Raw genomic sequence first — 70,185 nt, 5'->3', positions numbered from 1 at the left:
AAGTTTATAAAGTCACAAAAAGTCGTTCCAAAGGGAGCGCAGCGTAAGTTTTCTGCTCAGAAGTCGTTCCTAAAGGAATGCAGAGCCTACAGCGAAAAATCAACGCTGATACCGTCTAAGTAAAAGACGAAGAAGCTCCTAAGGGAGGCTTACAGCGAAAAGTCAACGCTGATACCGTCTAAGTAAAAGACGAAGAAGCTCCTAAGGGAGGCTTACAGCGAAAAGTCAACGCTGATGCCGTCTAAGTAAAAGACGAAGAAGCTCCAAAGACGTTCCTAAGGGAATGCAGAGCTTACGAATATATTTTATGTGTATCTTCGGAACAAATGTCACATGCATAACATAACATCATCACATCATTTTGCATAGCATAAGCATCATACATCATATCGCATTTGGCAAGAGAAGGGGACACTCTCAACCTTCGAAGGGATGCTTTGAAAAAGTGACATTGAAATTGTATAGCTTCGGAATACAGTTTCGGGGAATATTTTCACGAAACATGGGCGAACTTTATCAGATCAATATCAAAGTTGCATAGCTTCGGAAAATAGCTTCGGAAAATGTTTTCACGAGGCATCGATGTCATTCATCAGAATAATTTTGACGAAGGCTATCTTCTTCACGACGCATGAAAAGAAGGGAAGGTGTTTTTTCGCCGAAGGCTCAAAAGTGGTATGTATTTAAAGTTTCATGCATCGTAAAGAATTCAATAATGAAAAGAGACTTGTATATTACATTCAAATGTACAAAGTGTTGCATAGATTACACTTTAAATGTTTTTTCCAAATAGCACCTAATCTTCCCTCAATACTGCTTCGGCGGCTTCATTCAGAAGTTGGTCAACAACCTTGTCCATGATAGTTTCGGCCATTTGATTAATTTCTTCATCCCCTTTTGTGTGGGGGTCGGCAGATCGTCCAACAGTTTCTGAGCGAAGAGAACACTTCTTCAGTACTTTTACAAATCGTGAGCAAAGTTTAAAATGAAAATTACAACGCAACAAGAACGACTAGTTGGTACCTAACTGTCCTTCGGGCTCCCTACTCCTTTCGGCAGCGTCTGCTACTCTTCTAGCATCGTGAATGCCTTTTTCGCTTCTTTCAATGATCTCTCGCGCCATTCCTCGGCCGCCGTCGTTCCAGATATCAGTAAAAAATTTGCCACCAACCACGCTCGCTTCGGCCGAGGGGTCCTTGATGTCTTCGGTAGATAAGGTAGCTTCGGATTGAGCTAAAAATTTTACATGTTCGCAACCTTTCTTCTCTAAGACGGAAGCAATTCCTCTGGCGCCCGAAAAAGCACATATGTCGCCACGACTGTTCAGAATCTCTTCGAAGGCCTCTGCTTCGTGGCTAATCCATTCCAGCGGACCTTCGGGATTGCCTCGAGAGAAATTCTCTTCGCTGGAAAAGGCGCCTACGCTGGCGAAGCTGGATTTAATTTTATTCACACATTCTACAGATTTGACATAGCATTTCCCCTGAGATGTGCGAAGCTCCTTAACTTTTGATTCCAATTTGTTGACCATAAAATCACTAAGTTCTCGTTTCGTTTCCTCAAGCGCGCGCTCCTCTTTAGCTCTAGCCAGCTGTTTCTGAAGATCTTTAATCTCGCGTTTTTGAGCTTCGGCCTGGGCCTTTGAAGCAGCTTCGTCTTTTTTCACTTTATCTACCAGTGTAAGTAGAATTTTATCTTTTTCCAAAGCTTCGTTTCTCAGTTTGATAACTTCGGAGCGCAAATTATTAAACGCAATTTCATAACTTTCATCTTCGGCGCTCTTTTGCGCTCTTAACGCGTTGCTTAGGATCAGGCCCTATATGAAAAAAGAATTCATATAAGAAAAAAGGAATGAGTTGCGTAAAAAAAAAGATAGGGGGTTTTTTCTCAAGTGTTTAATTCCCGTACCTTCAGGCTGTTGTACGCGAGGCTGTCTGCGAGATCCTCTTTCGTCATGGCACTTAACCCAGCTTCAAGCTTCGGAAAGCCTATGCTTCTCGCCATCTCTCGGCAGACGGATAGCTCTTTGTTATCAGGCAGGCAGTATAAGAAGTCATCTTCATTTGTTCCATTGAATATTACTGCCCCCTTCGGATATTTCAGCTCCTTTGCATAATGGTTGGCCTCATGAGTTTCTTCCTCAGATAGCTTTTTCCCCGAAGCATGTCGTATGATGTAATCATGCATGCCGGCAGGTGCTTCGGGGATGACGGTGTCCGTTTCTTCAACTAATATTGGTTCCGGAATTTTTGCTGCTTCGGCTTCAAAAGGATGTTCTTTGAAGGGCTCTGAAGGCCCAGCTTCAGCTTCAGCTTGTTGAGCCGAAGCTTCAGTAGAAGCTTCAGCAACTTCAACACTCTTTTTTGGAATTGTGCTTGAAGACTTAATTGTCTCCAAGACGTCTAGTACATTTACCATTCTTTTCCTTTTTGGGGTCACTGATGGCCCCTTTTGGTTTTTTGCTGTCCCAATGATTGCTGTAGGACTCAAAACTTCTGATGTTTTGGAGCCCTCAGTTGCTTCTCTTACCTCCTCAATTTTTTCTGTGAGCGGCGCTTCGGTTTTCTCTTTTGTTTCTGACAACAAAATGTTTGATTGTTCTGATTCTATCTTTGGTGGCACTTCGGCCGTTTCTGCGATCTCTGGCAACAAGGCTGGCTCGATTAGTTTTTCAGCTTCGGTGGCTGAAGAAGTCTTCCCGGTAAACTCCGGCACCGAAGCTGGTTCAATATAACGAGGCCGTTGCGTAAGAACCTTTATCTTTTTCCTTTTGGGTTCTGGCTCGCTAGGAGCAGCTGCAGCTTCTTCTTTTGCAGAGATTGTGTTTTTTCTCTTCTGCCTTCGAATGGGATAGCAGTAATCAGGGTAGACAAACCCAATGGCATCAAATACCCGATTCAGTCTCTTCTTTTTTCGGCCTCCGAAGGCTGCTGACATTGCATTATCTTCAGCCTTCGAGTAGGTCCCGAGTAGCTCATCACTTAAATTGTCAATGCTTTTCAACCACTCATCATCTGGCTCAATAAATTTATCTCCAAATTTGAACGTGTACTTCAGCCTCACAAGCTCACCTTCGTCGGCCTCTTTTATGGTTTCTTGTGGCATTTCCCATTTCTCAGCAAGCGGCCACACCCTGAAGGCGATATGTTCTTGTACTAAGTCCCTTGTTCCTATAAAAGAGCAGACAACGCCGAAGGCTCTTTGGCACTCTTCGGCGGCTTCGTTCATTTCAACCTTCGGCCTCCGAAGGCCGAAGCTTTGCCAAATAGGACGCATAATTATACCTTTGATGTCTTCTCGTGTTGATAAGTCATTCTTCACATAAAACCATTCTGTCATCCAATCCCCGGGCCATCTCTTCCGAAAGGTTGGTACGAGACAGCTTGCCCCGGACCGAGAAACGAAGCTGTAGCAGCCAAAGTTGTTATGGTACTGTTCTTTGCCCCAAGGCTTTGTTTCATATAATAATTCATGAACATTACAAAAGCTTCTTGCGTCAGGCTTCAGACCTTGACTCCTCACGGCCCACACGAAGATATTTAGCCTTATAATTGCCTCGGGAGTAAGTTGATGAAGATAGACTTCGAAGATTTTCAACACCTCCACGACGAAGCTGCTCAAGGGGAATCGCAATCCAGCTTTCAAAAAGCTTCGGTACACCACAACTTCATTTTCTTCAGGGTGTGGACAAGTTTTTTCCCCTTCGTCCGCCCTCACAATAGACAGATCCCGGAAATACCTTCCTCTCATATTAACAAGATGATTCTCTTTGATAGTTGACTTACCATAAACTGAATGGCTTGGTCGCCAGGGGCGATCTTCGGAGTCTTCGCCACCGCTGTCCATATCATAACTTTCACTGTCACCAGTATCTTCAGACAGCCCCTCCAGAATTTCCTTGGTAATCTTTTCTGTGTTGGACTTCGACATCGCTATAAGAAACCCTAGGTTCTTCTCTTCATCAAGACTCAGCTTCATCTCAGCAGCAGCCTTCTTAGCAGCTTCAGACATCTTCGGAAGCGCTAAAAAACTGTTTCTAAAAGTCGAAGCTTCAAAGCTAAAAACTTAGCAGATCACAGTGCACAAGAGCTAAAAAATGAGTGAGCAGGAGTGGTTGGCCAGAAAGCGTGCAAAATAAGTTTGCGGTATGGCCGTATTTATACGCTTGATGCGTTGAAAGTTGAAAGACCCCACTTGTCATTTGAATGTTGCTATTCTAGCAAAGGGAAGGTGTTTTTTCGGACCTTCGGCATAAAGCCTTCGTTCATATCGCAATCTGAATTTATTATTTCAAACAAATTAATATTGCGAGGGGCTACTGTTGGGGGCCTTCGGCTTCCGAAGGTCCTCAAAAACATGATTTAACAATGTTTCTGGAGTATAATGTGTGAACAGGTATCTTCGGACTTGAATCAGAAAGGGAGAAGCTCAAAAGATACGAAGGTTGACACAGTGCCGAAGCTGTGAAGCAGGAAAGCTTCGGCATGTTCGCAGAAAGGGGAACCGACTTAAAGATGAAAAGGCCATTTAGACCTCGATAGAATGCTATAGAATTATCACCAAATGTAAAGGGCATGTATGTAATTTTGTATGGGTTGTACCCCGTGCCTATAAATAGGTGAACAGTACCCCCGTACTGTTCACGCTGACTTAGCATTTGCTTTTGCGTCACACTTGTATTTTCATTTCCTTCCAAGCCGAAGGTACATTTATAATTCAATATTGTTTCTATTCCTTTATGATGAGTTAATAAAGTTAAATGAATAATGTTATACGATTATTCACGCTATCTTTTATGTTTCATATGCTTCGTCTTTTACTAATGTATATTATAGTGATGAAAGTTAATCCTTCATGACCTTCGTCCGGGGATCGTTATATCCTAAGGGAAATAATGCTTCGAAGGACGAAGGATCTTAATGTTTAACATTTTCTGTGTTGCCTTGTTCTTAACTCATAGCATTTGAGAACAAGTCTCCAACAGGCACCTTCATCGGCCAAACCAAGTACATTCAAGACATTCTTAAGAAGTTTGGAAAGAAGGATGCCAAACCCATCAAGACACCCATGGGAACCAATGGGCATCTCGACCTCGACACGAGAGGTAAATCCATAGATCAAAAGGTATATCGGTCGATGATAGGATCTTTACTCTATTTATGTGCATCTCGACCGGATATTATGCTTTCTGTATGCATGTGTGCAAGGTTCCAAGCCGATCCTAAGGAAGTTCACCTTAGGGCCATGAAGAGAATCATGAGGTATTTAGTTTACACTCCTAAGTTTGGGCTTTGGTACCCTAGGGGGTCCACATTTGATTTGATAGGTTACTCAGATGCCGATTGGGCAGGGTGTAAAATTGATAGGAAGAGCACATCAGGAACTTGTCAGTTTCTAGGGAGATCCCTAGTGTCTTGGGCTTCAAAGAAATAAAACTTAGTAGCTCTTTCTACCGCGAAGCCGAGTATATTGCCGCAGGTCATTATTGTGCGCAATTACTTTGGATGAGGCAAACCCTCAGGGACTATGGCTACAAATTGAGCAAAGTCCCTCTCCTATGTGACAATGAGAGTGCTATCCGCATGGCGGAGAATCCCGTTGAACACAGCCGCACTAAGCACATAGACATTCGGTATCACTTTCTGAGGGATCACCAACAAAGGGGGATATCGAGATAGCCTATGTAAACACCAAAGATCAATTAGCCGATATCTTCACCAAGCCATTAGATGAGAAAACCTTTAGCAAACTTAGGAATGAGCTAAATATTCTTGATTCTCGAAATTTTGATTGAAACATTGCACACATAGCTCATTTATATACCTTTGATCATATCTCTTTCCTTTGGTACATCTACATATTTCTTATTTTTTTCTTGTGCCAAAGCTAATGTGCTTCCATGAGTATTTCTTGTATAGTCTTAGATTGAAAAGGAAATGGAGTATTCGACAAGGACAACGCTTCCGCTCAACTCCATCGGTATTATTTACCCTTTGCCGGTATTCCACAACGCTCTCCAATTTGGTATTATCTTTCACTCATATATTGTTTACCAAAGGGGGAGAAAATAAAAAAGGGGCTCTCAAAGTCTCCATTTTTGGTGATTAATGCTTAAGGGAGAGAAAGTATCTAGCCCAAAGCAAAAGGACCGCACCACCACCAATTTCAAAATTTTCAAGAATTTTTCAAATTGGCATCTAAATGTATTTGATCTTATTCAATTTGGTATTTACAAAAATTGGTAAAACCCTCTTGAACACTAAGAGGAGAATTTCATTCAGGGGGAGTTTTGTTTAGTCAAAGAAAAAGCATTTGAAACAGAGGGAGAAAATTCAAATCTTAAAATGCCTCTTACAATCTTATTCATATACCTTTGACTATTTGCAAAAAGACTTTGAAAAGATTTTCCAAAAGAAATTGTAAAAACAAAACAAGTGGTGCAAACGTGATCCAAAATGTTAAATAAAAGAAAGCAACCATACATATCTAGTGAAATTATAAACTGGTTAAATTCTAAGTAACCTATGCACTTACTTTATGCAAACTAGTTCAATTCTGCACTTATATATTTGCTTTGGTTTGTGTTGGCATCAATCACCAAAAAGGGGGAGATTGAAAGGGAAATAGGGTTAACCTTTTTCTATAAATAATTTTGGTGGTTGATTGCCCAACACAAATAATTGGACTAACTAGTTTGCTCTAGATTATATGTTCTACAGGTGCATAAAGGTTCAACATAAACCAATAGAAGATAAAAGATAGGGTTCAAATTCGAAGGAGCAAGAAACTTGAGAGTGCCCTGGTCTGGCACACCGGACTGTCCGGTGTGCCACCGGATAGTGTCCGGTGCACCAGGGTCGTACAAACTCAAACTCGCTACTCTCGGGTTTCTCCAGCGCCACTCCGCTATAATTCACCGGACTGTCCGGTGTGCCACCGGACTGTCCAGTGCACCAGCGGAGCAACGGCTCCTTCGCGCAACGGTCAACTGCACACTGCCCCTGATAGCGCTACAGTTCGCGGCAGAAGTTAGAGTAGAGATCAGAGGCGCACCAAATAGTGAACAGTGACAGTCCGGTGCAGCACCGGACTGTCCGGTGCCACCAGAAGTCAGCGCTCCAACGGTCGACTGCGTCAGAACCCTAATGGTTGAGTGATGTGGCTAGCACATCGGACAGTGTCCTGTGGCGCACCGGACTGTCTGGTGCGCCCATCGACAGCAGCCTGCCCCAACGGTTGTTTTGGTGGTGAGGGCTATAAATACCCCTCAACCACCACCACTCCAACCATCCAAGCGTTCAACACTCCTCATTCAATACAAGAGCAAAGTGCAACACTCCAATACACAAATCAAAGCCTCCGATCCAATCAAAGTCCCTGATTCAATTCTAGTGCATTAGGACTTGTGAGAGGATCACTTATGTTTCTTTGTTGCTCTTGTTGCTTGGTTGACTTTCTTCTTTCTCTCATTCTTACTCTCAAAGCCTTATAAACGAAGCAAGAGACACCAATTGTGTGGTGGTCCTTGCGGGGTCTAAGTGACCTGAGAAATCAAGGAAGGAAGCTCACTCGGTCTATGTGACCGTCTGAGAGAGGGAAAGGGTCAAAAGAGACCCGATCTTTGTGACCACCTCAACGGGGACTAGGTTCTTTAGAACCGAACCTCTGTAAAACAAATCACCGTGTCATCCACTTCATTTGCTTTTGGTTTGTTTTTCCCCTCTCTCTCGGACTCGAATTCATTTCTAACGCTAACCTCGGCTTGTAGTTTGTGCTTAAGTTTATAATTTTTAGATTATGCCTATTCACCCCCCCCCCCTCTAGGCGACTTTCAATAGTCCATCTTCAGGGTCCGGTATGCCTCACGAGTGTTGGCTTCTTTGCCTTCCGCTATCTCGAGACTGTCTTAAAGGGACACCTTTTCTTCCTTCAGTTCCTTGATTTGTTGCTCTAGGCTTTCCACCCGGGAATTTAGGTGGGTCCAGTGGGAGTTAAGGTCGTCATAGTGGTTGTCAAGGGTGTGGAGATATCCGGCCATGTAGACTATGGTGGGGTCATCTTCATTAGGATCTCTCCCTGACAAGGTCTGGAGTCTTTTCCTCCAAGCAGGAGTATTTTTATTGCTAGGTGGAAAGTAGCGAAGGGGTGTCTCAGAGACTTCCCTGTTGTAAGTTTGGCATAGTTGGCGGAGGGCTTTTTGGGCAGTATTCTGGCAAGTGTTTGGGAAGCGGTGTCTAGTGGCGGTGATTTGGAAGGGAGGGTGATTTGGGTAGTTTCGGCTTTCTCCCAGGTAGACTGCCATAGAGCATTTCTCAATCCCGTTTTTGTGGTATTCTTTCCAAACATACTCTGGCTTCTTGCGGATCCCTATGCGAAGCGCGTAGCTCCGAAGAAGGTGAGGGAATCCTTCCACCTCCGAGCAATAGGATGTCCTAATGACAAAGGAGCCTTCCATTTGGTAGCAAGAGAAGAAGGGTTATTAATATCGAGGAAAGAAGAGAAGGTTCTTTTAGAGGTTAAGAGGTCTTTTCTTTTAAGGAAAGCTTTTTAGGTCTGGGCTGCGGTCTACGACCAGTCCTATGGCTCTGATACCACCTGAAGCATCCTGATCCTTTGGGACTCAAATGTGATACAATTACTAGTCCTAGGAGGCTAGTAAACACATTCCTTACTTCAAATAGTACAGAGTTTCGAATAATAGTTATTACAATACCAAAGTACAAGCTCTAGCGAGCCTGGAATACAAAGCACAGTGGAAGATCATCTAGCCCAAGCGACAGGCAGACTGGGTGCAGACACAGCCCCCTTCTAGTTGAACATAGCAGAAAAGAAGTCTTCAGCTGCTGAAAACATAAATAAATCTGGGTGAATACACTAGGTATTCCGCAAGCCCAACCCGCTCGTAAAGAGATAGAGACCTATACAGTACATGCTTGGTATGGTGGAGTTGAAGTCACTCTTTTTTCAGAGAAAGGCTATACTTTGATGGTTTACCCTAGAGAGAGAAGTAGCACATTTTCGCACTCAACCACCACTGAGCTTCCCGCTCTCGTGGCATTGTTTTTATTTCCAAAACACCCACACACACTTCCCTATTTATGGAGATCAAAAACACTGATTGCCATACCACACCAGACTCGTCCATACCAGTGGACACGAACTATTCAAATAGGTTTCAAACTCTACGCAGAGGTGTACACTTTACCCACTAGTCCGGCTCTGCAGTCTCATGGCCAATGAGACCCAAATCCGAATCTCTTTCCTTCCTTGCACGTACTTAACTTGATGGTTATACCAGAAGGAGTCAGGCCACCGCCATGCCCAAACCGGACAAAACATTCCCCCTCCTTATCCTCCAGGTGCTCCCCAGCCATCATAACCCTAGAGTTTGGATCATACAAGTTTAGATTGAGTGACTGCTCATACAGTCTTGAGTGGTTCTACTTGTCATGAGTACAGGTAGTGAAGGATGACAAACCGGTCTTATATGAGGAGACAATCCTTCCTGCTCACACCTAACCCTGCTGAGCCAACACCTGAGGCCCTCCCCAAAACCAGGGAGCCCCTGACTATCCCACTCAAAAGGTGATAAGGGTGAATACCCTTCATCATACACTTTTGAAAACATTTTTCCTTTTTAGAAAACCACCAATTCCTCGACCCACATTTTGTTCCCAAAATATATTCTTTAATGCAGGCCATCTCTCGACTCACTATGCAAAAGATCCAACCCTTATTCCCGACTTAGGCAGTGGTAGAAAGAATAGGTAATTCATGCATCAAGGAAAGAATGGACTTGCCTTCGTCAAAGCTCTCTTGGCACGAAAGCTCTATTTTTGGGAGGTCGGGCTCCTGCCCTTCTTCTGGAGCTACGATTTTTGGAGGATCGGACCCCTCTTTGTCTTGCAAAAACAGGCAATAACAATACATCAAACATTTTTTGTTAACAAAGTGTGTCAAGCTCTAATTATTATTATTTTGTGACTTAGAGAATTTTTGGACTATTTTTGGTGCATGAAATATCAATATGTGTACATATTTGTGTAAGAAAAGGGCAAAGAGAGAAAAGGAAAAAGAAAAAAGGTTTCTCGGTTTAAGCGGACCGGGGGTGAATTTGGCCCAGCAGAAGGCGCACGCGCGCGTGCCTGCGAGGGCGGTTGGCCTAGCTAGGCCCGCTACGGGGCACGACGCGAGGGGTGACACCATGGGCGTGGGCCCACATGCCAGTGAGGGGAGGGGAACGACGTCAGGGTGATGGTGACGACGGTCCGCCTGCGGCGGTGAGAACCGGTCGCAGGTGATTTCGACGGTGATTCTTCGCCGGTGGTCCGGTTCTGGGTAGTTGGGATGGTGGCCTAGCATGGATGGAGGTAAGGGGTCATGGTGGTGGGGTCAATTTGGCTGGTGGGGGCTTAGGACAGTCGGTCCACGGTGAAGTGGCGGGTGCCCGCGGTGGTGAGGTCGCCGGCTAGGCCTATGGGCGTGATAGGTGAGGGAGGAGGGTGCGCCGTGTTCGTGGTGAAATGGTGAAACTTGTGAACCAAGTCAATTCGACTCTAGGCCACTGGAGAAGGGAGGGAGAGCTCACCGAAGTGGAGGGAGAGAGCGGCGGCGCTGGCTCGATTGAGCTCGGGGAAGGGGGAGAGAGGTGGCCGAGGCCGGTGTGAGGAAAGGTGGAGCTCGGGTGGCCCTTTTATAGGCGCCCAGGGAGGGAAGCGGCCAAAGACCAGCTGGCGCCGGCGAGGGGCACATCGGCGGCGATGAGGGCGCACAGCGCCAGGGACGAGACTGTTCGGGCAGACTGCCGTGAAGGGATGCGAGCACAGTGAATTGGGGGTGGAGCAGTGCCTAACTTCACTAGCGCAGGAGTAATGGTGGTGAGAGAGAGGGGGGCGGTTGGCGGGGATCGCGCCGGTGAAGTCACGGACGGGGACAAAAGGGCTGACGGGTGGGGTCCATCTGCCTGAGGGAGAGCAGTCGCGAGCGAGCGGGGCAGTGTGGCTAATGGGTGGGGCCGGCCGGTCAGCGGGGGGGAGGCGCGACACGAGCGGGAGCGGACGCGACGGTTGGGCCGAGAGCGGAGGGGGGGAGACGCGGGCGCGAGAAGGTGTGGGCTGGAATCGGCCCAGCTGAGGAGGGGGGAAAGGGTTTTCCTTTTTTATTTTCTCTTTTCCTTTTCTCCTTAATTCCTTTTCTCTTTTATAACAATATTCATTTATGCTTTCTAGGTGCCAAAATGAAATATTAAATGTGAAGTGCTACTAGAAGTCATGGTGTATTCATATGATGAATATAATGTTTCATGGGGTCTTAGGAGATAATTAAGGGGGGTAGGAGTTTTGGGTTTCTAACCTCAGGGCCAAAAATTGGGATGTTACAGGAATCCTCTTCCTCCATCAAGTCCCATCGAAGAGGTGAGAAGAAGAAGATGAAAAAAGTGGTCTACTACGAGAGCGACTCTTCGTCACCCTCCACCTCCGGCTTCGAGTCGTCGACTACTTCTAAGCACCATGAGCGCAAGAAGTATAGTAAGATGCCCCCACACTATCCCTGTATTTCAAAGCGTGCTCCATTACTTTCTGTTCCCTTAGGCAAACCACCATATTTTGATAGTGAAGATTATTGTATGTGGAGTGATAAAATGAGGCACCATCTAACCTCACTTCATGCAAGCATTTGGGATATTGTTGAGTATGGAGCGCAGGTACCTAAGGTGGGGGACAAAGACTACGACTCGGATGAGGTCACCCAAATTAGGCACTTTAGCTCCCAAGCCACGACTATACTCCTCACCTCCTTGTGTCGTATAACAAGGTGCAAGGGTTAAAGAACGCTAAAGAAATTTGGGACATCCTCAAAACCGCGCACGAAGTGGACGAGGTAACCAAGATCACCAAGTGAGAGACGATCAAGGGGGAGCTCGATCAATTCATCCTCAATAAAGGAGAAGAGCCGCAAGCAATGTATAACCGGCTAAAGACCATGGTGAACCAAGTGCGCAACCTCGGGAGCACCAAGTGGGATGACCATGAAATGGTCAAGGTTATTCTTAGATCTCTTGTTTTTTGTAATCCCACTCAAGTGCAACTAATCCATGGAGATCCTAGATACAAGCTAATGTCTCCTGAGGAGGTGATTGGCAAGTTTGTGAGCTTTGAATTTATGATCAAAGACTCCAAACATATTGTCAACTTGGAGCAAGGCGCCACCTCCACACCCGAGGTGCAACTCGTCGCATTCAAAGCGACGAAAGAAGAGAAGAGGGAGTGTACACCAAGTAGGCTTCAAATCGATGCCTCCAAGCTCGACAACGAGGAGATGGCACTCATCATCAAGAGTTTCCGCCAAATCCTTAAGCAAAGGAAGGGGAAAGACTACAAACCCCGCTCCAAAAGGGTGTGCTAAAATGTGGTAAGCCCGGTCATTTCATAGCTAAATGTCCAATTTCTAGTGGAAGTGACAGGGATGAAGACAAGAAGGGGAAGAAGAAGGAGAAGAAGAGATACTACAAGAAGAAGGGCGGCGATGCCCACCTATGTCGGGAATGGGACTCCAACGAGACCTCCACTGACTCCTCATCCGACAAGGACGCCGCCAACATTGCCGTCAACAAGGGCCTCCTCTTCCCCAACGTTGGCCATAAGTGTCTAATGACTAAGGAAGGCAAGAAGAAGAAGGTACATTCTAGAGCAACCCCCAAATATACAACATCTAGTGATGAGGGTAGCTCTAACAATGATGAAGATAATTTAATGTCTCTCTTTGCCAACCTTAGCATGGACCAAAAGAAAAAATTAAATGAATTAATAGAAGCCATTAATGAGAAGGATGAACTCTTGGAATTGATTCAATCTCTAGTCTTAAAATTGAAAATGCTAGTTTAATTTTTAAGGTTAAAGAATTGAATGTTTGCAATGATTCTATTTCCTGTCTTAGAGATGAAAATGCCATGTTAAATGTTAAGATAGAAGAATTAAATGCTTGCAAACCATCTACATCTACTGTCGAGCATGTTTCCATTTGCACTAGATGTAAAGATATAAATGTTGAAGCTACAGATGATCACCTTGCCATGATCAAACAACAAAATGATCACATAGCTAAATTAACTGCTAAAATTAATGAGCATGAACTTGAAAATGAAAAGTTTAAATTTGCTAGAAGCATGCTCTATAATGGGAGATGTCCTGGCATTAAGGATGGCATTGGTTTCCAACAGGGGAGCAATATCAAGCTTAATGCCCCTAAGAAATTATCTAATTTTGTTAAGGGTAAAGCTCCCATGGTTCAGGATAGTGATGGTTATATTTTATATCCTGCAAACTATCTCGAACATAAAATTAGGAAGATTCATGCTAGAAAACCTCACAATGTTTCTCATCATGCTTTTATATATAAAAATGAGGCTTCTAGCTCTAGGCATACAACTCATGTTAAAATGCCTAAAAAGAAAATCCCTACTACATCAAATGATCATAACATTTCTTTTAAGACTTTTGATGCTTCATATGTTTTAACTAACAAATCAGGCAAAGTAGTTGCCAAATATGTTGGGGGCAAAAACAAGAGCTCCAAAACTTGTGTTTGGGTACCCAAGGTGCTTGTTTCTAACGTCAAAGGACCCAAGACTGTTTGGGTACCTAAGAACAAGGCCTAAAATTGTTTTGTAGGTTTATGCATCTGGTGGTTCAAGTTGGATAATCGATAGAGGGTGCACAAACCACATGACAGGCGAGAAAAGAATGTTCTCCTCCTATGAGAAAAATGAAGATCCCCAACGAGCTATCACATTCGGGGATAGAAATCAAGGTTTGGGAAAAATTGCTATATCACCTGACCATTCTATTTCCAATGTTTTTCTTATAGATTCTTTAGACTACAAGTTGCTTTCTGTTTCTCAATTATGCAAAATGGGACACAACTGTCTCTTTACTGATGTAGGTGTTACTGTCCTTAGAAGAAGTGATGATTCAATAGCATTTAAGGGAGTGTTAGAGGGTCAGCTATATTTAGTTGATTTTAATGATATCAAAGCTGAACTTGACACTTGCTTAATCGCTAAGACTAATATGGGTTGGCTCTGACATCGTCGACTTGTCCATGTTGGAATGAAGAATCTTCATAAGCTTCTAAAGGGAGAACACATTTTAGGACTAACAAATGTTCATTTTGAGAAAGACAAGGTTTGTAGCGCATGCCAAGCATGAAAGCAAGTTGGAGTCCACCATCCACACAAAAACATAATGACAACAGACAGGCCGCTCGAGTTACTCCACATGGATCTATTCGGCCCGATTGCTTACATAAGCATCGGCAGGAGTAAGTACTGTCTAGTAATTGTGGATGATTATTCTCGCTTCACTTGGGTGTTCTTTTTGCAGAAAAAATCACAAACCCAAGAGACTTTAAAAGGATTCTTGAGACGAGCTCAAAATGAGTTCGGATTAAGGATCAAAAAATAAGAAGCGACAATGGGACGGAGTTCAAGAATTCACAAATTGAAGGTTTTCTTAAGGAAGAGGGCATCAAGCATGAGTTCTCTTCTCCCTGCACACCTCAACAAAATGGTGTAGTGGAGAGGAAAAATAGAACTCTACTGGATATGGCAAGGACCATGCTTGATGAGTACAAGATTCCGGATCGGTTTTGGGCTGAGGCGATTAACACCGCCTGCTACTCCATCAACCGGCTCTATCTACACCGAATCCTCAAGAAGACAACATATGAACTCCACACTGGTAAAAAGCCCAATGTTTCATATTTTAGAGTCTTTGGAAGCAAATGTTTTATTCTTATTAAAAGAGGTAGAAAATCTAAATTTGCTCCTAAGGCTGTAGAAGGCTTTTTACTTGGTTATGACTCAAACACAAGGGCATATAGAGTCTTCAACAAGTCCACTAGACTAGTTGAAGTTTCTTGTGACATTGTGTTTGATGAGACTATTGGCTCCCAAGTGGAGCAAGTTAATCTTGATGAACTAGATGATGAAGAGGCTCCATGTGTCACGCTAAGGAACATGTCCATTGGGGATGTGTGTCCTAAGGAATCCGAAGAGCCCACACAAGCACAAGATCAACCATCATCTTCCATGCAAGCATCTCCACCAACTCAAGATGAGGATCAGGCTCAAAATGATGGTAACGAAGATCAAGAGGATGAGCCACCTCAATAGGAGGACAATGATCAAGGGGGAGATGAAGATGATCAAGACAAGGAAGATGATCAAGAAGTTCAGGATCAAAGACCGCCACACCTAAGAGTCCACCAAGCAATTCAACGAGATCACCCTGTCAACTCCATCCTTGGTGACATTCATAAGGGGGTAACCACTAGATCTCGAGTTGCTCATTTCTGTGAACATTACTCTTTTGTTTCCTCTATTGAGCCATACAGGGTAGAGGACACACTAAGAGATCTAGATTGGGTGCTGGCTATGCAAGAGGAGCTCAACAACTTCACGAGGAATGAGGTATGGCATTTAGTTCCACGTCCTAATCAAAATGTTATAGGTACCAAATGGGTATTCCGCAACAAGCAAGGTGTGCATGGTGTGGTGATAAGAAAAAAAGCCCGACTTGTGGCCAAGGGATATTCACAAGTCGAAGGTTTGGATTTCGATGAAACTTATGCACCCGTAGCTAGGCTTGAGTCAATTCACATATTACTTGTCTATGCTACTTACCATGGCTTTAAGCCTTATCAAATGGACGTGAAAAGTGCCTTCCTCAATGGACCCATCAAGAAAGAGGTCTATGTTGAGCAACCTCCCGGCTTTGAAGATAGTGAGTATCCTAACCATATGTATAAACTCTCAAAGGCGTTTTATGGGCTCAAGCAAGCCCCAAGAGCATGGTATGAATGCCTGCGAGATTTTCGTATCACTAATGGCTTCAAAGTCGGAAAAACCAATCTTACTCTCTTTACTAAAACTGTTGCAAAGGACTTGTTTGTATGCTAAATTTATGTTGATGATATTATATTTGGGTCTACTAACAAGTCAACTTGTGAAGAGTTTAGTAGGATCATGATACAGAAATTCGAGATGTCTATGATGGGGGAGTTAAAGTATTTCCTAGGATTTCAAATCAAGCAACTCCAAGATGGCACCTTCATCAGCCAAACAAAGTACATTCAAGACATACTTAAGAAGTTTGGGATGAAGGATGGCAAACCCATCAAGACACCCATGGGAATAAATAGGCATATCGACCTCGACACGGGAGGTAAATTCGTAGATCAAAAGGTATATCGGTCGATGATAGGATCTTTACTCTATTTATGTGCATCTCGACCAGATATTATGCTTTCTGTATGCATGTGTGCAAGGTTCCAGGCAAATCCTAAGGAAGTTCACCTTAGGGCCGTAAAGAGAATCATGAGATACTTAGTTTACACTCCTAAGTTTGGGCTTTGGTACCCCAAGGGATCCACTTTTGATTTAATAGGATATTCCGATACCGATTGGGCATGGTGTAAAATTGATAGGAAGAGCACATCAGGGACTTGTCAGTTTCTGGGGAGATCCCTGGTGTCTTGGGCTTCAAAGAAACAAAACTTCGTAGCCCTTTCTACCGCTAAAGCCGAGTATATTGCCGCAGGACATTGCTGTGCGTAATTACTTTGGATGAGGCAAACCCTTAGGGACTACGGCTACAAATTGAGCAAAGTCCCTCTCCTATATGATAATGAGAGTGCAATCCGCATGGCGGATAATCCCGTTGAACACAGCCACACTAAGCACGTAGACATTCGGTATCACTTTCGGAGGGATCACCAGCAAAAGGGAGATATCGAAATTGCTTATGTTAATACCCAAAACCAATTAGCCAATATCTTTACCAAGCCACTAGATGAGAAAACCTTTAGCAAACTTAAGAATGAGCTAAATATTCTTGATTCTCGGAATTTTGATTAAAACATTGCACACATAGCTATTTTATATACCTTTGATTATGTCTCATTCTCTTGGTACAAATGCCTACTTTTTATTCTTCTTGTGCCAAGACTATGACTAATGTGTTTTCAAGTGTATTTCTACACTAAGTCGTAGATTGAAAGGGAAATGGAGTTTTCGGCAAAGACAAGGCTTCCACTCCAAAACTCTGACTGTATCACTTAACCTTTGCCGCTACTCCATAAACTCTCAATGGTATGACCTTCACTCATATTTATTTTACCATGTGGGAGATAGTGTTAGGCCCCAAAGGGGGAGAAAATGCAAAAGGGCTCTCAAGTTCTCCATTTTTGGCACTTGATGCCAAAGGGGGACAAAATATTAAGCCCAAAGCAAAAAGGACCGCACCACCATTTCAAAAAAATTCGAAATGAATTTTTCAAATTAGTATCAATTGGTATCTATGTTTCACTTGATTGGTGAAAGTAAAATTTCAATATGGTATCTTTAAAACTTCACGCAAAAACTCTAATTGGTATAATTTTCACTTGGTATCTATTTCAAAAACCCTCTTGAAAGCTAAGAGGAGAATTTCATTCGGGGGGAGTTTTTATTTAGTCAAAGGAAAAGCATTTGAAACAGGGGGAGAAATTTCAAATCTTGAAAATGCTTCTTGCAATCTTATTCCTATACCTTTGACTAGTGGCAAAAAGAATTTGAAAAGATTTACCAAAAGAATATGCAAAAACAAAACAAGTGGTGCAAATGTGGTCCAAAACGTTAAATAAAGAAAAAGCAATCCATTCATATTTAGTGAGATTTTCAATTGGTTTAACTCCAAGTAACCTATGCACCTTCCAAATGCAAACTAGTTACATTTATGCACTTTATATTTGCTTTGGTTTGTGTTGGCATCAATCACCAAAAAGGGGGAGATTGAAAGGGAAATAAGGTTAACCATTTCCTATAATTAATTTTGGTGGTTGATCGTCAACACAAACTCATGGACTAACTAGTTTGTCTAGAACTCATGTATTACAGGTGCATAAGGTTCAACACAAACCAATAAAAAATCAAGTTAGGGACTCAATTTGAGACGGAGCAAAGAACTTGAGTGTGCTGAAAGTTGGCGCACCGAACCGTCCGGTGTGCCACCGGACAGCGTCTGGTGCACCAAGTCCATACAGGTGTCAACCAACCACTCTTGGGAAAATGAAGGCACGCTCTGCTATAATTCACCGGACTGTCCGGTGTGCCACCGGACTGTCCGGTGAGCCAGCGGAGCAAGGGCTATCCGCGCGCAACGGTCGACTCTAACGGATGAATAGTGCAGCACAGTACCGCGGCAGAAGTCGGAGCAGGAAGTTAGAGGGGCACCAGATCGTTCGGTGCCACAAGAGGACAAAGCTCCAACGGTCGACTTCGCTCTGAACCCTAACGGTTAGGTGACGTGGCAACGCACCGGACAACGCACAGTACCTATCCGGTGGCGCACCGAACTGTCCAGTACGCCCATCACGAGCAGCCTTAGCCAACGGCTACTTGGTGGTTGGGGGCTATAAATACATCCCAACCACCACAACCATTGCCATCCAAGTTTTCTGAAGATCACATTCAATACAAGAGCTCTAGCATTCGCTCCAAGACACAATACAAAAGATCAAATCCTCTCCGAGTCCCAAATCCATTCCAAACACTTAGTGGCTTGTGAGAGAAAGTATTTTGTGTTCATTTGCGCTCTTGTCGCTTGGATCACCTTTCTTCTTTTCCCATTCTTATTCTCTAGTGCTTTGTAAGCGAGGCAAGAGACACCAAGTGTGTGGTGGTCCTTGCGGGGTCTTAGTGACCTGTGAGATTAAGGAAGAAGGCTCACTTGGTCTAAGTGACCGTTTGAGAGAGGGAAAGGGTTGAAATAGACCCAGTCTTTGTGACCTCCTCAATGGGGACTAGGTTCTTTGGAGCTGAACCTCGGCAAAACAAATCACCGTGTTCACTCGCCTTATTTCTCGTTTGATTTGTTTTCCCCTCTCTTTCGGACTTGACTTTAATTCTAACGCTAACCCCTGACCTTAGTGCGTGCTTAAGTTTATAAATTTTAGGTTTCACCTATTCACCCCCCTCTAGGAAACTTTCAGAAATATGGGAGTTAATTCACCACAAGATCCACACGATGAATAAACCTATATGTATATCTTGCCAAAAGAAAATCTCAACCACAGATCAAGAAAGAACAAAAGACACAAGATTTTATCTCGAGGTTCGGCCACACCACAAAGGTGCCCTACTCCTCGTTGAGGATCCCACAAAGGGCCATGTATTTTTCAACCATAATCCTCCACAACCCGACCACCAAGGTCAAGGAATTCTTTTCTCAAACTTTCTCACAAGATCGAGGGATACAAACTTCTTAGGGTCGTCCACAAATTTGGAGACTCCCAAGCAACCTCAATCTGTCTAGAAACCCTAGGGTTTCAAGAACAATAATATCGCACAAGAGGTGCTTGCAACAAGCTCAAGAGATGAGAATGAGAGGGGATAGGAAAACTAAATCCGAGAGCACAAGTACAAACCTCACAACAAAGGGCCTCCTTCAATCGATTTGATTTGAGAGCTAGATCGGGTGTGAGAGGGAGAAAGGGAGTGCCTTTGTCTCAAGTTAGGTGAACAATAAGTGTGTGGGCGACCAGCAGTTATGAGGAACGAGATGTGAGGGGTATTTATAGACTCTCCTCAAAAAGAGCTATTGGGCTCGATTTTTCTGTGGAGGACCGGTTGAACCGCCCATAGGGCTGATTCAACCGCCATGGTTGACTATCAGTCTGTCTGACAGTCTGATTGGCAGACTGCTGGACAGTCTGGTCAAATTGATATGACACCAGTTTTGAAAGATCTCTTGTGGGTTTTGGTGTTTGGATGACAACCCAATTAAAGGACTAACAAGTGTGCTAAGTGTTGAACAGGTGCTTAATGCAAAGCTAACAGGGTTCAACACAAGTGAACAAGTGTGATGGTCCAAAGACTGGATTATCTATAGATAATGGACATAACAAGTAAGATGGACATTGATTAATTGAGACTCGATGTGCATAACTCAGAGACAACTGATCAAGCCAAGGATGGAGGCAAGAAGAGCTTCAAGGTACCGAGTGCACGGGAGAAGGTCAAAGAGGCTGAGGAACCCAAAGCCAAGGGTGAAGAAGAAGACTTGCAAAGTCAAGGTTGATCGAGTTAAGAAAAGTTATGGCGCATCAAGGATCACTACATAAGGACATGACTTACAACCAATGAGGTAACATCTATAGTTATGTGGTGTAAGTCATAAGGCTCAAGATCAAGCTCAAGAAGTGAACAAGGTCACTAGAAGGAGGAGCAGTGTCAAAACCAGAACTGGAAGCAGCCCAAAAGAGCTAAGTTCACCTTGATCTTTAGTTTGGGTTGTTACTATGTTTGGATATATTCTATGTGACCTTTGCAGGGTGTTGGAGCTCAGATATGTCAATCTAGATCAAGTCAAGTTGACTTGATAGTTTAGAGTCCAACACATGTTATTGTGATTAACACATGAGAGATGCAAATCAAAGAATCAAGGTATGACTCTAGCCTTAGTGAATTGTTTTTTGGTACTAACATATTCCTCTAAGTGCTAGGAACCTTGATAAAAGAACTGAGAATGGATTGAAGATGGATGGCGAAAACCAGCCAGGTTGTTGCAGCCTGCGGTGCACCGGACTGTCCGGTGGTGGCTGGTCCAGCAGCAAACATGCTTCTCTTGGGAATTGGCGAGGGTGCCATGGCTAAAATTCATCGGACTTTCCAGTGGTGCACCGGACTGTCCGGTGAGCCATCAGCGCCCGCGGCCAACGGTCGGTAGCGCGATCAACGGGCGACACCTAGCCCGAGCCAACGGTCACTTGGTCGCACCAGACTATCCGGTGTGCCAAGGGGACTGAAGGTCCAACGGTCGGCTTCGCCAGAAAAGGAAGGAGATCGGGCACCGGACAAGCACTGTTCATGTCCGGTGGTGCACCAGACTGTCCGGTGCGCCACCCGACAGAAGGCAAGAATTGCCTACCAAATGAAGCTCCAACGGCTCCTAGGCCCTTTGGGACTATAAAAGGGACCCCTAGGCGCCTCCAATAAAGATAGAAGAGCAGCCAACAAGTCCATACATCATTGGGATCAATTCTTTCTCTCCCTCTCTTGTGTATCTCTCTAGTTTGTGTAGAGGCAAAGTTATAAGCCTTTAGAGAGAGGGGAAGTGCTGCTGAGAGCTAGAGCAAAATCTTGAGCGCATTGTTACTCTGCCGGAGTGCTATCGAGAAGATTGTAAGCAACCACGACATCGTTGTAACTGATATCAACATAGTGGAAGGCTCTATTTGTCACACTGACAGATCTGAGCAAACGGAGGAAGGAGTTGAAATAGACTCCAAGCCAAGGTGTGGCTAACTCCAACGAGGACTAGGCAAGCATTTCAGGCTTGGTCGAACCTCGGGATAAATCCCTGTGTCTGTGTGCTCTACTCTGTGCTGTTTCTCTGTCTTATTTGCTTTTTGTACCTGCACTTCAATACTTATATTTGGTACAAGCTATCTTCGAAGTGCAGGATATTTTAAGACAGGAACTTCAATTCTGCTACAACCTACTCGAAGGGTCTTTCATTCCACTGCGATCCAGCCTTCGAGTAGAGTAAGAATTTCTAGTTTTTATAGTGATAATTATTATTCGCCTATTCACCCCCCTTTAGGCAACATCTAGATCCTGATCCCGGGCATAGGGAACTTTCAGGTTCAACCACCCTGGTGTCAGCTGATGGATAGCCTGCCAGTCCGACTGGTAGAATGCAGGTCAGACTGGGTAGATGTCCTAGTGACCGGTTGAACCGCCCCTGGGGACTAGTTCAACTGTTTTGACCAGAATGTTTTAAGAGAGAAACCTCAGTTCAACTAGTTTTGGTCAGAGAGTTTCACAGTTAAAGTTGAAGTTCAACTCAGCTGAAAAAGCTCAACTCAACTGAAAAGGCACAACTCAGCTGAAGAAGTTTAACACAGCTGAAAAAGCTTAACTCAGCTGAAAAAGTTCAACTAAGCTGATAAAGCTCAACTGCTTTTCAACATAAACACTCTTCGTTTCTCAATCCTAACAATAGTTGTACACAGAGTGTCTAAAGAATTTTGGTTTTCGAAATAGCTTTTGAATTTAGAGGCTTGAGCTATAGCAAACACTGTCACCTATGAGAAAACTATTAAGGAAGAATTAGATCTTACGATTCAAGATATATATGAAATTTTACATGTTCGTCGCATGGAGTATTTTCAAAGCACCATTGATGTGTTTGCTTTGTCCTTGAGACTTCCCTTTTTAATTCTCAACAAAAGTTGTAACTCCTTTAATTTTTGTAGATACTGAGTATACACTAGGAGCAAACTTGTTAGTACCCTTATTTGTTTTGTCATTAAATCACCAAAACCATCAGTTAGGGTTGATTGCACTTTCAGTGATTACGTCTCCCGCCCGAGGGCAGCCTCGGGCGAGCTGTGACTGCGTCTCCTGCCCAGGGTTGGCCTCGGGCGAGACGTGACTGTGTATCCCACCCGGGGTTGGCCTCGGGCAAGCAATGACCGCGTCTCCCATGGAGGTGAGAGAAGGCGTGATGCATACTCGAGGACGAAGAAGCTGGTGCCGAGGCGGAGGGGGATGACGAGCGAGGCAACGCTGCTCTGCTAGCCGAACTTGAAATTGAACCTCTTGGGATCAGACGCCTTGAACTTCGGAGGAGGTTTGAACTCCTTCGGCGGCTTAGGCGTGGAGGTGGAGGCAGCAACGGTGTTCGGATGGGCACTGATGGCGAGAGATGCGGCCCTGGCGGCGCGCGCGATAGCAGTGATGGTGGCACCTGGAGCGACGGTGCGGCGGGGGAGGATGAGCTACGTGCGGTGGTGTAGGCGGTGGGTGCGGTGGGCGAGGTGCAAGAGACGGATGCGGCTATGAGCCGGTGACGCCATGCGGGAGCAGCAGTGGTTGACGGCTGCGCGAGGATGGAAGGGGGCGTGGCGTGGGGCGAGGATGGAAGGCAGACGAGGGCGACATTCACGATGGCTAGAAGGTGGAGCACATGCGAGCGAGGATGGAGGGGGAGCGCAGCGTGTGGGCGAGGATGAAAGGGGAGCACGAGAGAGGGAATCACGATATTGTCTCGGAGCGTGCGTGGCGAGGGCAAGGGCTAGCAATGCGAGGTGGGGCGGGGCGGATGTGGGGGATAGATATCCCCCGGGGCCCCATAAACACTAAAACATGTCATGGGCCGCCTGGTAGGTTCTCTCCTGAGATGTCCAACGGGACGAGCCAGCTAAATGCAGCCAAGCCGAGCAGGCTCGATCTGAGCAGATGGAAGCCAACGCCCGAGTTAAACGCTGCAGGGGCGTGGGCGTATCGGGCGCCACGGTTATGATCACCTGAAAAACTAAGCCCTCGGCGGTAGCTCTGACGGATGGGCGAGAAGGACTCCGAATGTGAAGGGATATAGTCTGCTACAAACTAAGAGACAAACAATTAGATAGCTATCAACGCATCTACGGGATAACCCTTCCTGGTTAAGTATATAAGGCCGGGAGGTACCCCTTGTTGGGGCGAAGGCGTAGACGCTACCCTTCGCTCGAAGTCTTCGCCAGTCTTCGCTGCACCAACGGAGACGACGACTGACGGACAGCACCCTTCGTCCGACGCAACTAAAGGACGAAGACCCATGGCGAGGCTGCTCCTTCCCGCGGGGTCGTCCAGCGTGAGGGCCCACGTACAATCCGGCCCGTCATAACGGGCCCCGCGCCGTTGTCGCGCATTACGGGCCTAAATTGTAAAGGTTCTTCCATTATTACAGTCTGTAACCCTGCTTTAATGGGAATATTCCGGGAGGACCTAGGCTCCTGAGGGCACATGCGTCCTTAATCCTTGACGCTGGGCACTCAGGCACCTATAAATACCCCCGCACAATACCCGTGAGGGGTTAGGTTAACAGAGCTATTGCCATCTCGTGTTGTAGCCCCGTTTACACCACTTTTACTCCCCTGTTGGATCAACTCGCTCAGGAGAGCAAGTTCCAACACCCCTACCATTTTATCTGATCCTAGTCTATCGCACTCACAGTTCCCAACTTATAAACCTCTCCTCAATATCAGCATCACCAAAAAAAGTAGAGTATTACGCAACTCTACGCAACCCGAACCTATATAAGTATGTGTGTCATTCCGTCGTGTTATAACACGAACCATCGATTTGCGATCAACGGCGTCGTCCTGCCCAAAAGCACCGCGCGGGTATCCACTTAGTGCGCGGTCGGATCACAAACACCGATAGTGTAGGCATGGGAGGGTGTGGACGTTGACACTACACTCTTAATAGAGTAGTATAGATATAGATTTAGCTTCATCAAATACGCACACATCAGGTAATGTACATCGGCAGTTTCGTCCGGAGACTACCTTTGTTATTAGTCTTGCAACATATGAAATAAGGTAAAAAAAACAATTATTAAATTAGTGTTTTGAGTACATTCAACAGATACTCGAGGGTGGTGCTTAAATTATCCGAAATAAATTCAGACTTTATAAGTTGCAACCGAAAATCTCTGAATAACATTTAGACTTCGAGTATTCCAGATTTAAGTTCGAATATTTCAGATTCGAATATCAGGTTATATGTTTTTTTTGGTCCAGCCCTACTCACCGGTAGCACGACCCGGACGCGGTTCCAGACTTCCAGTTCGTTCCCGACCACTCGGAGCAGAGGAGCCCGGCCGCTCCCCGCCCCGCCACGCGACTCAACGAATGGAGCGACTCCGCGTGGTCCGAGGCCATTCAGGCCGTCGGATGGACGTGACGGACGGCCGCGGACGGCCCAGCACAGAGAACCCCGCGATTGGCTCGGGCGTCCACGCGTCGTGCTGTTACTGGTCCAGATCAGACTCGTGACGTATCGGCCAACGCGACGGGCGCAGCGAGATCTCGAGGCACCCGGGTTTAAAAGCCGTCCCTCCGTCTCCGTCTCTCCATCAGACAGACGCAGACTCTCTCACCCGACTCGTCAGACGTCAGCCAGCAGTTCGAAACCAAGGATTGATCCAGGAGCTTCCGGAAGGCGAGGCGCGCGCGCAGCGTCGAGGTGCTGGTGCCGGTGCCGCCCATGGATCGGGCTCGCGGATCCGCGTTCCTGCTCGGCGTCCTGCTCGCAGGTACCTACCATGCGACCCCGTCGCCTCGTGCGGTTCTGTTTCCATGAGTTTTTTTTGCTTGTTTTATTTATGTTACTGTGAGATATGTTATGGCATGAGATCTGGAGCTTGGGGTTAGATTTTACGAGTGCCCTGAGATTGCTCGAGCTGGATCTGTGTGAGATATGTTTGTATGCGAGTGAGTCTATATTTTAGATCACAAATTGGGGAGTGGGTGTTGCAGATCCCCCTACCACGAAACTGAGTTGCTTAACCTCTGGCTGGGCTCACACATTACGTAGCTTTTTCATTACTCTTTGCTGCCTCCATCCGTGATTGGTTCAATCGGGATCATGGTATAAGAAGTGAGTGTTAACAATAGTATGGAGCAAACTGTGTGATTCTCATTTCATGCTCTAAACATCCACTCATACAATTTATAATTGAATTAAATGTAGGCGTCTAGTTTTTTTTATGCAGACTATTACCAAAAGCATTTAGATTCAGTGGAACAATCGGAATTGTGTCTGAATTGGCTTTACTGATGTCAAATGCTGCCTCAGTTACACTACATTACAGCTGCTGCTGTATGTGTGCCGGTAACTTCAGAGATAACAAATGATCAGTGTCGCTTACTCACTACTCATCTGTATATATGCAGGATCCTTGTTCGCGTTTTCAGTTGCCAAAGAGGAGACCAAGAAGCTCGGGACCGTGATCGGTATCGATCTCGGTACCACCTACTCCTGTGTCGGTGTGTACAAGAACGGTCATGTCGAGATCATCGCCAATGACCAGGGTAACCGTATCACACCCTCATGGGTTGCCTTCACCGATAGCGAGAGGCTCATCGGTGAGGCTGCCAAGAACCAGGCAGCCGTCAACCCTGAGAGGACCATCTTTGACGTCAAGCGTCTCATCGGAAGAAAGTAACACCTCTCTCCTACAGTTACTTCTGTTGAATTTCGTCTCGTTGTGGGTTATTTCTGGCGTCTTAACTTTAGTAATGCCCCATTTATTTAGGTTCGCGGACAAGGAAGTCCAGAGGGACATGAAACTTGTTCCCTACAAGATTATTAACAAGGATGGCAAGCCCTACATTCAGGTCAAGATCAAGGATGGGGAGAACAAGGTCTTCAGCCCTGAGGAGATCAGTGCCATGATTCTTGGCAAGATGAAGGATACTGCTGAGGCATACCTTGGCAAGAAGATCAATGATGCTGTCGTCACTGTTCCTGGTTAGTAACTGAACAATTCTGCTGGTTACCTCTAGTAGTTGTTATGTAAAAACGTGGCGGCTCACTTCCTTGTGTTGTGTTTTTTTGCAGCGTACTTCAATGATGCGCAGAGGCAGGCAACCAAGGATGCTGGTGTCATTGCCGGCCTCAATGTTGCTAGGATCATCAATGAGCCAACTGCTGCTGCTATTGCCTATGGTTTGGACAAGAAGGGTGGCGAGAAGAACATCCTTGTCTTTGACCTTGGTGGTGGTACTTTTGATGTCAGTATCTTGACCATTGACAACGGTGTGTTTGAGGTGCTGGCCACCAATGGTGACACTCATCTTGGAGGTAAGAGAATTTTCCCATTAAAACTATCTAGCTATCCCATGCACTACGACAATGAAATACTTCTGATTATTGTACTATTATCTTATTACCAGATGCTTATGTTTGACATGTATTAAATTGCATGATGATGCCATATATTCATAGGATTCGGTGATCTGAGTCTGAATGGTTATGTTGCCAAATATATTGATATTATTGTACAGGCTATATATGCATTCAAGTTTATGATGCATGCATGCACTTTTTTAAATGAATGAATCCGCACTGTATATTTATTTGTCATTAGAAGGTACATGGGCACACTTGCTATTATTGTTGATATATTTCATGCATGATCTATCAGCACATTTCCTGTGAGCTTGCACTGTAACTTGCCTATTTATGACTGAGCTGTATCACCTCCTCATTCAGGTGAGGACTTTGACCAGAGGATCATGGAGTACTTCATCAAGTTGATCAAGAAGAAGTACAGCAAGGACATCAGCAAGGACAACCGTGCTCTTGGAAAGCTGAGGAGGGAAGCCGAGCGCGCCAAGAGAGCCCTCAGCAACCAGCACCAGGTCCGTGTTGAGATCGAGTCCCTCTTTGACGGGACCGATTTCTCGGAGCCGCTGACCCGTGCCAGGTTTGAGGAGCTGAACAACGACCTCTTCCGCAAGACCATGGGCCCTGTCAAGAAGGCCATGGAGGATGCTGGCCTTGAGAAGAGCCAGATCCATGAGATCGTCCTGGTTGGTGGAAGCACCAGGATTCCCAAGGTCCAGCAGCTCCTGCGGGACTACTTCGACGGCAAGGAGCCCAACAAGGGTGTCAACCCTGATGAGGCTGTTGCCTTTGGTGCCGCTGTGCAGGGAAGCATCTTGAGCGGCGAGGGTGGTGACGAGACCAAAGGTTCGGCTCATGTTTTTTGTGCTCTTTTGCCACTGGTAGGTGTTTTTTTTGGTAAGTGATCATTCTGCTTACATAAGTGTGATTTTTGCCTTGATGCAGATATCCTCCTCCTTGATGTGGCTCCCCTCACCCTGGGTATCGAGACCGTCGGTGGAGTCATGACCAAGTTGATCCCGAGGAACACTGTCATCCCGACCAAGAAGTCGCAGGTGTTCACCACCTACCAGGACCAGCAGACCACTGTCTCCATCCAGGTAACGGTTACTGCTCCTCTGCTGCCTGAATTCTCCATTGTCAGCTGCGGGATTGGTAGTAATGACCTGTTTGTTTTGTCCTGTAATCCATAAATACAGGTCTTTGAGGGTGAGCGCAGTATGACCAAGGACTGCCGTCTTCTCGGCAAGTTCGACCTCAACGGCATTGCGCCAGCTCCAAGGTGAGCAGCTACCGGAGTCCGGAGATAAATTATTACTCTTTTTGATGAATGGACGAATGAATCCAGTGTTGTCTGATGAACTGTGCAGGGGCACACCCCAGATCGAGGTGACCTTCGAGGTGGACGCCAACGGTATCCTAAACGTGAAGGCGGAGGACAAGGGCACGGGCAAGTCGGAGAAGATCACGATCACGAACGAGAAGGGGCGGCTGAGCCAGGAGGAGATCGACCGCATGGTGCGGGAGGCGGAGGAGTTCGCGGAGGAGGACAAGAAGGTGAAGGAGCGGATCGACGCCCGCAACCAGCTGGAGACGTACGTGTACAACATGAAGAACACGGTGGGCGACAAGGACAAGCTCGCGGACAAGCTGGAGGCGGAGGAGAAGGAGAAGGTGGAGGAGGCCCTCAAGGAGGCGCTGGAGTGGCTGGACGACAACCAGTCGGCCGAGAAGGAGGACTACGAGGAGAAGCTCAAGGAGGTGGAGGCCGTGTGCAACCCCATCGTGTCGGCCGTGTACCAGCGGTCGGGCGGCGCCCCTGGCGGTGACGCTGACGGCGGTGTTGACGACGACCACGACGAGCTGTAGATGGTTGTAGATGGTGGTGGTGACGTGGAGTGCCGGGAGCCGAGCCAAATTTTGTAACGGTGTTTAGCGGCGGACAATACTTATTACTAATCTTGGTGCTGCTCTGCCAATAGCCGTGCTGAGCGTAGTAACTGTTTGTTTGTAATTTTTTTTCTTCTACTTCCTTGGTTGTTCAGGATTCGCATTCGAATTTTATGTGAAAAAAAGAAGGCGCGCTTTTAAAATCTTGCATTTGCCCCCTTGTGGTAATAATGCTAATTAAATGGTGCAAAGTAGATTGCTTGTGACTGGGTTTCGTGTGAGTTGGGATGTTAGATTTGAATGAGTTCTTCAAGAGATTCTCATCCATACCACCATTTTAGGTGCAATTTTAATCTATTCACTACTTTTTCTTCGAGTTGTCATTATTGCCCCACAATCAACTTTTTCAAAGTGCAGACTTGGGAACAGATTAGAGTTCAGAATATTTTATCAAGAGCACAGTGTTTATTTATAGTTTACTTCGACCCTATTCTGTTGTCGTTTTAGCCATTTATTACATGGAATAAGGATTAAACTTAGAGCATCTCCAAAGGGAGTTCTAAACGGAGTTGCCTTTGACACACTCCTATGAATCACCTTATATCATAGACTCCCTAACAGTCTCCTCTAACACCACTGCCATTCTACATAGAAGCAATCGATAGGAGCAGTTTAAGTGTTGCCTTAAAAAAATGAGCAACATTTACTGACCAAATTCACTTCCTAGGACGACATATATTTTGACTTTTTGAGCTGCAGGTTACCATTTCTGAGCTTTCTGAGCTTGTTCTACATGCTTTAGCAACCTTTAACCCTTTCCCCCTCTTGCCCCTAATAAGACCTTATTCAATTATTCCTATCTCATACGGATGAGATGAGATTGAAAAAATTATGAAATTTTTTAACTTGATTGAGATTTAAACTCAATCAATCACACTCAATCTACATGGATTGAAAGCAACAAACTAGCCCTAAGTGATATAGGGGAATATACATGCCCGAAGTGATATGGAGGAATATACATGTTCTTGTGAGAATAGAATAGGGATCCTGAGTCATTTCCTATCTCTTTCCGTAGGGATTTAAGCAATAACAACTTCAGTGGTTTGATACCCCCCAGAAGTTGTTAGTCTTTCCAAACTGGAAACATGGTGATATAACCAAAGCTGTTCCCCCTAAAATATGAACTTGTTCCTGTTGAATGCCATGCTTACAGAATGTTTACTTTTTCCAATTTATTTGGGCAACAATTCTTTCAATACCAGGGCATGCATGCACAGCAATTTATGGCACACTATGTTTTATAATTGTACTTGATTTAAGAGTTTTATTAAATCCTGAATCCATCACGACAGTGTCCCTTTCCTTGACTGTTTCAGGAACTAGCAGCAGTTCAAGGCTTTGTATGGCTAGCAGGCTCCCAACAAGTGAAACAGTGTAGGAAATCTCGGCGGGCCTAAACTCGTCGTACGTACAAGAAGGGCTACAGGCCCATCATCCATATCACATGTATTTTTTTAGGGATTTTACCCGTAAAGCCCAGCTCGCTTCTTTCCTCATCACACCACCAGCCACCAGGGAGGAGAGGAGAGATGATGATGCCGACGGCGGCGTCGCTGATGGACGATCTTGTCGAGGAGTTCCTCATCCGCCTCCCGCCCGACGACCCCGCGAGCCTCGTCAACGCCTCCCTCGTCTGCAAGCGGTGGAGCCGCCTCATCGCCGGCCGCGTCTTCCGCCGCAAGTTCCGCAAGATCCACCGCGCCAAGCTGCTGCACATGGCCCGGGGGCAGGTCTATAGGCAGCGGCGGCGACGGCGGCAGCGGCAGTGATGGAGCGGCCCGTCCGGTCCGACCGTCGATTGGCTGCTTGCTCTGCATCTTCTGGCTTCTGCAACCAGGAAGCTGACTGAACGCTCGCTATTGCCAATAATTAATTAGTACTATTTTCTTCGTTTCTTTTTTTTATTTGTCGTATACGAACTAAAACAGAGTTAGTGATAATGATAATGATAATTTGTAGCAGTGCAAAGTGCCAAACCCCGTTGCCTTGCGTACCTTGTGGATGTATGTTATATAATTTTTATTTTTCTACGTATCATGTATGCCACATGAATAAATTCTAGTATATATATGTCCCGTTGCAGGTTAGGTCTTTTTTTTTCTTGCGCCGAAGGAAGGAGAAGTCACTTTATTATTTTGTCTTTTCTAAATATATAAATAGAATGTTGTGGGATAGGAAAACAGTTACGAAAAGTTCATAAAATAGACTATAGTTCCTCTATATAAAAGATAATAAAAGGAGGATGATCCTAGTTAATAAAATAGAAACTGACGAGAAATGGTTGAGTAACTCCAAGAAGGTGTCGCAGACTACCAGCTGTCTGGAATAACTTCGTTTCAAGAATTTTAAATATTTCAGCTTGTTCTATCTAAATAGGTCTAACTCCACTAATAGGTCTAACTTCATTGGCTCTAGCTTAAAAAAAACCTAATACTATAAGTCGGTTTTATGAAAATTTTCGAAGCTCCTGAAAACGTGTTTCAAAAACACTATTTTTATACCTGCTCATAAAGTTGCACTAAAATTACTCATTATACTATTGGTTACATAACTTACTGATTAATGTCTCTTTCTCCGCTCGTTAATAATCAAGAGTAATTTAGGAAACTCATAAAAATTAATTGAATCGTAGAAGTTGAAGTCTGTGCAAATCAAACACTCTTGAATCATATCTTACTAATCCTTTGAAGTTGTTTTATGATAAAGCTAGAAAACTAAAACTGAAATTTTTGAAGTGAAGCACTCACGAACATGATTAAAAAAGAATATGCTTTACTAGTGACAAAAAGTGGATAGACCTAAGAATATGATTGGAGCTAAGTTCATAGTTGAAGACAAGGGAATTTTAGCTCTCTTGTAGATGGACTGAGCGAGTGTTTGATTCACCTCATAAAGTTTAGTGACTAAAGTTTAGTCAATTTTAGTCTCTAAATTGTTAAACGATAGGACTAAAATAGAATTCTTAGGTCTAAATTTTAGTAGGGTGGCTAAATTTGAGCTACTGCAGTCTTTCCTATTGATCTTTTTTTAAGATATAATCATATAATCCTCAATAAGTGGAAAGAACTCCTAGTCCTCCGCAGTATGAGCCACATGCAGAGTCGTGATATGACAAGAGAAGGGGGCAGACCACCTTCGTTTCTTTCCTCAACCAATCCACAACAGAGAATTTTCAATCAAATTGGCAATCCTAAACTCGATTAATAGAGTCGTTCTTCTTTTTCTGCATTTCAGTAACTTTTAACCGGATATATAATCCGTATGCTGTTCCAATCCAGCTAGCAACCCGAGAAACCGGTCCCAGCAAATGCGCGTCATGGAGATCCTAGCTAACCCTATTAGTGCACATCAGGACTGCCTCCTTCAACTCTTCTTTGCCAAGTGCCGTCTCCACCATCACCTGCACAGCAGCAGCAGCACATGTGGGCAGCAATGTCACTAGCTATCCAAAAAGTACAGTGTGCTGTCTCTAATCTACCTGGACATCTCAGTCAGCTGAGCAAAGTCCTTACCTCCTGGACGCTGTTCCCATACCGCGCCAGGAGCTTGTATTTCGGACCGACCACAGGTGCCATGTAGACCTGCCAAGAAACCATTTTTTGGTTCAGGCCCAGGGAAAACAAAGCTTCGTTCCAGGGGAGGAGTAGGAGTAGTTCTTCGAGGAAGCAAGGTAGCGCAGCTCACCTGAAACGTCGGAGCTAACCCTGGGCTTTGGAAGAACCGTCCTTTATAGACATCTCTTACACCCTCTGTTCTCCGCATCTCTTCCATGAGGGCGTCTACCTCGGGCCACTAACAAATTATTCAATCATGCATCCAAGGGTTACAAGGCATGGACATTAATATACAAAAAAAAATGCAGCTTAGATCCAACGCAACCAAAGAAAAGGAGCTGTGGATCATATGTGGGAAGTTCCCAAGCTTGAAAACCCACTGGTAATTCAGGTCGAGCAGTCCAAGTTTTCCATGGACAAACCCATCTGTGCACAAAAGAAACTACAGACCACAAGCTGATGCAAGTAGCGGAAGCGGAGTACTACGTGCCCACACGGGAAAAGAGGAAGGCTTGGTCCTCATTGTGCAGGCAACACACTATTGTACTCCCTCTGTCCCACAATATAGTTCATTTTACCACTTGCCTTTTATGTCTATATTCAAATAAATAATAATGAATCTAGACACATATACAAAACACAATTAGTATGGATCTAATAAAAAGCCAAAACAAAATTTGATTTGGAACATAGGGAGTAGGTCATAATTTAACGCAGACCTCGAAATCTGCTTGCACGGGTTCAAGAGCTCCACCAAACGATAAATCCTCACCAACGACTGATTCCAAAGCACCTACGGATGGATTTGGCTGCATATCGGAGTTCAGTGCAAGAATTAAAAAAAAATGGAATAACTAAAACCACCAATGTGTGAATAACATGGTCACAAATGTTTATCAAAGGAAATGATCCATTACCTTTACATCTTTAAGTGACAAAAATATGCGGATATTATTATAGTCAAGTTGGATAACTTTAGCATCCACAACCTGGAAACGAAAACACAACTCAGAAACTATAACACTATTGTTAGAATACCCGATTAGGGTTTGGGGTTCTCCCCGTGTAATTATTGTCTCGCCACTCTGTAATGGGCCTGGCCCAGTTACTCCAGTCTATTTAATAGATTGCCCAACCCCTGTTAGGGTTAGGGTTTCAGTTATTCCAATATGGTATAGAGCCAGTCTTTTTTTTTCCCTTCTCCCAGCCGCCGGCACAGGCGCCGCCACCCCTGCACCAGCGCCGGCCGTCCCCCTGCTCCCTCTCCTCCCCTGCGCCGCCGTCCGTGCTCCACTGAGCCGCGCCGCCCGCACTCCTCTGCGCGCGCCGCCGGCACTCCTCTGCCCGCGCGCCGCCGCTCTCTCCTCCCTTCTCTTCCCTCTCTCCATCCACGCCTACCGCTCCAAGATTGAGGCCGTGCTCGCCCGCATCTGCGACGGCATCCTCGCGCTCCTCGATTCCCACCTCGTCCCACGCCGAGCAGCGCCGCCCAAGGCCCCGCGCAAGGTCACCGAGCCACCCTGCCGGCGCGCCCCGACCCCGACCGACCGAGCGCCCTTGCAGCTCGACGCTCCGGCCGACCGCGCCACTGCACCGAACGCTGCTGCCGCCGCATCAGCGCTCTTCCGCGCACTGCGCGTGCCCACGCGCGCCAGGAAGCCGACGTTCAGCCGCCATCTCCCCCAGGCCGGACCCGTGCGCCTGGGCCCTGCTGCGCCGCGTCACCCGCGCGCCCCGACCGTCGCGCCCTGGTGCCAGCAGTGCCGCCACGCCGACCGAAGTCCCGACGTGCCAGGAGCTCACCCCGCGCGACAACCGCGCCCTGCCCCTGCGCGTTCGACACCGACACCGCGCCGAGGACCGGGCTCGACACCCGCAGGACCCGACGCGCCCTTCCTGCTCGCGCTGCGCGCCCTTCCTGCTCGCGTCCGTCGTCCCCGCGCCGTCCGGCGCACCCGCCCGGAGGATCCGCGCCCGGCTGTCCAGTCCGCGCCTCCCTGCGCCGGCTGACCGCGCCCCGGCCCCAGCAGCGCTACGACCCTCCTGCACCGCTCATCATGAGCTTTACCTCGCCCGCCGCTCTCGTAACTGTGCGTGTCCTCCTTCACGACGGCCAGCTCATCCGGGGCATGTTCCTTTCCTTCGATCCAGTCTGGAACCCTATTCTTCAGGACTGCGTCGAGGTCCACCCTCAGGCGGGCCGTCACGTGCCTGGACCGCTTGTCTTCCCACGTGCTGCGATCGCCTCCCTAGCGGTTGAACCCGTGCCATCTCCCTCCCTTCCTAGTGCCTCTGTCGGGGCACCCTCTCTGGCCCTCTCCGCTCACACCGTACATTCGCCACTTCCACCTCCCCGAACCACCACCGATTGGGTGGTTGACTCCGGGGCCTCCTTCCACACTACCCCCACCACTAATTCGTTACTCCACTCCCATCCACCCCACCCCTCACATCCTACCTCCATCGTCGTCGGCAACGGTTCCACCCTCCCGGTCACCTCAGTAGGTACATCGGTTCTTCCAGGACCATTCTGCCTTAACGACGTCCTTGTTGCTCCCGGTCTGACTCATCCCCTTCTCTCGGTTCGTCGCTTCACTAGTGACAACCAGTGCTCTATGGAGTTCGACCCCTGGGGCCTCACCATACGCCACCTTCCCACACATGCTGTGCTCGCTCGCTGTGACGGCTCCGGCCCCCTCTATTCTCTTCACTTGCCCTCCACTCCCCATACCAGAGTAGCCTCATCTCCTGTACTTACTACTACCACCACATCACATGCTCTTGCTACTACCACCACCTCCTCCGCCATTTGGCACCGTCGCCTCGGGCACCCTGGACCTGACGTCATGTCCCAGCTTTCTGGCCACTCCGACATATCATATACTCGGGGCTCTTCTGAGCGTCTCTGTCATGCTTGTCAGCTCGGCCGTCACTCCCGTCTTCCTTTTTCCACTTCCACGTCCAGGGCTGTTCAGGCCTTTGATCTTGTCCACTGTGATCTCTGGACATCTCCTGTCCTTAGCCTCTCCGGCTACAAATACTACCTGGTCATTCTGGATGACTACTCCCATTTCCTTTGGACTTTCCCTCTTCGGTTGAAGTCCGACACATTTACCACCCTCACTCACTTCTTCGCCTGGGTATCCACCCAGTTCCGGCGCCCGGTCCGTGCCCTGCAGTGCGACAATGGCCGCGAGTTCGACAACAACGCCTCCCGTTCTTTCTTCCTCACTCACGGCGTCCAGTTGCGTCTCTCGTGTCCCTACACCTCTGCTCAGAACGGCCGGGCCGAGCGCATGATTCGCACCACCACCAACATGATCCGCTGCCTTCTCTTTCAGGCGTCTCTCCCTGCCACCTACTGGGCAGAGGCCCTTCATACTGCCACGCATCTCCTCAATCGTCTTCCATCGAAGGCGGTGAGCCACCCTACACCTCACTTTGCCCTGTACGGCACAGCCCCTTCCTACGACCACCTGCGCGTGTTCGGCTGTGCCTGCTACCCCAACACTTCCGCTACCGCCCATAACAAGCTTTCTCCTCGCTCCACTCGCTGTCTCTTCCTCGGCTACTCCCCTGACCACAAGGGGTATCGGTGCCTGGACCTCACCTCCCACCGCATCATCATCTCTCGTCATGTCGTCTTCGACGAAGATGTGTTTCCCCTTGCAGGCTCCACCCCACCCACCGATCTAGACTCACTCCTCGAGTCTGATCCGGTTCCCCCCCACCCCCGGCGCCCCGCCTTGCGCCGTTACCCGTACCTCGTGCGGCCACGACGCCTCCGCTCGCGCCCATTCCCGCGCCACGCGCGGCCCCGTCGCTCACGCCTGCGCCACGCGCGGCCCCGACGACCCCGCCTGCGCCACGCGCGGCCCCGACGACCCCGCCTGCGCCACGCGCGGCCCCGTCGACCCCGACTCGCTTCGCCGACCCCGCGCTCGTCTACCACCGTCGTAGCCACGCCGCCGCCTCGGCGCCCACCGACCCGGGCCCGTCGACGAGCACGGCCCGCTTTGCCGACCCCGCCGTCGTCTATCACCGCCGCGAGCCGGCCATACCCGTCGCTCCCGACGTTCCGGCGGCCCGCTCCGAGTCGTCAGTGTACCACCCGGTCGCCATCCACCGCGACCCCGGGCACATCCACCCGATGGTGACTCGGCGCGCCGCTGGCGTTCTTCGCCCCGTCGACTGGCTGATCCTGGCAGCGGATACGACCTGCACTCCTCCGGATGCATCCCCTGTGCCCTCCTCTGTTCGAGCTGCCCTCGCCGACCCACATTGGCGTCGTGCCATGGAGGAGTACGCGGCCCTCTTGGCCAACCACACCTGGGACCTGGTGCAGCGTCCACCCGGCACCAACGTGGTTACCGGCAAGTGGCTATTTCGCCACAAGCTGACCTCGGACGGCTCCCTCGACCGCTACAAGGCCCGTTGGGTCCTTCGGGGCTTCACCCAGCGCCCCGGAGTGGACTACGACGAGACCTTCAGCCCCGTCGTCAAGTTCGCCACTGTTCGCGCCGTCCTCTCCCTCGCCCTCTCCCGCGACTGGGCGATCCACCAGCTCGACGTCAAGAATGCCTTCCTCCATGGCACTCTGATGGAGACTGTCTACTCAGCCAGCCCACCGGTTTCATCGACGCTGACCGTCCGGATCTGGTCTGCCGGCTAAACCGGTCCCTGTACGGCCTCAAGCAGGCGCCACGGGCGTGGTACAGTCGCTTTGCCTCCTACCTGGCCTCCATCGGCTTCGTCGAGGCCAAGTCGGACACGTCCCTGTTCATCTACCGGCGCGGCGACGACACCGTCTACCTCCTGCTCTACGTCGACGACATTGTGCTCACGGCATCCACCGCCGACCTTCTACAGCGCACGATCGTCGCCCTTCAGCGGGAGTTCGCGATGAAGGACCTGGGGCCCCTACACCACTTCCTCGGCATCACCGCCGAGCGCCGGCCTCAGGGTCTCTTCCTCCACCAGCGCCAGTACGCCATCGACATCCTGGAGCGGGCTGGCATGTCTGACTGCAAGCCCTGCTCCACGCCTGTCGACACTCAGGCAAAGCTCTCTGAGGACGACGGGCCTCCGGTCGCCGACGCGACGTCCTACCGGAGCCTGACCGGCGCGCTCCAGTACCTCACCTTCTCCAGGCCCGACATCGCCTACGCCGTCCAGCAGGTGTGCCTTCATATGCACACTCCGCGGGAGCCCCACCTCACCGCTCTCAAGCGGATACTGCGCTACCTCCGCGGCTCCCTCGACTACGGCCTCCTACTTCGACCATCCCCGACGTCGGAGCTCGTGGTCTACACCGACGCTGACTGGGCTGGCTGTCCCGACACGCGCCGGTCCACCTCCGGTTACGCTGTGTTCCTGGGCGCCAACCTCGTCTCTTGGGCCGCCAAACGGCAGCCCGTCGTCTCTCGCTCCAGCGCTGAGGCCGAGTACCGCGCCGTGGCTAACGGCGTGGCAGAGGCCTCCTGGCTGCGACAGCTCCTCCACGAGCTCCACAGTCCTCTTCAGCGCGCCACCCTCGTCTACTGCGACAACGTCAGTGCGGTCTACCTCTCCACCAATCCCGTGCAGCATCAGCGCACGAAACACGTGGAGATCGACCTGCACTTCGTCCGCGAGCGTGTTGCTGCCGGTGACGTTCGGGTTCTCAGCGTCCCCACCACGCTGCAGTTTGCTGACATCTTCACCAAGGGGTTACCGTCGAGTGTCTTTTCAGACTTCCGATCCAGTCTCAACATCTGTACAGGATAGAGTTGTGACTGCGGGGGGGGTGTTAAAATACCCGATTAGGGTTTGGGGTTCTCCCCGTGTAATTATTGTCTCGCCACTCTGTAATGGGTCTGGCCCAGTTACTCCAGTCTATTTAATAGATTGCCCAACCCCTGTTAGGGTTAGGGTTTCAGTTATTCCAATAACTATGAGCATTCAGCAGTATTAAACAAAACTAAGACAGATTTGTGTGATATTCAAAGGCAAAAGGTAAAATCAGATGGAAAAGTGGCAAAACCTACTCATATAAAAGAAAGTGATATATTGTTCTGAAATGCCAACAACTAAAAAAGGAAGATGATAAATAAAGGGAGGCTCGTAACAGCAAACTGCTAGAATTACCTGACCAATTTTGTAAGAAACTGCTGGATCTAAGGTGTCATCCCACGACACTTCCCACTGCTGAATCAACGCAGGAACACCTTCAACCTTCGAAAGAAACAGTCAGATGATAATATTTGATGAAAATCATACAGCGCTAGCAGGAACTGGATCTACCTCAACAAATATCCCAAAGTAAACAAATCTCTTGATAGTGCACTGAATAATATCTCCAACGTTGAGCCTAGCCTGCAGAATAAGGAAGTAGTGAATACCACGCAAACCAATTAGGGTAATAGAGAAAGTGTCTTTCCGTTTCAGCTGTGAGTGAATGTTGTGGTTTTCAGTGATGAACTCGTGATGCAGAAAGAAAGAGTCAAATATTCAACACAAGACATCTTGATTCCCCTCCTAGTTGCTCTTGTATATCGGTGCTTTGCAACTAGATAGATAGTTCAACATTTTGTTGATGATCTTTCAAGTTTGATGGCATAAATACATCCATAAAAGTAAGGAGCATATAAACAAGGAATGTACCATCAGGTTTTTCTTTTTCTGGATCATTTCTTCGCTCTCTTTTGGCTTCATAGAGAAAAATATCCGCTTGGAATTTCTGTCGGCCAGGACAACTGATACTCGGAGTCTCTGTGAAAAAACAGTATGCTAACTACAATAATATCAATGCACAAAAAATGGTAGGACACTAAATTCAGATGCATACTTGACCAATAAATGAAGATAAAAACTTGGATTTTTCTTGGTTGTATGCTCGAATAAGATCTTCAAACTTCGGCTTAGATGACAGAGATTCTTGGTCCTCACCAGCTATTTTGGAAACTGAGCTAGATTCTGGTTCTAGGTTTGTGTCATTAACCTCAAAACTATCCTCTAATCCCAAACTCTGCTTGTACAAGGAAGGATCGCCACCCTTCCTTCTTAACCAAGTCTCAAAGGCTAAGAATTTCCACTTTGTAGCAAGATTACGGTACGGTAAGAAACCTATCAGTGAGTCAAGTGACACCTGGCAAGGAAAACATAACAGGGCTCAGAAAAGAACAATTCTATAATTTGATAAAATATGAAAATATATGAAAGCTAACTACAAACTTACAACAAACCCCTTCGCACTGCAATTTATCAGCTCCACCTCAACCTTTTCTCCGGTACTTGCGTAATTCTCTAACCTTGTCCAGTCACTCTCTGTGATGTCCTGCATTAGTGACCCAGTAACTTAATTTTAATATAAATGTCAAGTACAGCCCTATAAGGAGAATACCTAATGCCATTGAAGCTATATCCATTCTAAGAAGTGTTGTTGTTGTGCAAAACCTTAATAGTAGCAAATTACCTCTAATTTTGATGGTAACACATTTCCCCCATCATCAACATAATTTTTATTATCAGTAGCAGTCATCTTTTCATCTACTTCAGATGGCAATATTTCAGCAGATTGGTTTTCTCTACAAAGTAACAAATGACATGTTAATTGTAAGATAATAGCATGCATGAAACCTGCACAGCACAAAAGCAGGGGACAAAGGAATGCTCAATTATTCCAGCCACATGATGTTCTTAATATGTTACCAAAATGGTAGATGCGTACATGTCATAATCACCTACATGCAATCACAAGTACATGAGTGTGGAGTAAGCAATTAAATGTGCACGAAACAATAGCAAGACACATGTGTACTAGATAACTTTACACCGTTATCATGATAAGAAAATACAGGCGTGATGTAGAACTTCATAACCACTGTACAAATCCATGCTTTTCAACCGTTTCAGCAATATTTTCAATGTGATCTTCAAATAAGGAACCAGATATCAAGTGGTAAAAGTTATGTCTAAAAATATAACTGCATAGTTCCTGAAGAAACCTTCTAGGTTTTCCTTGCAAGAAAGCCTGCATAGAGAAATTGTTGCTGGTAGCTGATTGGTTATCTACTGGTCCAGCAGTGCTTGTTTCTTGGATGAAAGTTTGAGCTGATGGCTGTAGTCCTTGAAAATACCAACATAACATTAGCATAATAGTTGAACAAAAATTACAGCTACTTTGTGCCTTCCTTACCTGCAGCAGAATCATCATCGAGCCCAGATGATTCATGGACATTTTCGGTTGCTATTTTTTCATCAAGAGCTGAAATTTGGAACATACGCATAATCAGCCTCAAAAGGAACTGTTTAATTTTTGGCTCACTGTTTGAGGGCATTGTACCTCACCATTTTCTGCCTCAAGTTCGCTGTTATCCTCTGTAGCAGAAACTGTGGCAGGGCTAGCGGAGGCATGGTCCTGCTCTGGGTTTACAGTATCTTTTGCAACATCTGGCTTTTGAAGGAGAGAAATGTTCCTTAAGTCCTCATTCATATCTTTCCTCATTTTCAGGTTAACATTTGGCTTAATTTTGAGCTTGGACTTCAGATCATCATCCTGACTCTGGTGCACGGTGGGTTTCCGCAAGGCGACATCCACCTCGCCTGTTCTTGAGATGCTCCCCGCCTCACTGAACTCTGTTGCGGCAGCTAAACTCTCTTTACTGGGCCAACTATCTTGCACCGGAGTGCCCCTTAACTTTGGATTGCTCCCAATTGGCCGCGACAAGATAAACAAAGGTGCATCTTCACTTGCTTTGCTTCCAACTGGTCGCGACTGAGCCAGAGAAGGACCATCTTGCTTCGGTTTGCTTCCTGCTGGTCGAAGTAAAGTCAATGGAGTCCCTCCTTGGATAGGTCTGCCCATACTGGGCTTGGAAATATTCAAAGAACTTTTGGATTCGGTCGGCTTGCTTATTGTTGGCCGTGTCGTATTCAAAGAGGGCCCACTTTCTGATGTGTCAAAACCCTGACCCTTCTTATTAGCTTCCATGCAGTCCCTCAGAATATCATCGAGCTTGTCTCTATTTTTGGCAATTAGTTTCTCCACATCGAGAGACGAGGCATCCGGATCTGACTTCTTAAGAAGAATCTGAAAGAGTGATCCCATAAGAGATGCATGTCAAATGCAGCGGATAGCATCATATATACAGGAGATAATTACTAACGACTCTTGCGTTTCCGATGGAGTTCAAATCTAATTATGCACCTGTAATTTACCTTATTATTATTATTTGGATGCGTTATTATGTTCAAAAGCATACTATACTGATCAGGTACACACACAAAAAAAGTGTACCATCCAGACAGTCCCCGAAACGGCTAAGCTAAAGCGAACACAAGTACACAACTACTGCTATGATGAACTCTATCTATCATTTAAGTAGCAGTGGAGCAATGTGAAATTAAATCGAACCCCAAAGCACGCCTACCGTGTCCAGCAGTTCACCGTCACCTAAAACACTGTTCGCAAGGTGGAATTTGAATATAGGGATAATGATGGTAAGCTGCTGCTGGAGATATTAAACGTCCATTCAAATACTAGTGAGCAAAGAAGGCATTTTTATCCTGGTCGTCATATTCTCTAGAGACGATGTGAAGCAAGCAGGAATGCGCAGAAACGGGGGGCGGACCTTGGCGAGGGTAAGCTTGGGGTCCTCCCCGAGGAACCTGCCGAAATCCAGCTCCATAATGTCCCACTTGTCGAGCGGGGGCAGGTCCTCTGCAGCGCGCGGCGGCGGCGGCGCCCGGACGAGGCGCACCCGCCTGGCGCCGGAACGCGGAGACCCGCGGCGGCGGAGGAAGATGATGAAGGGGCGCGTGGCCGCGGTGCTGTAGCCTGCGAAGACGCCGGCCGCGGGCGCGGCACCCGCGTAGGCCTCCATGGGTGGCCGGTCCCGTGTGAAGCAGTGGAGAAATCGCGAAGAACCCAAGAGGGTTCACCGTTCACGGATGTCAGTCACCGGCCTGCCGCCGAGGCAAGATAACGTGCAGTATCGAGCGGTGCGTGAGTGAAAGCGGGGAAATCATAAATACGTGTTCACATGTAGCAAGCGTAGTTTAGGGAATCCGTATTCGCTGTAGATCAGACGGACTCCAGACTTTGGTCGGTTTAATTAACCCTAAACCTTAAAAAACTGGCTATTTAAATTCATACCCTAGTTTTGTCACTTCCTTATTTTTACTCTTAACCATATTTTTTTCTCAGTTTGTCCCTTATGCTCTATATGTCTCTATAGCAATGGAAAGATAAAACTGAACCAAAAAAATACGACTTCGAATTAATTAGGCATGCGGCTCACGGAGACGTTTCTTCTCCACGGCTACACATGTCTACCTGCATGACACGTCTCGCGATACTAGCCAATAATCAACTAATTAAGTTTGTTTCTTTTTTGAGAAAAAGAAAACTATAGCAATGCGAAGAACTACATGCAAAGGAAGGAAGCCCATACGTGTAGCCACCTTCATCACTACCACGCTAACTAGACACTTTACTTTTAACCCATCATTTTTTTGCAATTATATCCGTGGGTTATCGAGTATTTTCCTTTTAGTATAGAGGAAACGTGCTGAGACACGATCGTAGACAAGCGGAAGAGGTGTCGCACGTCAGGCTAGCTATCGAGTATTTTCCTCTATAGAGTGTTGGTTTGAAGACCTTCTGCACCACTGCATGGAGTCAGTCTCGTCCTCACTATCGTCGCTGATTGCAGGTCGGAGGCTCACGGCTCTGAGATAATTCACTAATTTTTATTCTTTCATACTCATACATATTCTTTAATAGTTTGTTTCTTTATTTGCGTACATCTTATATATTTAGCTGTAAACTTTCAATTCTAGTGAAACAATTACCTGCTTTTCTGATTAGGTCTTAGATGTTGTCGAAGAAATGTCTTTTTATAAGAAACAATGAATGTGATGGAGTTATATCCTTCATTAGTCCTTGTTCGGTTATTCCTATCTCATATGGATTGAATGAGATTGAAAAAACATTATGAAAGATTTTAACTTATTTGGATTTAAACACACTCAATCTCATCCAATCCACATGCACTGAGAACAAAACAAACAAGCCATTAAGCTAATCATGTTAGCTCCAAGGTATAAATATATTATTATTTTGATCGACTTTATTCTTTGATAATTATCAGACATGTTAAATTAAATATATATCAATGTATTTATTTTTTCATGTAAAATATTAGGGTATATATATATACCATAAAAAATTATACAGTCTAGAGGGCCTATCGTATGAGTAGGGGTGTAAATAGTATTGATATTATCCGTTCATATTCGAATTTGATCCGTCCAAGAGGGCTGAGATCCTATCCGTATTCGAGTCCGGCTACTCAGTACCCGATCTGTATTCGTACTCTTAAAGCTAGATATTTTAGATGTCGATAACCATTCAAATTTTATCCGACACAACTTGATAATATTTGTATTCGATCCAAATTGGAAGAGAAAATATGAAAACAAATATAAAATAAGTAATATCCGTCCGTATCCGATTTGAGTACACATCTCCACATAAGCTAGCCTAGGGTCCTCAAAATCATAGGACTGGGGCTAACCAGGGGGAAAAAATCATACATGACACTGTGCTTGGTACGGAGCACGAGAACGCTCACATGTAGCACTGTACTTTGCCCTTAGATCGATGTTAGGATCTAACTTAGATAAATATATATAGTTTTTGAGAGACGAATTTTGGATGTTAAAAATGGAAGTCATGTACACGTTGCTGATCTATCTATAATCCACATGCATCTGTGAGCTGCAAGACAACACGCAAAAAATTAAAACAAAGCTTATACAGTGACCGTTAAAGAGATGTGACGCTAACCTGCTCAACAATCCAACTTTATTGGAACGAAGAACGCGCTATTGGTTCGCTTGCTCTCTCCACTGTACTATTTTTTTTCTCCTTCTAATATAACATCCGTACGGTGAGAAGGGATGTGTGTGGTCCAGTATGTGGCATGTGTGCGCAGTCGCAGAAGCCTAAGGACAAGAGAGTATGGCGAATAAAGGAGAAAGTTATGTGTGCATAGTATAAATAGGTCGTTGTGCACGCATGCATATGCATATCGTATTTGTATATTGGCCTGGCCGGTGTCCAAATCAGCAGGAGTGGAAAGAAAAACGATAACAAAAGAAAGAAAGAAAGAACATCATACCATGAATCCAAATATTTAATCCCTACTCTCTTAAACACGTAGGTCCGTTCCTCTCCTCTGTTTCCCGTATACCAACTGATCATAGATGGGCCACGAGAAAACCACTTAAGTCCAACACGATATAAAGGCATACGCAACGCATCACTCTCATCTAGTACCACATTGCTAGTTGCAGAAAGACGAGCGTCCGAGAGCGGGATATATATAAAAAGGGGTTGTGATCCTTTTTAACTTATAACTTTCTTGGCGCTTTTTGGATAAAATAAAGTATACTATTTGTGCAATATCTGATATGTGGACAATATGTTCACCTTGACATTAACTTTAATTTTTATGAGTATATTAAATACAATCGCACGTCATCACAATGTAATGTATGGGCATTGTGCTAATTATTAATTAAAGAGGGGGGAGGGTTGGCCACAGAGTGTGTGCGCGCGGAGGGGATCCCATCCACATGGAGATCCGGACGGAGGGGCGCGCGCGCATTGGGCGGGTTGCATGCATGAGAGGCGTACGTGAGCACACGTAACCGCAGCTCCGCCCACAAAGACAACACGTCCCCCCCGGCCGGCCCTCTGATTGATGGATGCTCTGTTACTGTTAGGCCTCTCTCAACGTACGGCACGAGATGGACCGCATATGTACGTACTGCTTGCTACTAATCCGACCGAAACAACAGTAAATAATTAACGCGGATATATAAAAAAAAATTATGCATGCATATTTATATATGTCACCTTCATCCTTCTCATGCATACTATCATCGAATCTTTGGCTCTCTCTAGCTAGCTAGCTATAGCATGCATGGTAAAGCAGCCGGAGCTGCTGTCGTCCATGGTGGTGGGCTCGCTTAGCTTTTGAAAGCTAGGCAGACGGTAGGCTAGCTGTAGCTCTTGGTTAGTTCTTGCCCGCGGCCCACTTGCATTGGTTTTGGTTCAAACGACTGTTTGCATTTGCAGCCACGACGCACATGAGCTCCAGCCTCCGATTTTTTTCTTTATTTCTTTCATACATATCACCATAAATATGACATGCCGCCGCCTACATCATCTTAGGGCAGCAAGCCTAGTACTGCACTAATTAAAGCAAACGGATTAGCTCCCAAAACAAACAGGAGGCGCCAAACCAAAACCTTTCTCGTGCAGCTAGCCATGACCAAAGAGGAAAGCAGCAGCTAGCAGATGAGCTAGCCGAGTAGATATATGCACCAGTACGTAGAGTCCAGCTCCAGCTCCATGTACGTAGCTGCTAGCTAGTCCATGAACGCCACGGCCTCTTCTTCCAGCAACAGCCAAGCCCACGACGACGCCGACCTGCCGCCGCGCTGCGAATGGGACTTTCGCCTGGCGGCCACCGTGCCGACCACGGCCCTGCCAGGGGCGTCCGACGCCATCGGCAGCGTCGACCTGGACCCCACGGGCCGCCTCCTCGCCACCGGCGGCATCGCCCGCAAGATCCGGATGTACGACGTGCCCTCCATGCTGCTGCCGCCGCCGGATAGCGCCGGCCCCGCCCCCGCCCCCGCCCCCGCCGCGTGCATCTGCGTGCCGGCCAAGCTGAGTAGCGTGCGGTGGCGCCCGGACGGGGGAGCCGCGGTGGGGTGCGGCGACTACGACGGCGTGGTCACGGAGTACGACGCGGAGCGCGGCGTGGCGTCGTGGGAGCGCGACGAGCACGGCGGCCGCCGCGTCTGGTCGCTGGACTACGCCCCGCCGGGGGCGCCGGCGGCCATGGCGGCGTCCGGGTCCGACGACCGCACGGCGCACGTGTGGGACCCGCGCGCGCCCTCGTGCGGCTGGGCCACGGCGCGCGCCGGCGCCGCCGTGCTGTGCGTGGAGTTCGACCCCTCGGGGGCGCCCCACCTGGCCGTGGGCTCCGCGGACCGCCGCGCCCACGTGTACGACGTGCGCGCGCTGGGCCGCGGCGCGGTGCACGTGGCGCGCATGGAGGGACACGCCCGCGCCGTGACGTACGTGCGGTGGGCGGGGCCGGGGCCGGCGGAGAGGAGGAGGGTGGTCACGTCGGCGGCCGACGGGACCCACCGGCTGTGGGAGTGGCCGCCGGGCACGTCGGAGCAGGGGGCCGCGGCGCGGGAGGTGCGGTCGTACAGCGGCCACGCGAGCGCGCGGAGCTTCGTGGGGATGGGCGTGTGGCGAGGGGCCGGGCTGGTGGCCAGCGGCTCCGAGTCCAACCACGTCTTCGTCTACGACCTCAGGTGGGCCAAGCCCATCTGGGTGCAGCCCTTCGCGTCTCACGGCCCAGTCACCATCGGACCCGAGCAAGTGGACGCTCACGCTCCTGCTGCTGGTGCTGGTGCTGGTGGGTTCGTCAGCGCGGTGGCGTGGCGGCAGGGCAGCCACAGCGACGACCCCGACGGCGGGGCTCTCGTCGCCGGCGGATCCGACGGCGTGCTCAAGGTGTTCACGTGCCGACGGCGGCGCGGGGTCATGGCCATGGACACGGACTGCACCCCGCCGCCTGACTCTGACGAGGCGGAGGACAAGAATTGAAGCGCATCCGTTTCCTTCCCTTCCTTTGTCCTGCTTTTTTTTTTATTTCTGGTTCCCTTTTTACTGTTTCTTTTTATTTATTTATTGTTCGTTTCAGACAAAGAAAACAGGACTTAAGCAACAGCAGAAACAACAACAAAGGGCAACGACGTAAGGACACAAGAAGAGAGACTGATGACGTTTGAGGATAATTTTTTTTCCTTCTCCTTTCTTTTTTTTTTCTTGGTGATGATGATGATGAAGCATCCCTGACAATGTACTGATCTATTTTTTAAGCAGTGTAATAATAATAAAAGATCCACGATGACAGGCACCATCGTTTCTTTAGTCACTCGGTCACTCCACAACTCACGGGCGTCACATGTTCTCTGTTTTTTTACTGCACATGCATACACTGCACTTCTGCTGCAGCAACAACAATGGAGTTCTACATGTTTTCTCCACTATCTCTCTCTCTCTTCTTTTGTTTCGAGGAAATACATGATTTCTCCTTCAGCTGCAATGAACCTGCCATGGCTCTGTGCAGCTCTTCATATTCTTCTTCTTCTTGTTGTGATTCTTTGCTGTAACTCTTCTGTTTTCTTTCTAGAATAATGATTGTGCTTCATTGTTTTTGTGTCGGGCTGCTACTGCTACCTCACAAATAATCCATATCCATCTCCTCCTCTTGCTCCCCAAATACTGCACAGCATCAACTGCATGGGCTGTGCAATTAGGATCGGAGTGCTTAGCATCGTCGTGAGGCCTAGGGCCTGTCTCCAAGACCCAACCCAGGATTAGAGACTGTGTGTACAGTACGGCACACATCACTAGTCTGCTGTCTTGCTGTAACACTTGCTTGGATAAGCTTTCCTTTGCTTGCTTAGCATGCAATGGAGAGACGACAGCTCCAACGTATACGTATACCCCTCCCCTCTCGTTGCCTCAGCATTTCCTCTTCTCCAGTTCTTCCTTGCATTGAGAGGCTGTTCTTCTCCAGTTCCCTCAACGTTTCGTATATTAATCTGTTCTGAGCACACAAGTGTTCCACTTCCACCCAAAAAGCCACAGCGCGGCCTGGTTCAGAGTATTTTTTTTAGCGCGCATGCTTAGCAAGACGGGGCATACTTTTCCTCATCATCCCCTACTACTACTTAATCCTGCAGAGAGACATATATACTGACAATTTGCAGCGAGGGCAGGCAGCTATAGCCCTTGATATGTCCTCGCGCATGCATGAGCTGGACCTGCTTATACAAATTACAAAAAAAAAAAACCCAATCTCGCCCGCGGATTATATACAATTCTCAATTTGAAACAAGACATTGACTTGCATCCCCATCATTGCAAGTACAGAGATAGATGAGCCCTAGCTAGCCAGTGCATGTTCCAAGCCACGTTAGTTGTTTTAATCAGCGGCGCGCAGCAAGCAAGCAGCGCCATCGTCGTCGTTTCCGCGCGCGTTCTTTTAATCGTCGGCTAATCACATTTACATACATGGATGGATGGACAAGGACAGGAAAGTACGTGGTGCTGCCGGTGAAGTTGTTAGGGGGTGTTTGGTCTAAGGAATCACTACATCCAAATTGAGGTGGTACATCATGGGTTCATTCCTCAAATTTGGTGGGATGATCCTATTCCTCATATTAGTACTAACTAATTAACTATGAGGAATGAGGTGGTGATGGATCAACTCATTCCATTCCACAAACCAAACAAAAATAGTGAGGAGTGAGAAGATGATGAACTAGCTCATTCCTTAAACCAAACACCCTATTAATCCGGGGCGTGGAGATGAGTTCAGAGTTGAGAGAGAGAGATAGAGAGAGAGATGAAGCTCTTATTATTCAGAGCTTCAGACAGAAGATTCCTTTTCCATCGCATCCTCCGTCATTCAGAGCAACAATGCAGATAGTTTAACAAGTGCGCCGCCTAGTTTTTATATTATATATTATACATAACATAGAAAGAGAGAGATGCGAATTCGTATGGCGATTAGGTTCTTGTCCACCACATGCAAACGCGCCAAGTCAATCTCTGCCAACAAGTATAGTATTCCATGCCGCTCCTCCTACTATTTTGTACCTGTCGGTTAATGCCGAGAAACACTAGCGGTTTTGAACGGGAAAAAAAAAACTATTTTTGCCTAAGGAGATAAAGAATTCTACTGATATCTCTCTCTCTCTCTCCGATCCTATACATGAGGACAATGGGGTAGAGGTAGACACTGTAGCTAAGCGTTGTTGTGTTGTGCTGCCACGCCTCTTTGTTTTTGCTTCTCGTTTCAGTCTTTCGGACAAGCTGCAGCTGTGTTGGTACACTTGTTAAGCGCACTGTGTTTGGTGGGGTTCTAAGAGAGAAGCAGCTACTGCCAGGAAAGGGACGACAAAGTCACCAGGAATTCCTGACTCTGGCTAGCATCATTGTTTGGGTCGTTCGATCGTGGCTTTGTGTGCTATGGTAAAACGACTAAAACGAGCCTATCGAAGGTCATTGTTTATGCAGATACCCAATTAAGCTGCTGCATGCATCGTCTCGTTTCACCGTCTTCAATCACCGGCCGACGACGCGAATCCTTCTGTATCCCAGCTAAGGGCTGTCGTTTCTCCCTAGCCCGGCCGGATGATGCCTCCTCCCAATGATTGCCATCAGAAGAGGGATGGATGGATTAGTCATTCGGGCAGGCCGTGTCATTGCAGGAACAGCTCATGTCAATGCCCCTCGCTCATCATTGGCCCACACGGTCTGACCTTCGCAGCCCTGATCATTGGACAAACAACATTGTCCTTGTTCTTTAGGGCACTAGAGCTAATTAATAGTTAGCTGCTAAAATTATCTGAACACAGCAGCCTTAAATCTCCTAGTTACATCAGTGTTTCAGACTGAGAAGATTAATTAATTACCTCGATAGGAGCGAGTAAATTAAACCGCTACCGCTGCCCCCCGCCAATTACAGAACAGAGACATTCTGGCTGCTGGAACTATATGGAACTAAAACGGCATGCGATCTTGCATGGTGCCTGCCAGCAAGCGTTCAGATCGTCGTCGTCTGAACTCTGAAGGGAGCCGGCCGGAGTTTTACTCTGAAACGCTGTGAGATCGAATCTTCCTCTCGCGCGAGTAATGGCGAGGTAGAGGTGGCATGCGCGCTCTGACCAAGCTCCTCTCCCCTCCCCACCCCCGCTTCTCATAATCTCGAGCATGTGCGCGCAGCCCACCTACTCAATTCCTCTCGACTAAACTAAACCAAGAAGCGAAATGTGACAGCCCTTTAAATCACGGGGGTGCACATGGTTGTGCTGAGAGACTGCTAGCTACTACTGCAACAGCTCATCTTCAGAGGCACGGGAGGGCAGGATCCTGAAGGCAAGAAGAAGAGGAGGAGGAGACACGAGAAGGCGGCGGCGACAAGACACAATGGGGTGCCGGTCCTGTGACAAGCCCAAGATGAACTACCGCAAGGGGCTGTGGTCTCCTGAGGAGGACCAGCGGCTCAGGGACTACATCCTCAAGCATGGCCTCGGCTGCTGGAGTGCTGTCCCGGCAAAGGCTGGTGAGCTGCTGCTCTCCTTTCTCCTCTCCTCTCCTTCCATGCACATTGCTGGTGCATGTCAGGCTCATGCAACTGCATTGTTTTCCCAAAAAAACAAAAAAACTTCATTCTTCTGATCCCGAATGGACTTGGCTTCTCAAAAAAAGGTCTCCAGAGAAACGGCAAGAGCTGCCGCCTGCGCTGGATCAACTACCTGCGCCCTGGACTGAAGCGTGGAATGTTCTCCCAGGAGGAGGAGGACGTCGTCATCGATCTCCAAGCCAAGCTGGGCAACAAGTAAAACTCTCTCTCTCTCTCTCTCTCTCTCTCTCTCTCTCTCTCTCTCTCTCTCTCTCTCCCATCCCTGCCTAGTGAATGTCTTCCAAATCTATGCTTCGTAATGGATGCGTTCAATTCATGTTGCTGATGAATTGGTACATACATTACGTCAGGTGGTCTCAGATTGCGATGCATCTGCCGGGGAGGACCGACAACGAGGTGAAGAACTACTGGAACTCGTACCTCAAGAAGAGGGTGATGCAGCAGGCCCAGGGCGCGTCGTCCAACTCCAGCCCCAAGAGCCCGCCCGAGCTCACCTCCATGAGCACCACCGCCGACCTGTCGTCCATGTCCATGCCCATGCCCATGTCCATGCCCATGCACCAGCGCCACCACGTCAAGAACAACAGCGGCGGCGGCAGCACCACGACGTCGCACGACCAGCAGGACGACGCCAACATCAGCGGCAGCCGTGCAGCGCTGTCGGCCCCACCGCCGCCGCCCCTCGCCCAGCAGCCATTCGAGCACCAGGCGGCTAGGAGCTTCGTGTTCTCGGACTGGGCGCCGGAGAGCTACTCGCTGTCCACGCACTGGCCCGCCGCCACGTCGACCTCTGGCAACGTGACGCCGTCCCACGGCAGCGCCGCCGCCTTCGGGGACCAGATGAGCGGCACATACGGCGCCGGCGGGCTGCCGCCGCCGCACCAGGATCACCACCACAGCGCCGCGCCCGCCACCACCGGCATCGCGGGGAGTGGCTACTTTGACCTGCTCAATATGGGAGACATCTACGGTGGATTCAGCTCGACAAACAACGATGATCTGCTCTTCTGAACTCAACTGACGACGATGGAGGCGTGATCAGTGTTGTGCATGAGTGAGTCAAATGCAGCGGTATATTGTTGGATTTGTTGCTTCGTCTTCTTCTTTTGTACGTATTTTGTAACAAAATTATTATTTGTAACAACATTATTAATTGCGATGTAGAGAACACACCCTAGGCTGGACATAATTCTTTGGTTTCTTTCTACAATATATATTAATAATAAAAATGCGTACCAACCCGTTTGTGCAAGTATCACTAGTAGAAAAGAGCTTTAAGGTGGCGGTACACAGAAATTTATACTGGCGGTTTGAAGATAAACAGGTAGACCCGCCTTAAGGAATCGCATGGCGGTTCCGTTAAGTGAACCGCCAGTGAAAATACCATATACACTGACGGTTTACTTAACAAAACCATCAGTGAAAAAGAGTTATTTACACTAGCGGTTGATTTGATATTTCCACTGGTTGTTGTTTTAAGTGAACCGTCAGTGGAAAAGAGCTATTTACACTGGCGGTTCTTTTAAGTGAACCGCAAGTGAAATGTTATTTCCACTGGCTGTGCCCTTAGCCAACCGCCAGTGGAACGGGCTACTTACACTTTGGTTTTGTTATTACTACTTCATTACATACACTACATCAATGATACTCCAGCAGCGATCCAATCTCTCACTAATGTTATTTCTTGACTTGCATTTACATTCACCCAATCTGACACATCGTAATCAGCTTGGCCATGGGAACTACTCCCTAACCCTCCTATGTGGCCTCGGTCCAACAATTAGTTATGCAAAGCAAAACAAGCAATTATAATCTTCACTTGCATGCTTGTTTAGTAAAATGGGAGTCCTTGTAGCACATGTCACCTTGATTTTAGAACTCCAAAATCCCGTTCAACTACATTCCGTAGACTTGAGTGGTGGAAATTAAACTTTTCCTGCACAGTATCTACTCATGTTCAATTAAAATCTTCTAAGTGATGTCTCTGATTCCGATATGGTGGCAAGTAACTTTCGTGAATTGAGTAACCAGCATCCACTAGATAATACCTCCCTGTACACAAACAAATAAACTCAGAAAAAGATTTACTAGATCGTAATGCATGAATACAATGTATGCAATGTCAACCTAACATGCTATTATACCTGCTGGTGGGTGTGGATAGTTCGCTTCTCCCATACAACTCCTGAGCACTGCCATGTCATGGCAAGAACCAGGCAACCCAGCACCTACAAAAGTGGACCGCATATCCATGCTGAAAGGGAATTAGGCTTTCACCTAGTTCCCAAATAATTTTGGTGGTTGAATTGCCCAACGCAAATCTTTGGACTAACTAGTTTGCCCAAGTGTATAGATTATACAGGTGTTAAAGGTTCACATTCAGTCAATAAAAAGACCAAGTGTCGGATTCAACAAAGGAGCAATGAGGCAACCGAGGGCACCTCTGGCTGGAGGCACCGGACTGTCCGGTGTGCACCGGACAGTGTCCGGTGCGCCCAGAGGACGCCAACTCAAACTCTTCGCCCTCGGGAATTCTCGGAAGCCGGCGCGCTATAATTCACCGGACTGTCCGGTGTGCACCGGACATGTCCGGTGCTCCAAGGAAGCGCGGTCTCCGGAACTCGCCAGCCTCGGGTTCGCGCGGCAGCCGCTCCGCTAAAATTCACCGGACTGTCCGGTGTGCACCGGACTGTCCGGTGTGCCAGCGGAGCAACGGCTCCCTGCGGCGCCAACGGCTCTCTGCGGTGCATTTAATGCGCGCGCAGCGCGCGCAGACGTCAGGCACGCCCATACCGGTGCACCGGACATCAAACAGTACATGTCCGGTGTGCACCGGACACCCAGGCGGGCCCACAAGTCAGAAGCTCCAACGGCTAGAATCCAACGGCAGTGATGACGTGGCAGGGGCACCGGACTGTCCGGTGCGCCATCGAACAGACAGGTTCCCAACGGCCACATTTGGTGGTTGGGGCTATAAATACCCCAACCACCCCACCATTCATTGCATCCAAGTTTTCCACTTCCCAACTACTACAAGAGCTAGGCATTCAATTCTAGACACATACAAAGAGATCAAATCCTCTCCAATTCATCACAAAGCCCTAGTGACTAGAGAGAGTGATTTGCCGTGTTCATTTGAGCTCTTGCGCTTGGATTGCTTCTTTTCTTTCTCACTTGTTCTTGAGATCAAAACTCCATTGTAATTAAGGCAAGAGGCACCAATTGTGTGGTGGCCCTTGCGGGGAAGTTTTGTTCCCGGCTTTGATTTGAGAAGAGAAGCTCACTCGATCCGTGGATCGTTTGAGAGAGGGAAGGGTTGAAAGAGACCCGGCCTTTGTGGCCTCCTCAACGGGGAGTAGGTTTGCAAGAACCGAACCTCGGTAAAACAAATCTCCGTGTCTCACTTGCTTATTCGCTTGGGATTTGTTTTGCGCCCTCTCTTGCGGACTCGTTCCTTATAACTAACGCTAACCCCGGCTTGTAGTTGTGTTTATATTTGTAAATTTCAGTTTCGCCCTATTCACCCCCCCTCTAGGCGACTATCAATTGGTATCAGAACCCGGTGCTTCATTAGAGCCTAACCGCTCGAAGTGATGTCGGGAGATCACGCCAAGAAGGAAATGGAGACCGGCGAAAAGCCCACTACAAGCCACGGGAGCACTTCATCGGAAGAGTCCCGCACCAAAAGGAGGGAGAAGAAGAAGAGCTCCTCCAACAAAGGGAAGGAGAAGAAATCTTCTTCTCACCACAAAGAGAAGAAGGAAAAATCTTCTTCCCACAAGCCGCATCGGAAAGGCGACAAGCACAAGAGGATGAGGAAGGTGGTCTACTACGAGACCGACACTTCATCAACATCGACCTCCGACTTCGATGCGCCCTCCGTCACTTCTAAGCGCCAAGAGCGCAAGAAGTATAGTAAGATCCCCCTACGCTACCCTCGCATTTCCAAACATACACCTTTACTTTCCGTCCCATTAGGCAAACCACCAACTTTTGATGGTGAAGATTACGCTAGGTGGAGCGATTTAATGCGATTTCATCTAACCTCGCTCCACAAAAGCATATGGGATGTTGTTGAGTTTGGCGCGCAGGTACCATCCGTAGGGGATGAGGACTATGATGAGGATGAGGTGGCCCAAATCGAGCACTTCAACTCTCAAGCAACAACAATACTCCTCGCCTCTCTAAGTAGAGAGGAGTATAACAAAGTACAAGGGTTGAAGAGCGCCAAGGAGATTTGGGATGTACTCAAAACCGCGCACGAGGGAGACGAGCTCACCAAGATCACCAAGCGGGAAACGATCGAGGGGGAGCTCGGTCGGTTCCGGCTTCACAAAGGAGAGGAGCCACAACACATGTACAACCGGCTCAAGACTTTGGTGAACCAAGTGCGCAACCTCGGGAGCAAGAAGTGGGACGATCACGAAGTGGTAAATGTTATTTTAAGATCTCTCATTTTTCTTAATCCCACTCAAGTTCAATTGATTCGTGGAAATTCTAGATATACTAAAATGACCCCCGAGGAAGTTATCGGGCATTTTGTAAGTTTTGAGTGCATGATAGAAGGCTCGAGGAAAATCAACGAGCTTGGCGACTCATCCGAAGCCCAACCCGTTGCATTCAAGGCAACGGAGGAGAAGAAGGAGGAGTCTACACCAAGTCGTCAACCAATAGACGCCTCCAAGCTTGACAATGAAGAGATGGCGCTCGTCATTAAGAGCTTCCGCCAAATCCTCAAACAAAGGAGGGGGAAAGACTACAAGTCCCGCTCCAAGAAGGTTTGCTACAAATGTGGTAAGCCCGGTCATTTTATTGCTAAATGTCCTATATCTAGTGACAGTGATCGAGGCGACGACAAGAAGGGGAGAAGAAAGGAGAAGAAAAAGTACTACAAGAAGAAGGGCGGCGATGCCCATGTTTGTCGGGAATGGGATTCCGATGAGAGCTCAAGCGACTCCTCCGACGACGAGGACGCCGCCAACATCGCCGTCACCAAGGGACTTCTCTTCCCCAACGTAGGCCACAAATGCCTCATGGCAAAGGACGGCAAAAAGAAGGTTAAATCTAAATCCTCCACTAAATATGAATCCTCTAGTGATGACAATGCTAGTGATGAGGAAGATAATTTGCGTTCCCTTTTTGCCAACCTTAACATAGCTCAAAAGGAAAAATTGAATGAATTGGTTAGTGCTATTCATGAAAAGGATGACCTTTTGGATTCCCAAGAGGACCTCCTTATTAAGGAAAACAAGAAACATGTTAAGGTTAAAAATACTTACGCTCTACAAGTTGAAAAATATGAAAAATTGTCTAGTGAGCTAAGCACTTGCCGTGAGATAATTGACAACCTTAGAAATGAAAATGCTAGTTTAAATGCTAAGGTTGATTCTCATGTTTGTAATGTTTCAATTCCCACTCCTAGAGATAATAATGATGATTTGCTTGCTAGGATTAAAGAATTAAACATTTCTCTTGCTAGCCTTAGATTAGAGAATGAAAATTTGATTGCTAAGGCTAAAGATTTTGATGTTTGCAAAATTACAATTGCCGATCTTAGAGATAAGAATGATATACTTCGTGCTAAGATTGTTGAACTTAATTCTTGCAAACCATCTACATCTACCATTGAGCATGTCACTATTTGTACTAGATGTAGAAATGTTGATATTAATGCTATTCATGATCACATGATTTTAATTAAGCAACAAAATGATCATATAGCTAAACTAGATGCTAAAATCGCCGAGCACAACTTAGAAAATGAGAAATTTAAATTTGCTCGTAGCATGCTTTATAATGGGAGACGCCCTGGCATTAAGGATGGCATTGGCTTCCAAAGGGGAGACAATGTCAAACTTAATGCCCCTCCTAAAAACCTGTCTAACTTTGTTAAGGGCAAGGCTCCCATGCCTCAGGATAACGAGGGTTACATTTTGTACCCTGCCGGTTATCCCGAGAGCAAAATTAGGAAAATTCATTCTAGGAAGTCTCACTCTGGCACTAATCATGCTTTTATGTTTAAGGGTGAGACATCTAGCTCTAGGCAACCAACCCGTGCCAAGTTGCCTAGAAAGAAAACTCCTATTGCATCAAATGATCATGCTATTTCATTTAAAACTTTTGATGCTTCTTATGTGCTTACAAACAAATCCGGCAAAGTAGTTGCCAAATATGTTGGGGGCAAGCACAAGGGGTCAAAGACTTGTGTTTGGGTACCCAAAGTTCTTGTGTCTAATGCCAAAGGACCCAAAACCATTTGGGTACCTAAAGTCAAGAACTAAATTTGTTTTGTAGGTTTATGCATCCGGGGGCTCAAGTTGGATACTCGACAGCGGGTGCACAAACCACATGACAGGGGAGAAAAGGATGTTCTCCTCTTATGAGAAAAACAAAGATTCCCAACGAGCTATCACATTCGGGGATGGAAATCAAGGTTTGGTCAAAGGTCTTGGTAAAATTGCTATATCACCTGACCATACTATTTCCAATGTTTTTCTTGTTGATTCATTAGATTACAACTTGCTTTCTGTTTCCCAATTGTGTCAAATGGGCTACAACTGTCTTTTTACTGATACAGGTGTCACTGTCTTTAGAAGAAGTGATGATTCAATAGCATTTAAGGGTGTGTTAGAGGGTCAGCTATACTTAGTAGATTTTGATAGAGCTGAACTCGACACATGCTTAATTGCTAAGACTAACATGGGTTGGCTCTGGCACCGCCGACTAGCCCATGTTGGGATGAAGAATCTTCATAAGCTTCTAAAGGGAGAACACATTTTAGGATTAACGAATGTTCATTTTGAGAAAGACAGGATTTGTAGCGCATGCCAAGCAGGGAAGCAAGTTGGCACTCATCATCCACACAAGAACATAATGACAAGTGACAGGCCACTGGAGCTCCTCCACATGGATTTATTCGGCCCGATCGCTTACATAAGTATCGGCGGGAGTAAGTACTGTCTAGTTATTGTGGATGATTATTCTCGCTTCACTTGGGTATTCTTTTTACAGGAAAAATCTCAAACCCAAGAGACATTAAAGGGATTCTTGAGACGGGCTCAAAATGAGTTCGGCTTAAGGGTCAAGAAAATAAGAAGCGACAACGGAACGGAGTTCAAGAACTCTCAAATTGAAAGCTTTCTTGAGGAAGAGGGAATCAAGCATGAGTTCTCTTCTCCCTACACCCCTCAACAAAATGGTGTAGTGGAGAGGAAGAATCGAACTCTATTGGACATGGCAAGGACCATGCTTGATGAGTACAAAACTTCGGATCGGTTTTGGGCCGAGGCGGTCAACACCGCCTGCTACGCCATCAACCGATTGTATCTACACCGAATCCTCAAGAAGACATCATATGAACTCCTAACCGGTAAAAAGCCCAACATTTCATACTTTAGAGTTTTTGGTAGCAAATGCTTTATTCTTGTTAAAAGAGGTAGAAAATCTAAATTTGCTCCTAAAACTGTAGAAGGCTTTTTACTTGGTTATGACTCAAACACAAGGGCATATAGGGTCTTTAACAAGTCCACTGGACTAGTTGAAGTCTCATGTGACGTTGTGTTTGATGAAACTAACGGCTCTCAAGTAGAGCAAGTTGATCTTGATGAGATAGGTGATGAAGAGGCTCCATGCATCGCATTAAGGAACATGTCCATTGGGGATGTGTGTCCTAAGGAATCCGAAGAGCCTCCAAATGCACAAGATCAACCATCCTCCTCCATGAAAGCATCTCCACCAACTCAAGATGAGGAAGAGGCTCAAATCGATGAAGAAGAAGATCAATCAAATGAGCCACCTCAAGATGATGGCAATGATCAAGGGGGAGATGCAAATAATCAAGAAAAGGAGGATGAGCAAGAACCAAGGCCGCCACACCCAAGAGTCCACCAAGCAATCCAACGAGATCACCCCGTCGACACCATCCTCGGCGACATTCATAAGGGGGTAACTACTCGATCTCGTGTTGCCCATTTTTGTGAGCATTACTCTTTTGTTTCCTCTATTGAGCCACACAGGATAGAGGAAGCACTTCAAGATTCGGATTGGGTGGTGGCGATGCAAGAGGAGCTCAACAATTTCACGAGGAACGAGGTATGGCATTTAGTTCCACGTCCTAACCAAAATGTTGTAGGAACCAAATGGGTCTTCCGCAACAAGCAAGATGAGCATGGTGTGGTGACAAGGAACAAAGCACGACTTGTGGCCAAGGGATACTCCCAAGTCGAAGGTTTGGATTTCGGTGAAACCTATGCACCCGTAGCTAGGCTTGAGTCAATTCGCATATTATTGGCCTATGCTACTTACCATGGCTTTAAGCTTTATCAAATGGACGTGAAAAGTGCCTTCCTCAACGGACCAATAAAGGAAGAGGTCTATGTTGAGCAACCTCCCGGCTTTGAAGACAGTGAGTACCCTAACCATGTCTATAGGCTCTCTAAGGCGCTTTATGGGCTCAAGCAAGCCCCAAGAGCATGGTATGAATGCCTAAGAGATTTCCTTATTTCTAATGGCTTCAAAGTCGGCAAGGCCGATCCTACACTCTTTACTAAAACTCTTGAAAATGACTTGTTTGTATGTCAAATTTATGTTGATGATATTATATTTGGGTCTACTAACGAGTCTACATGTGAAGAGTTTAGTAGGATCATGACACAGAAATTCGAGATGTCGATGATGGGGGAGTTGAAGTATTTTCTAGGATTCCAAGTCAAGCAACTCCAAGAGGGCACCTTCATTAGCCAAACGAAGTACACTCAAGACATTCTAACCAAGTTTGGGATGAAGGATGCCAAACCCATCAAGACACCTATGGGAACTAATGGGCATCTCGACCTCGACACGGGAGGTAAGTCCGTGGATCAAAAGGTATACCGGTCGATGATTGGTTCATTGCTTTATTTATGTGCATCTCGACCGGACATTATGCTTTCCGTTTGCATGTGTGCAAGATTCCAATCCGACCCTAAGGAATCCCACCTTACGGCCGTAAAACGAATCTTGAGATATTTGGCTTATACTCCTAAGTTTGGGCTTTGGTACCCTCGGGGATCCACTTTTGATTTGATTGGTTATTCGGATGCCGATTGGGCAGGGTGTAAGATTAATAGGAAGAGCACATCGAGGACTTGCCAGTTCTTGGGAAGATCCTTGGTGTCTTGGGCTTCAAAGAAGCAAAATTCGGTCGCTCTTTCCACCGCCGAAGCCGAGTACATTGCCGCAGGTCATTGTTGCGCGCAATTGCTTTGGATGAGGCAAACCCTGCGGGACTATGGTTACAAATTAACCAAAGTCCCTTTGCTATGTGATAATGAGAGTGCAATCAAAATGGCCGACAATCCCGTCGAGCATAGCCGCACTAAGCACATAGCCATTCGGTATCATTTTCTTAGGGATCACCAACAAAAGGGGGATATCGAGATTTCTTACATTAATACTAAAGATCAATTAGCCGATATCTTTACCAAGCCACTTGATGAACAATCTTTTACCAGACTTAGGCATGAGCTCAATATTCTTGATTCTAGAAATTTCTTTTGCTAGCTTGCACACATAGCTCATTCGAATACCTTTGATCATATCTCTTTTATATGCTATGACTAATGTGTTTTCAAGTCTATTTCAAACCAAGTCATAGGTATATTGAAAGGGAATTGGAGTCGTCGGCGATGACAAAGGCTTCCACTCCGTAACTCATACTTCGCCATCACTCCAAGCAACTCTCTATTCTTTGGGGGAGAAATGAGCATCAAAGAAAAGGACTTCGACTTTGGTATAATCTTAACTCATTTACTTATGACCAAAGGGGAAGAAATTACTTTGGAGGGCTCTAATGATTCCGTTTTTGGCGATTCATGCCAAAAAGGGGGAGAAATGAGCCCAAAGCAAAAGGACCGCACCACCACCAATTTCAAAAACTTAGTGCTTTCCAAAAGTATTTATCAATAGGTATCCTATTGTGTTCAAAAGGGGGAGAAAGTAGTATTTCAAAAATGGTATATCAAAACCCTCTTGAACACTAAGAGGTGGATCTCTTTTAGGGGGAGTTTTGTTTAGTCAAAGGAAAAGCATTTGAAACAGGGGGAGAAAATTTCAAATCTTGAAAATGCTTTTGCAAACTCTTATTCATTTACCTTTGACTATTTGCAAAAGATTTTTGAAATGGATTTACAAAAGGATTTGCAAAAACAAAACATGAGGTGCAAACGTGGTCCAAAATGCTAAATAAGAAAGAAACATTCCATGCATATCTTGTAAGTAGTTTTATTGGCTCAATTCCAAGCAACCTTTACACTTACATTATGCAAACTAGTTCAATTATGCACTTCTATATTTGCTTTGGTTTGTGTTGGCATCAATCACCAAAAAGGGGGAGATTGAAAGGGAATTAGGCTTTCACCTAGTTCCCAAATAATTTTGGTGGTTGAATTGCCCAACGCAAATCTTTGGACTAACTAGTTTGCCCAAGTGTATAGATTATACAGGTGTTAAAGGTTCACATTCAGTCAATAAAAAGACCAAGTGTCGGATTCAACAAAGGAGCAATGAGGCAACCGAGGGCACCTCTGGCTGGAGGCACCGGACTGTCCGGTGTGCACCGGACAGTGTCCGGTGCGCCCAGAGGACGCCAACTCAAACTCTTCGCCCTCGGGAATTCTCGGAAGCCGGCGCGCTATAATTCACCGGACTGTCCGGTGTGCACCGGACATGTCCGGTGCTCCAAGAAAGCGCGGTCTCCGGAACTCGCCAGCCTCGGGTTCGCGCGGCAGCCGCTCCGCTAAAATTCACCGGACTGTCCGGTGTGCACCGGACTGTCCGGTGTGCCAGCGGAGCAACGGCTCCCTGCGGCGCCAACGGCTCTCTGCGGTGCATTTAATGCGCGCGCAGCGCGCGCAGACGTCAGGCACGCCCATACCGGTGCACCGGACATCAAACAATACATGTCCGGTGTGCACCGGACACCCAGGCGGGCCCACAAGTCAGAAGCTCCAATGGCTAGAATCCAACGGCAGTGATGACGTGGCAGGGGCACCGGACTGTCCGGTGTGCACCGGACTGTCCGGTGCGCCATCGAACAGACAGGTTCCCAACGGCCACATTTGGTGGTTGGGGCTATAAATACCCCAACCACCCCACCATTCATTGCATCCAAGTTTTCCACTTCCCAACTACTACAAGAGCTAGGCATTCAATTCTAGACACATACAAAGAGATCAAATCCTCTCCAATTCATCACAAAGCCCTAGTGACTAGAGAGAGTGATTTGCCGTGTTCATTTGAGCTCTTGCGCTTGGATTGCTTCTTTTCTTTCTCACTTGTTCTTGAGATCAAAACTCCATTGTAATTAAGGCAAGAGGCACCAATTGTGTGGTGGCCCTTGCGGGGAAGTTTTGTTCCCGGCTTTGATTTGAGAAGAGAAGCTCACTCGATCCGTGGATCGTTTGAGAGAGGGAAGGGTTGAAAGAGACCCGGCCTTTGTGGCCTCCTCAACGGGGAGTAGGTTTGCAAGAACCGAACCTCGGTAAAACAAATCTCCGTGTCTCACTTGCTTATTCGCTTGGGATTTGTTTTGCGCCCTCTCTTGCGGACTCGTTCCTTATAACTAACGCTAACCCCGGCTTGTAGTTGTGTTTATATTTGTAAATTTCAGTTTCGCCCTATTCACCCCCCCTCTAGGCGACTATCACATGCCCACTATACCTAATACATTGTAGCTAGACCACCCTTTTCTATTTATGTGTTCAAGCCTCAACTTATGACATACGTGAGCTAGAATATGTGTACCATCTAAGGCTCTTATGCACCCATCAAAGAAAGAGGCATAAGGTCTAAGCTTCTTATGCACTTTAGAAAATGTTGGATTGGACATATAATGGTTTGTGCAAAATAGTACATAGCATCTGCCACCATAGTCAATTTTCCACTAATGGTATCCAAAGACCTTTCGAATCTGTCTCTAATTTAGCGTGTCGCTTGTTGTGTCCCACATGCCCATAAGAACATCCCTAATGCCTCACATGACTCCACCACATGACTCCACCTCTTGTGTTGACCTTAACCCGTGATACCTCACTAAAGTATCATGCAATTCTATAAAAGAATCTGGAGCCATATGAAAATTGTCATGACACCTCCTAAAGTCCCTTATATTAAGTTCCACTCATTGTCGTCCTATCACGTGCGGCAATGGAGGACGAAGATTAATCATAGGAGCAAGAGTATACGAATGAGAAGCGAAAGCAGGTAGAACCGCCGCTGTACCAGCTTGCTAGAATATGGAGCTATCATCACTTGTCGTGTCGCTGTGGCCGGAGTCTTCTGCACTACTCATCTCGGAGTTGCCTACATTTAACTGAAATACAATACTCATCTTGAATTTGATTATAAATCATTCAAAACAGAAATGCAATACTTAACGCAAATATTATAAAACTAAAGTGCACAAGCACATAAATAAAACTGAACTACAATATGTCCGCAATCATCAAAGCGACCCAGAGTTATTACAACACACACGTTCAAAACTAGACTAGAAAACTTAACAGTGTACGCCAAAGCATTATTACAAGACCACACAGACAAGCTACTTCGAAATATGATCCCAGTTGAACCTAATCCAATGGAGGCGTCCCTCTTTAGTATTCAAATTAAGGAAAAACCTCCTATCTATATTGTTTTTGCATAGAATATTTGCCATGCAGTACAAATCAGAGTCTTCTTCAAGTCCATCTTGCTTTAAGACTCGCACAACTTCGTTAACTTCTTCTTGTCCACGACTAAGAGTTCTCTGGTTTCTGATACAAATGGACTCAGAAATATTAGCAATATGCTCTTCCAAACTCATCTTTTTCTTAGGATGGCTATCCACCGTGGCTTCCCTGATTGGTCTTTTAGACGATGATCTAATATTGGAGCAACCCACACCGTCATCATGATCTAATATTGGAGCAACCCACACCGTCATCATGATCTAATGTTGGAGCAACCCACACCGTCATCAGGAGTATCCTGGCTGCCATAGCTTCGCGGGGGCTCACGGACACCTCCAGCACTAATCAAATTGCCCCTGTTGTGTGTGGTTCGACCAAATAAAGTGTAAAGCTCATCAAGAAAGGATGGTGGTATTTTTCCTCAACTGCCCTGAGTACTAGGATCCCGCGTTTAAACATGGTACAGATTTAGTATTGGTCCACAAAATAAAAAAACTTGTAATCAATTCATGAGCAATGTACCCCTTCATGTGTCCCCCAATGTACCCCTTCATGTGTCCCCCAAGTACGAATCATCAGCCACCATGTACAAACCATATATAGAGATGCGTATCAGTTTATGAATAATGCTCAGAAAGTGTATATTCAATGGAAATCACTACGGTTCATTGCAGCTCGATTACGCAGTACGCTCCAAATCACTGTGGACATTCAAACTCAAAATTCAAATGCATTAGAAAAACAGTAGCACGGAAACCATACAAAGTTGCTGCAAAACTGCATAGCTTACATGCTTATATATATCTGTGTATATGAATATGATGAGTATACGCCACTAACAAAAAAAAAGGCACTCTGCTTCAACCATTACGTACATGCTGGGATTACAGACTACGGTACCACAGGCGTGCATAAAAAGAAGACGACAGATCAGAGCTTAGTACTTCTTGCGAGAGAAGTGGTTGTCGTTTGGATTTCTTTTCCCGCTGAACATTGCGAGCGCCTTCCTCACTGGAGGTTTCAATGGTGCCTTCTTATCACCACCATGCGAAAATATGTCGACCACGCCCAAGAAATCATCATCCTATAGTGAAACTGAGTGTCAGATTTGTTCCTAAACGAACTTCATCAGTCATAACAGATACCAAATAACTTGTAACAAACAAGGAAATGCATACTTGACAATAGACCACACATATATAATATACCACAGGATAACATAAACCTTTTTTTTGTCTCATTGCTTTATTGAGAATACACTTTTAAGTTATGCCTAAAAAAATGCTAGCGCACTAACCTTGTTTGACTTCTTCAGTTTAGGATGAAGAACCTTCTGAGGAAGTTGATCCTCACGAAGGATGGGGTTCTTAGTTATTGCATCTCTTCCACCTTGGGGCATTGGGAGGGAGAACTGCAAGCAAACAGGTAGACAGTTACATCTTCAGCATTCTCAGGAACTGACTCTGTAAACAAAGTTCAGGTGGACAGATGGGAAGACAATTGCAATCAATGAACTAGAGCTATCTCAAAACAGACATGAATATCCTTACGAAAGACAACCACGCTACAACAAACGTACAGTCTAGTAAGAGACCATATTGCCAGGTATGTGACTGCAAACATCAAACCAAATATCCAAATATTTTCTTCGCCACTTCATGGAAATTGTTCCCCACTACTGCACTCCTGAATGACATTGACATTACAAGCATGAAAATAGACCACACAACCAATCAAGTAATGAACCACACCCCACTACAACCATGCAGGATCAAACAAGTAGCAGAACACGTGTCGACAAGCAGCATAAATAAACTCACTTTTGTGCCTCGAAGTGTAACACGTGGGCGCCGTGAAGCCATAGTGATCCCATTTTCACCAACTGTTACCGAAACCTTCCGTAAGGTCCCACCATTACCACACTTCGGACAAAATATTTTGCCAACCTCTTGGGTCACCTTATAGCAAGCATGGCACCTCAAAACCCACCTGTCACAGAAGCATAAAAAGACATGTGTTAATGAGCCATAAAAAAATTCAACATTTGCTCTGATAGCACTATTGTACCCAAACAGATCTGAAGATGTTAATTCACATACCTATGCATCTGGCGTATCTGCATGCCACCTGGTGCTATGAGACGGAGACCAATCAGCAGGATGACATTTTGCATGGCATAATCACTAGTAACACATGCTACAGTTGATTCGGATAAGGACCTCAGGGTCCAACTCTGCTCGCTGCTCTCATCAACAATGAAATGTGCATCACCACCTCCCTCATCCTCACCTTCTATATCTAGGTTTTCCAGTTCTTTGGTGCACGCATCAGCATCATCACCGTAAGCTCGCTGATCAGAATGCAAATGTTCTCCAGCAATTTCAGTGTCATTTTCTGCTTGATGTTCAAAATCATCAGAACGTGCACTGATTATCTCAGTGACAGAAGAAAGGCCATCAGTTGAAGTCAGACCATGCTCCAATCCACTATTTTCAGAGAGAACTTTATCATCATCGATTGATGGAACAACAGAACTTGTCTCAAAACTTTGTCCAGATTCCTTGAGGGCATCACGCCTTGCCTTCCTCTGCAAATATCTTCTGTGCATGCTGCGGCTAACAGCAGGCATCCAACCTACATTGTTCTCATCGTCCTCCCATGCAACAGGTGCATCCTTCTTTGATGGCTGGAGCTCTGTATCCTCTTGTGCCCCACAGAGACTGTTGGTATCACACATCAGGATATCTTGACTCTCAATATCCTTCAGAGGAAGTATTCGAGAATTGATATCTCCACCAGCTTCAGACATCTGATCCAACTCTTCCCACTCTTTCAGGTTAGGCACATTAGAGCCCCAACCAGGCATTTGAGCTTCTGACAGCTTTCTGACATTCACCTCATGCAGAGGAGGAGGGTGCTCTCGCAAATGGCTAGTCCCATGGATCTCAGCTTCTAACATGTAAGCCAAAGCAATAATCTTTATATCAACATCTGAAAGCGTTTGGATGTCTCCTGTCTCCCTGGCAAACTTGGTAACTGCAAGCAATAAAGAAACAAAAATACATGTATACACAGTGCTCAAGACCAAGAATTGCGGCAGATGCAGCCGAGCACCCACGATATTTTTCATAAATGAGTAATGTTTAAATGTGATCTCTTGTTTACCTACGCTAAATGAAGACAACATGCTTTCTCCACTATGATTATCAGTAAGTAAGAAACAACAATAACATCAGTAGACATTAATGTAGGGTGATAAATTAACAATACAATCTACAAATTAACGACTACAAGCACTAATGCGAGAGAGATTTAACTCAGATTCATGATGCATTCGAGCGACTAGAGCAGCGACCTTTCTTAACGAACTCCGGCGCAGGTTCAACGGTCTCAACGGGAACGGGGAGGAGCCCGAGGCGCCGCCGCGCGGTTGCGTCCCGGACCTCCTCGAGCACCTCGGGCACGGTGACAAGGCGCCCCGCGGAAGTGGAGAGAGCGGAGCCGCCGGAGATGACGGCGTTGGCGTCCACCACGGCGACTGCCACGCCGCTGGAGTTGGCGCAGCTCGCCACGATGCGGCTCACCGCCTGCGCCGCTGACTCCTGCTCCACGGCCTTCCGCTGCGCCGTTGCTGCTGCTCCCCACGCCAAGGCACAGGCCGGAGTGGCCGCCGCGGGGGCGAGAGGTGGCCACGCTTCCATGAGGGTGTAGGGTTTGGGGCTCACTTTTCTGTTTGAACCCCTCGATTTTTACAGTTTAAGCTGTGTCGTTGTGATTGGTTCCGTCATTTATATTTCTAGTAGGTGAGTACCCATACGTTACAACAGGGATATATAATATTACTGTAACTTATATACAAAATATGTGTTATATTGTTATCAGAAAATATTTTATAATTCATTTGTGATCCTAACCATATATAAATTTTGTTATTTTAATCTAGTCGTTTCACCACTACATTGTAATCATCAGTATCATGCAGACTTCGATACATGCCACGATTTCTATGGTCTTATCTAGAGATGTCAATGGGAAATTCCCCATCGGGTTATAGCATCCCATACTCATACCCATCATGTTTGATCCATCCCCATACCCATCCCCATACTCATCATGGGTGCAAAACTCATCCCATACTCATCCCCATTCGGGTTTCGGGTCCCCAATGGGTCTCCATCCCCAATTGAGGGATAACTAGGTACTAACAGGTAGCACAAACAATCTAGATTTCAGACATCACCACACCGGCAAGCACTCATCCATGAACCATGATTCATTCATCCATCCATCAGAAAAGAAATAAGTACTTCGGGACCGATATAAGAAATGGAAAAATGGAGTTTGCTCACCTTCCTTGGTCACCATCTGAGTTCGTTGCCGCCCGAGAATCCATGGTCGTCATCGTCATCTGGGCAGGGCGTAGCATATGACTGGTTATTTTAGAATTTTGTTTTTTGCTAGTCTGCTAGTTGCCTTGCTGTGTTGCCTTATTCGGCTAGGACCTGGGGCCTGGTGTGCTGTCGTGCTGGGCTTGGTGGCCGGCTCGGTCTCAACTCATTCATACAAACACGACAGGTGTACACGTATGAAATACCCATGGGTAATCGGGTTCGGATTATTGCTTCCCAAACCCATACCCGTTTACCCAATGGGTGGAGATTTTGTCCCATATCCATACACATGGGTACAATTTTTGTCCCATACCCGTACCCTAATAGGGAAATTCCCCACGGGTTGGCGGGTATCGGGTCCCCATTGACATCTCTAGTCTTATCATTAGAGAGCACGTCCCATGCGAGCTCATGCGGCCACGTAGGACTGCTTTCAGAGGTCGAACTAGTCGTCAAGCTTCTTCTCGTCGTCGATGAGCGACGCCAACGCGAGCGCCTCCTGCTAGTGGTGTTTGTTCAGGGTTTCCAAGCAAGAAACATGGATTTATCTTTGGCGATGGTTTATGAAAATGACTCAAAAGTCAGATCCATGGAAAAAATATTATGGAGAATAAATGCCACGCATGCAAAAAAAATTTAAGTTAAAAATATTATTCAAACAAAAGAAATTGCATGCAAGCCTCTTCTTTAAATACTACACCCTCCTCCAAAAATATAATTCAAGAATCTCGGTGATATTTATCTACTACTACGCATTGTGCAAGGGTAGCAGGTGGGCTAGGGTAGAGATGTAGTAGATGTTTTTCCTGTCATAGATGTAGACATAAACACACATGTGGTGTAGCGGTAGCTACTACTCGCATTTGCCTAAGAGGTTGCGAGTTTGAATTCCTTTGGGGTCATTTGTGTTTTTTAATTTTAGCTAGACATGGGCTGTACGTGGGAATGGGAATGGGAATAGGCTTTGTGGGGAGGGGGGAATGGAAAAGGCAGAACATGTGAAAGGGTTGTGCGGGGAGGAGGGAATAGGAAAGGCAGAACAGAGAATGGTGGCTGAAAGCATCTATGCCCCTAGTTGGTTTTAGTGATTAATGACAACGTAATATTATATGTGACTAACGTGTGTTTTGCAGAGACAATGATAAGTTATGTCGCATTACAGGAAGTTGTACTACAACGGTGAAAACAATCCCCAGATGAGAACTTGAAGCGACGGCTGAAACGACAAATCAAAAGATGAAGGTCTTCGTATTCCGAGTGTCAAGGAGTTGCAGACACTCGTTATAGAGTTAGGTCTTCTATTTTATTTTGGACACTCGGTATAGAGTTAGGTCTTCTATTTTATTTTAGTCATACTATAAAGAGGGGTTGTCAATGAGTAGTTTGACCAAGAGAGTTCTAGTGTAGTGTTGGTGCATATTCACACTCACATCTAGTGCTAGGTGTCACTCTATAGCACACTCACGAGTTAGAACGAAAATGAATTCGAAAAACAGAAGAAAATAAGAATTAGGGTTTCTGTCTTAGGGGCACCAGACTGTCCGGTGCGACCTCTGACAGTGGGGCCAGTCTGGCCCGGGGAAGAGCTTCTCCCCCGTAGAAATCCGAGAGCAACGAGTTCAGAAATAGAATTTTAGCCGGCACACCAGACTGACCGGTGTGCACCGGACAGTGACCGTTCACTGTCCGGTGTGCCATCAGCCCAACGGCTAGCTATCAGAACTAACCATTGGCGCACCGGTGGCGCACTGGACTGTCCGGTGCGCCTATGCGCAGGAAGTTCTGGTAACGGCTAGTTGGGTGGGTGAGGGCTATTTATACCCCCTCCACCCACCATATTGAATGTTTTGCTACCCACATTAACACCCATACATTGCTGGAGCAGTGCAAGCACCACAAAGCATAGTGAGGTGATTAGAAAATCTTAATCTCGCATAGGACCTCATTAGTAAAGTGAGAGCCACCTAGAGCACACACCGCATGCATTAGGCTTCTCTTGGTCAAGTGAAAGTCTACGGCTTGTTACTCTTGGTGATCGGTATCACCTAGACGGCTTGATGGCGTTGGGAGCATGATGATTACCTTGGAGGATTTTTTGGTGACCTGGCTCGTGATTGTAAGCGGTCGTGAGAGATCCACCGCGCTGGAGTGGCAAAGGATCATCTCACAGTGAGCACTTGGTTCTTGCGAGGACCAAGGGGGAGTGATACCCTTGTGCGGGTGCTCCAACGAGGACTAGGGAAGAGTGTCGACTCTTCGATACCTCGGGAAAAATCAGAGGAGTCTTCTAAACCTTGCTTTACGTTCCGCATTTAATTAAATCATTTTACCTTGTGCATTTGTTTAGCAAGTAGTTGAAGCATTGTCTTAGTATTGTTGTATTTCTAAGAAGTATTCTCTTATTGCTAGTTGTTGGGTGAAGTTGGGCTCTTGCTTAGGGTTTAATTGTTGTTGATTTTTAGGAAAGCCCAATGCACCCCCCTCTTGGGCATCGTGATCCTTTCAGTGGCAAAACACGGAATGACAGGCTACTCTTACATCCTTAATAAGTAGTAGAGATTTCTATTTCTATAT

The 70,185-nt window shown here is 46.7% G+C and overlaps 5 protein-coding genes across 7 annotated transcripts; 3 read left to right on the top strand and 2 right to left on the bottom strand.

The window, feature by feature from the left end:
- The first annotated feature begins 24,975 nt into the window (after window positions 1-24,975).
- Window positions 24,976-28,804, top strand: LOC732808 (Binding protein homolog 1). The gene is made up of 8 exons (NM_001291796.1): window positions 24,976-25,121; window positions 25,762-26,029; window positions 26,124-26,338; window positions 26,429-26,671; window positions 27,083-27,562; window positions 27,662-27,816; window positions 27,916-27,998; window positions 28,087-28,804. The coding sequence occupies exons 1-8, from the start codon at window positions 25,073-25,075 to the stop codon at window positions 28,583-28,585; spliced, it is 1,992 nt and encodes a 663-aa protein (NP_001278725.1). The 5' UTR covers window positions 24,976-25,072; the 3' UTR covers window positions 28,586-28,804.
- A 1,360-nt stretch (window positions 28,805-30,164) lies between these two features.
- On the top strand, window positions 30,165-30,730 carry LOC100279176 (uncharacterized). Its single transcript, NM_001329105.1, has one exon. The coding sequence runs from the start codon at window positions 30,199-30,201 to the stop codon at window positions 30,436-30,438; it is 240 nt and encodes a 79-aa protein (NP_001316034.1). The 5' UTR covers window positions 30,165-30,198; the 3' UTR covers window positions 30,439-30,730.
- A 1,046-nt stretch (window positions 30,731-31,776) lies between these two features.
- On the bottom strand, window positions 31,777-42,214 carry LOC103626522 (Nucleic acid-binding OB-fold-like protein). Its single transcript, XM_008646944.3, has 15 exons — window positions 41,835-42,214; window positions 40,552-41,293; window positions 40,400-40,468; window positions 40,209-40,329; window positions 39,677-39,788; window positions 39,440-39,538; window positions 39,050-39,349; window positions 38,866-38,973; window positions 38,506-38,577; window positions 38,350-38,436; window positions 33,141-33,212; window positions 32,943-33,032; window positions 32,354-32,461; window positions 32,182-32,250; window positions 31,777-32,069 (listed from the first exon to the last, which is right to left on the bottom strand). The coding sequence occupies exons 1-15, from the start codon at window positions 42,084-42,086 to the stop codon at window positions 31,995-31,997; spliced, it is 2,376 nt and encodes a 791-aa protein (XP_008645166.1). The 5' UTR covers window positions 42,087-42,214; the 3' UTR covers window positions 31,777-31,994.
- A 7,881-nt stretch (window positions 42,215-50,095) lies between these two features.
- LOC541753 (R2R3MYB-domain protein) lies at window positions 50,096-51,758 on the top strand. Its single transcript, XM_008646942.3, has 3 exons — window positions 50,096-50,432; window positions 50,579-50,708; window positions 50,864-51,758. Exons 1-3 carry the CDS (start codon window positions 50,297-50,299, stop codon window positions 51,522-51,524), a joined length of 927 nt encoding a protein of 308 aa, XP_008645164.1. The 5' UTR covers window positions 50,096-50,296; the 3' UTR covers window positions 51,525-51,758.
- Window positions 51,759-63,924: 12,166 nt separating this feature from the next.
- Window positions 63,925-66,984, bottom strand: LOC100276745 (uncharacterized). Of its 3 annotated transcripts, XM_008683423.3 has the most exons (6): window positions 66,576-66,920; window positions 66,386-66,417; window positions 65,320-66,256; window positions 65,041-65,209; window positions 64,518-64,631; window positions 63,925-64,304 (listed from the first exon to the last, which is right to left on the bottom strand). In XM_008683423.3, exons 2-6 carry the CDS (start codon window positions 66,405-66,407, stop codon window positions 64,158-64,160), a joined length of 1,389 nt encoding a protein of 462 aa, XP_008681645.1. In that variant the 5' UTR covers window positions 66,408-66,417; window positions 66,576-66,920; the 3' UTR covers window positions 63,925-64,157. The 3 variants fall into 3 exon arrangements, with proteins under 3 accessions (XP_008681645.1, NP_001143933.1, NP_001393997.1); NM_001150461.3 differs by lacking the exon at window positions 66,386-66,417 and having other exon boundaries at window positions 63,931-64,304; window positions 66,576-66,984; NM_001407068.1 differs by having other exon boundaries at window positions 63,931-64,304; window positions 66,386-66,971.
- Between the last annotated feature and the right edge of the window lie 3,201 nt (window positions 66,985-70,185).

Source organism: Zea mays, chromosome 5 (assembly GCF_902167145.1).
Source record: "Zea mays cultivar B73 chromosome 5, Zm-B73-REFERENCE-NAM-5.0, whole genome shotgun sequence".
Taxonomy (NCBI): Eukaryota; Viridiplantae; Streptophyta; class Magnoliopsida; order Poales; family Poaceae; genus Zea; species Zea mays.
This window is presented reverse-complemented; position numbering and strand designations above follow the sequence as displayed.

Excerpts from the sequence above, each read along its gene's own strand:
- LOC732808 (NM_001291796.1), top strand. The coding sequence starts at position 25,073 with ATGGATCGGGCTCGCGGATCCGCGTTCCTGCTCGGCGTCCTGCTCGCA. Across the intron at positions 26,030-26,123 it reads AAGCGTCTCATCGGAAGAAA|GTTCGCGGACAAGGAAGTCC; the intron begins GTAACACCTCTC and ends CCATTTATTTAG. Across the intron at positions 26,339-26,428 it reads TGCTGTCGTCACTGTTCCTG|CGTACTTCAATGATGCGCAG; the intron begins GTTAGTAACTGA and ends GTTTTTTTGCAG.
- LOC100279176 (NM_001329105.1), top strand. The coding sequence starts at position 30,199 with ATGATGATGCCGACGGCGGCGTCGCTGATGGACGATCTTGTCGAGGAG.
- LOC103626522 (XM_008646944.3), bottom strand. The coding sequence starts at position 42,086 with ATGGAGGCCTACGCGGGTGCCGCGCCCGCGGCCGGCGTCTTCGCAGGC. Across the intron at positions 41,294-41,834 it reads CCAAGCTTACCCTCGCCAAG|ATTCTTCTTAAGAAGTCAGA; the intron begins GTCCGCCCCCCG and ends TCACTCTTTCAG. Across the intron at positions 38,437-38,505 it reads ACTTTGGGATATTTGTTGAG|GTTGAAGGTGTTCCTGCGTT; the intron begins GTAGATCCAGTT and ends TTTCTTTCGAAG.
- LOC541753 (XM_008646942.3), top strand. The coding sequence starts at position 50,297 with ATGGGGTGCCGGTCCTGTGACAAGCCCAAGATGAACTACCGCAAGGGG. Across the intron at positions 50,433-50,578 it reads TGCTGTCCCGGCAAAGGCTG|GTCTCCAGAGAAACGGCAAG; the intron begins GTGAGCTGCTGC and ends TCTCAAAAAAAG. Across the intron at positions 50,709-50,863 it reads CAAGCCAAGCTGGGCAACAA|GTGGTCTCAGATTGCGATGC; the intron begins GTAAAACTCTCT and ends ACATTACGTCAG.
- LOC100276745 (NM_001150461.3), bottom strand. The coding sequence starts at position 66,921 with ATGGAAGCGTGGCCACCTCTCGCCCCCGCGGCGGCCACTCCGGCCTGT. Across the intron at positions 65,210-65,319 it reads CAGATACGCCAGATGCATAG|GTGGGTTTTGAGGTGCCATG; the intron begins GTATGTGAATTA and ends CTTCTGTGACAG. Across the intron at positions 64,632-65,040 it reads TTACACTTCGAGGCACAAAA|TTCTCCCTCCCAATGCCCCA; the intron begins GTGAGTTTATTT and ends GTTTGCTTGCAG.